General features: G+C 41.7%; 1 protein-coding gene across 3 annotated transcripts; it reads right to left on the reverse strand.

The window, feature by feature from the left end:
- Nucleotides 1–4,102: 4,102 nt before the first annotated feature.
- On the reverse strand, nucleotides 4,103–31,315 carry DYRK2 (dual specificity tyrosine phosphorylation regulated kinase 2). 3 transcript variants are annotated; one of them, XM_019960857.2, is made up of 3 exons: nucleotides 18,373–18,847; nucleotides 17,633–17,781; nucleotides 4,103–9,651 (listed from the first exon to the last, which is right to left on the reverse strand). In XM_019960857.2, exons 1-3 carry the CDS (start codon nucleotides 18,419–18,421, stop codon nucleotides 8,050–8,052), a joined length of 1,800 nt encoding a protein of 599 aa, XP_019816416.1. In that variant the 5' UTR covers nucleotides 18,422–18,847; the 3' UTR covers nucleotides 4,103–8,049. The 3 variants fall into 3 exon arrangements, with proteins under 3 accessions (XP_019816416.1, XP_070645443.1, XP_070645442.1); XM_070789342.1 differs by lacking the exons at nucleotides 17,633–17,781; nucleotides 18,373–18,847 and adding an exon at nucleotides 31,240–31,315; XM_070789341.1 differs by lacking the exon at nucleotides 17,633–17,781 and having other exon boundaries at nucleotides 18,373–18,846.
- Between the last annotated feature and the right edge of the window lie 40,774 nt (nucleotides 31,316–72,089).

Below are 72,089 nucleotides of genomic sequence, written 5' to 3' on the forward strand. Positions count from 1 at the left end.
GGAGCACAAATAACCTTTCCTTGCTCAGAATTTCATCTTTTATTAATATTTTCTATCTAATCTTATCTTCTGAGTTAACATAAAGTTAACTGGAATCTATCTCCTTCACCTTCTCTTTTTTCTTGGGGTGGGGGTGGTCATTTTGTTTTGTTGTATTCAAATGTCTGTACACTAAAAGTATGACTTCTATGGAAAGAAGGAGGGAGGGAGGAAGAGATGATGGAAACCTAAAGAAGAGGATAGCTGTTGGGGGGTGATTTGGCTTAGCCCACCTCCACAAGCCCCCTTTTCCATCTTTTTTCTTTCTTTTTTACAAATTCTTTTAAACATACAATTCCTGAAAAATTTTTTAATTCAATTAATAAATGAGATTTGACTCAAAGTCCTCAAATTTCAGCAAGAGATAAATAGCTTACTAGTACTTTATAATAACTCTGTATCAAAAGGCATTAATCTTCACCCTTCTCTTTTCTCCAGCAAACCAGAAACTGTATCTCCTTTTGATGCAATGTAGCAAATAAGACACTAAAATAGCAACAGCTACTTTTCATGCACAAAGAAACACCACTATTATTTCTACCTTAATAATTCTGCATCTTAAAAAGCCCTCCAATCCATCCTCTTTGAAAATCTCCATTCCTGCCCTAGGCTCTCAACTTACATCTCCTGAGAACACTTTGCATTGGTTTTCTTTCCTCTACTCTGACCCCTCTCAGCACATTCTGCTAAAGACAGCCGGGGACAGTCCATCTGCTCAGGGCATTTTCCTCCTTAAAATCCCATGGTTGCTTGCACATAGGATAAAAACCAAAATCTTTGACAGCACCTACAAGGCTTGGCATGGCCTAGGGCCCAGTTAGCTCCCCAGCTTCATGTCACACCAGGTTCTCTCATTCTTGTGGTTCTTGCAAGTTTCAGCTGCAAGGACCTTCCTTTAATCGCTCACACGTGCCTTGCCCTTAGCTCAGTGCTTCTGTCCATGCCCTCCTTCCTCTGTTCACTAGTGAAGCCATTCTTGATCCATACAACGCAACCTCCCCACTTTATCCTCACTACACAACACCACTGTACTTTTTCTTTACAGCTTTTCTTACACTTACGACTATGTATTTATTCATGTATTTGCTTGTCTAATAGCTTATTTCCCAGTCTAAACACCTAAAGATAGGAACTGTCTGTTTTGTTCACCAACATATATCATTAGTGCCTAATACCTGACATGTAGTAGGCATTCAATAAATATTTGACAGATGAATGCCATCTACAATAGATATTAATAAGATGGATATCTGGGGGTGGTGGTTTTTGTGTTCTTTTTTAAAATGTAAGGCTACTCAAGCCAAAAATTCAAATAAATTGAACTCTAGATAAAAGGTAAATTAGGTTAGGTATCCCTCTTCAGAAAAAAGGATAAAAGTATCAGCCCAAACTTACCCATGCACCTTTTCCTGAAAATCTTTATAAACTGCTTGTATGCTAATCGTATTTCCCCCTAAACAACAGAAAACTATTCAATAAGCTCTTAAATGACGCAAGCCTGTTCATGGGTTTTTGTTTTGTAAATAACACACTTCGTTTCTATAAGGGAAGAAATAGTTTAGATACTTAAAACTCCTCAAACTTAGGAGGGGAAATAATTTGGAGGAAAAAGCAAGGAAAGACACAATATTTCTGTTTGTAAAATTGGTTTATTTACAATTTGGTATTTTTAAATTATATTTGGAATTTTAATTTTTATATATTTCTTTGGCAGGCATTCTGTTTCTTAAATAGGGAGGCAAAGGAGAGGAGGAAACCTGAGTAAGTTTGAATTTTAGAGATTTACCTGCTGCTAGTCAGTCAAATTTAACTTTTAATCCCTGAGATTTAGTGAAGAATCAAAAATATCTTCATACATTCATATGTAAAAGCATATGTTAAGAACAATAAAGAATAAAGCCATTATAATTAATCTCCCCCCATATGGCAATATGAGAAGTCTCTCTTTCTTAAATTAACTAAAGGGTGCGCTGACAGTGCATTTAGCTATTAGATATACCAAGAGACTAAGCTACCCTAGGCCTCAGTTTCATTTTGCTTTTTCTTTGTAGTTTCTCCCCTTTTAAAAAATATTCTTGGAAACTGATATACAATTTATTCAAATAATAGAAATGCCCACTGCTAGCTCAAAATTTCTCCCCTTTCTAAATTTTTGGTTGTGATGTACAATTAGGGATTTTCCTTTATTGTCCAAGAGCAAAGTTCTTTATCTGATTGCAACCTGAGGCCGTTTTTTTGCAGTCACTTTGGAGCAAGTCACTTCTATCAAATTAGGGTAATTACAGTTCAGAGGGATGAACAAGGCTGAAGTGATGTTCACATACCACCATGAGATCTGGGAGGCTTTCTTCATAAAGAGCATACAAGAAGCTCTGGAACACATGGGAGTTGTTATATGTCTTGTTGCTCCCTTCTATAGATGGCTAGTTAATACTCCTAAAATGTCAGCTTTCCTCAGAGGAATGAATATTAATTTAGTTTGCTCATTAAATGTCCTTGAGATGCAAAGGAATGGCAATTATGTTTCTTCTTCCCATATATACAATATGTAGCAGATATTAAGGATGTGACCACAGCAAAACACTAAGTCAAAGACAAACCAAAGAAACCAAATCCCTTTGCAGTAAGATGCAATTTTCTTATGTATGTGTAATGCGCTGGCAAGTCATTTTTCATTTTGGAAGGTGTTAAGCATCACTCATGACAAGTGTTTATTTGCCTAATTGCCCAAAAGAAATGCAGTGTAATTCAAACTTTTTTAAAACAGCAATGAAACAAAGTCACAAATACCCTTTTTTCAAATCTCTCTCAACAGTTCTTTTTCCAAAACAGAAAATAAACTAATTTCTCTTGCTCTAAAACATCAATACCAATGCCAGCTAGGAACACCCTCCAGTGCTAGTTTGAAGACAGCTTTGAGGTTCCAAGAATATTTATGTATTTATTCCAAAAGATTACAGAAATTCAAATAAAAAGTAGCATATATGAATTTAAGAAAGAACTTTGAGAAGATCTGATGATAGAGAATGAACAAGAGCTATCATCTGCTCTGTCAAATCTGGACAATATTTTAAACTGTAGCTTTAGCATCAACTTTCATTTTCATACATAATGCACATCTCTTAAAAATTCATATCAAATATACTGGGTTTCTTGGTTGGTTGGTATTTTGTCACTGGGTAAGAACTCTGAGAAACAAGAGAAGCAATTCCGGAAGTCCACGACCTAGGCTGTGATAAGACCAAGCCTGGGGCTGGGAGCTCCTAGCATGCCCTCGTTTTTCGGCGTAGCCCCCTTCTGCTGCAGGAAGCCGCACTAAGTAGTTCCTCTGCTGTTGCTGGCAGGACGGGTGTAAATAAAAATGTGAGGTAGTTCTTTCCACAAGAGGGAAATATTTGTCTACATAATAACCCTGCAATGTCTGACAAATTACCACAGCATCTGCTCACTGTCATCTGTGAGTAAACTCTCCGCTTGGTATTAACTGAACTTGACAAATCACGAGCTAGCTGCAGTTCACAGGCCTTACTTTCTGATCCAGCCATGACTAGAGGAGCCACTAAAAACTCCCAAAAATGTGAACCAAAGAGACCACGAGTACAAGAACTGCAAAAGCATAAGCATTAAAAAAAATATGGAGGAGCTGGTGAGCACATTAAGAATAATTTACCAGGACTTTAAGTACAGGGGAGAATGAAGACCAGTGGGAAATAATTTCGACTCTGCTCCCAAGGCCCTGAAAATTAAAAAGAAATTAAAACACACACACACACAAAAGATCTGAAGTTCTACAAGATACTAAATATAAGATAGAGAATATAGCAGAAGATCACAAAAATAATATAGGTAAAAGAACAAAATACATTGAGAAAAAGCAAGAGTGATCTAACTAAAACTCTAGCCTTTCTGACTTGGAATCTGTACATTTATATGGAACTAATAAAAAAATAATTGGTGATTGCTGAAAAATATTTGTATTCTAAACTCTCTCCAGGCTACTAGACCAAGACTAACACCAGAAATGGATCAGGAGTAAAATTATAGTTAGAAAAGGGGAGAAAAGTAAGGTAGGACATTAAAATTTTATTCTGAAATTATCTCTGGCCACGACAATAAAATTTAACAAATATTCACTGAACAGTCTTACTCCTGTCATCAGCTGTACAATACATACAGTATCATAGAACTGGCCACTAGGATTAAAATCCACTAGAACATATTTCATGTTAAGTGGCGACAGCAGCATCTCACAGAAATTTTTACATACATATATACACAGTCCACATTCAACCATTTTCACATATTTTCAGTACACACAGTTGCAGCATATTACAGTCACGTGTCTAAGTTGTTGCTCGATAGAAACCCAAGCCACTGCCTAGACATAACTGTAGCAGTTGAGCTGAGTATAATTACAATTAATTTCATCTATGTCCATAGCAGAGATGTACAAGCCCCTAAGAAACAGAGTTCACAAATACTTTTTTTTTTAATGCTACCACAGCATTATGTTGGGCAATATTAAAACCTTTACCAACCAAATCAGTTTGTTTTTAAGTCTTCTGCTTACCAGAATATTCTTGATGAAAAAAATTACAAAAATGAATGCTCTCTTGAAAATAATTCACACTTTGAAGATTCCAATATGGCCCAATGCTACTGGTGCCTAAAGTGTTTCCTAACATTCTGATGGAGTCCTTCCACATGACTCCAAACCACCTAGTAAGTTTAAAAGTGGCTTAAGTGCCTTGCACCCAAATTGTAAAAATCCCTGGCCATCCTTACTAGAGCCAGGCATATATAAAAGGAATGCACTTTGGTTCATACCAAATGCCCTGGGATTAATCACACTATAAAATTAAATGGTTTGAGGTAAATTTTTACAAATACAGTCGATTTTTGTCTAGTGTTAGCATAACAAAAAAAAAAATATCATTTAAAAAATCAGTCTGATGTTAAGATACAACAAAGACCATCTTTAACCCCTTAAACATAGGAATTCCATGTGTAACTAACCAGTGGTGACCTTTTTTGGTGCTTGACAATGATTTACGCCTTATGGTTTCTATTAAGGCCAGTAAGTATCTGGATGTTTAAGACAGATGTCTCTTTGCAGAGGTGGGTTCCATTCTTACTGCCTAGTATTCAAAGAGTTAAAGAGGCCAAAAAATGCATGCCCTACAACATGGCATTCAGAACAAAAGGCACATTGTTATCACTAAGGGCACAATTTCTCCTCTACTGTTAATCTACACTGTCTTGCATCACTGTTGTAGCAACACACGTAATGCACGCTCTGGGGGTGCAAGAAACGGAGCCAGATGAGACCACAACCAAAGACCAGACCACACTGTGCTCTTAAATCTGAAAACAGCTCAGACATCCCTAGACAATGGTAACCTGTGAGACCAAGGACTGTTTCCAAGCCAACTCCTACTAGCCTATCAGAGCCCTTCACTGATTTATGTTTTAAAATCACAACGATGCAACATTTGTCTTTTTCTTTGACATTATAATTAAGCTAGACTTAAAAAGCAGCTCTATCACTAAACACTGAACGTGGTGGCTCTTTGTGAATGAGGGGAGTTTCACTGTATTTAGGAAGTGCAGTGGGGGGAGCCCCACAGTGCCGCACATTTTAGTTTGGCTTAAAAGCTTCCGGTTACATTTGTGAATAAACACAGTCACAAATGCACTGTTGGCATGTGAAGAACCAGTTCTGTGTGGTGGGGGAGGAGACAAGCAGTATTAGACTGTTTACAAACTTTAACATGGATAATCATTCTATAGGGAAATTCATATTAATGGCAGGCTCAGGTTCATTTATTTCAGTGAAAATCTTGAGAGTGGATACGGCGGAAGAGGAGCATTGCAAGGGGAAAATAGCCTTTATGTTTCTGTTTGTTTTAATGACCTAAAGACACTAACCATCGTTAAGAGGCTTATGGTTTTCTAAAGCCACCACGAGTCTTACACTTCTTATGCCTTTAAGCCAAAATTTTAATAATACACAATCTTTAAATTCTATAAGCCACTGACTGATCACATGAGCATCATTTAAAATGCAACTAACATTATTGCACTTCCATAGATTACACAGAAATGTGTACAACAGGCTAAAGAATTTGACTAGGGGAAAGAAGCTATAATTTCTAAATACAGAAGTATAAATTAATTTATCAGTGACACCCTTAAATAGTAAAGCAAATATCAACACCACTACTTTATTAATAAGCTAATCTTATTACTGATTTTTTGGCAAATATCTGTAATATTTCCTGAGCATTTTTCTCCACCATCAACTGACAAAGCCTCAAGATAAGTAAAGTGTTTTATTCAAAACTACTCTTTTTCTTTTTTAAAGCAAGAGAAACTGTAGGATTAATATTAAAAGAACTTAACCGGAAACTTTCTTGGCCTCACTGGGGACCATGCTTTAAGTACTTGTAAATCAATTTACAGGCAATCCATACAATAATATCTGTGCATATAAAAGAGTATTTATCCTATTTTATACTACCCAAACCTATTGTCCAAACAGGCAGAAATCTTTCTATATTAAATTGCACATAACTAAATTTTTTTCCACGTGCCTTGAAATTGATATGTATCACTGCTCATACATTAGTGATAAAATACTGAAGTTTTCACTGTGAAAATAATTATTATTCAGAGGAGAAAATATTCTTTTACCTAACTCTCAAGAGTTACTTTTACAGGTAAAGTGTCATTCCCATGAAAACAATCAAGTGCAATCCAAACAAAAGTAAAATAAAACAGGAATGCAATGTCTATGGTTCTTCTAATGATGCACAGAGTAAGTCAAACCATTTAACTTGAGGCTGAAATTTTCCTCCTTAGATTTTGTTAAAATTGGCCTTGCTGGACAAGGACAATTGACGTCTGTTGAAGAAGAGGATTTTCAATCCTCTTTCTTTTTAAAGAGGTGATGCTTTCCCAGGCTAAAAGAACCTTACTGTGGCACCTGAAGTGTGAACTCACTCGAGTCTGCTAAACTGTCTTTGGACTATGGAAATCCCCACTTTAAGTAGCTAGGCTATTCTTTTTTTAAATTGGAATATGAAAAAGATGGTCATAATCACAGCTAAAAATGTCTCTTTTCTGTATTAACAGTCTGGGATATGTATTTGACGGAAGGAAAAGAAATTAGATGCAAGCAACAGATGTGTGGTGAAAGAGGAACAGCGGGGAGAAAAGCAAAGAGAAGGGAAGAACAGTTAGTTCATGGAATACATTTCTAACTTTAGGTGCAAAACCAAATTCTGTTAAACGAGACTTCTTTGCAAAATGGCTCACTGATCACATTGGAGAATTTGGAGGGACACACGCGTTTCCATTCATCCACCAGGTTTGCTTGGCTGGCCTTTAGAACGTCAAAATGCTAACTGAGCATTTCAACTGTGGGGATTTTGTCTCTGAGCACTATTTCAGGGGAAAAAACCTCTAAGGTGCAATTTTTCTTACAATATCATTTTCGTCCTGACCATCCTCCTCCCACCATCACTACCACCCAGGTAACTTATGGAAAACAAAGCAGGACATGCTGCACCTGTGCATGACCCTGGAGTGTGGAGAGAGAAGGGCTTGTTGGGGGCGGGGGGGCCTTCAGAGGCAATCACCTTGGGGAGAATACACTATGAACCATGAAGACATAGTGAATGTCTCTGACACCAATCTGTAGATGCGCGGCAGTCATGACGTGATCAATGGCCTGCCACTGATGTTTATTACTCTGCCACACTAATTACAGTAAGGCTCATCGTACTTTTAGAACACAAAAACAGTTTCAGAAAGTATAAAAACTTAAAGCATTGTCCCCATGTATTTTATAAAACAAAACAAACTTTCTTACATTAAAACAAGTGCCGAAAAGATACAAATGAGTCGAGTTATTGAGCAAATAAAAACAGGTCTGAGCTACTCTTTTTCAACCCAATAAGGCTCAGCAATGTCGTATCTTTCAGAATTACCAGCATCGGGGGGCTCAGCTCAGCTAACCAGTTTTGGCAATACTGTCCTCTGCTGAATATTCCCATTGGCATCTGTCATCTGTGCCAGATTAGTCCTCAGTTTGGAAGCTGAGCTGGAAGGTGGAGGTAATTTGGAAATGGATGTGATAGCACCAGTGCTCTCAGTGATCCTCTTCACAGACGTCTTCTCCCCCGTTGGAGGCTTTGGCAGCCGCCTCCTCAGCCAGGGGTGCCGCAAAGCCTGGCCAGGGGTCATGCGAACTGCAGGATCCCATTCTAAACACTGTTTTAAGAAGTCAAGGAAGAGGGGATCGTCACACCCCTTCAGTGCATTCCCCCACTCTCTGCTCTCTGGTGGGCCCCTCAGTTTCCCCCTCCGGGAACGGCCACCATTGAGGACCACGGAGCCGTCTGAGAGAGTCGTGACAGTGCAGTAACGAGGATAACCCTTGGAGCTCACAAAATTTTTGGCTCGTTTGGATGCATCCAGCAGTTTCTGGGAGGGCATGCCCAGCAGTTCAATCATACAGGCCAGCTGGTCCCCTTCATCCTCCCCAGGCAAGAGGGGGTAACCAGTCAGGAGCTCTGCGAGGATGCAGCCCAGGCTCCACATGTCGATGGGCATGCCATACCTGGCGCCAAGGATCACTTCCGGGGCCCGGTAGAAACGGGACTGGATGTATGTGTAGACCCGCTGGTGCTCATAACAACTGGAGCCAAAATCAATCACTTTAATCCCGCTTCTACCCTGCTGCTTCAATAAAATGTTCTCGGGCTTCAAGTCACAGTGAATTATCCTGTTTTTGTGCAAAGCGTCCAGGCACTGCAGGATGGAGTGGGCGAACTTGCGAACCAGAGGCAGACTAAAGCCCTGGAACTTGTTCTTCTTGATGAGCTCATAGAGGTTCATGCTGAGCAGCTCGAATGTCATGCAGATGTGGTTGCGGAAGGTGAAGTTCTCCAACATGTGGATGACGTTCATGGTGTTGTCCTTGTCCTGCTTGCGCAGATGCTCCAGGATGCGGATCTCCTCGGCCGCCTGCCGGTGGAAGCGCTTCTCGTTCCGCACCATCTTCAGGGCCACGTGCTGGTGGACTTTGTGGTCGTAGGCCTTGACCACCTGCCCAAAGCTCCCCTTCCCAATGACCTTGAGGACCTCGTACCTGTAAGCCACGTGATCGTGGGGCACCTGCACATAGGACCCCTGGTCGTCGTCGTAGCCACCGTTGTTGGGCCCGCCTGTCATGCCCTGGCGCTTCTTTGCATTTGGACCTAAGAAGTATATTTCAGGGTAGCTGAAAATCTCATGGTGTTCAAAGCTGGTTAGTTTTTGCATGTATTGCTTCATTGCTTGCTCCGGAGTCATGGGGGTGGCTTTCACCTTCCCCATGCCTTCCAGAGACTTCAGAGAGGTGGAACTCCCCTGCCGTCTGTGGATGCTCTCCAGCTGCCGCTCCGGCACCACTGGCAACCCCGTTTTGCCCACCGTGGTAAGCCCATTTGGTTGTGTCGTGAGCACTGTCCGCTTGTTACTGTTATCCTCAAACAGCTGCTGAACCTGGATCTGTCCGTGGCTGCTGACGTGTAGGTGGTCATTCATTGTGTGCTTACTGCCGCCAATCTGGAATTCAGAGAGGGAACATTAATGGAACAGAAGAGGTTTGTTCAAAAGGGCTATTTTATACGTTGGCTCCCACCCCCACCTTTACGAAATCCAACTTGGTTTGAATGTACAGTCGGTATCAGGTTTCTTCAAAGGAAAGAGCTGTGCACGCAGCAGGGACCTCACCAACATTGCCACAGGGAGAGTGGATGTCGTGATGCAGAGAGCCTCAAAGGCAGAAGAGGCTGAGGGGCTGGGGATGGCTATGAAACTAGGGATCTGGAAAAAAAGAAAGGACCCCAGAACTGCTGCACCTAACAAAGAGTTTGCTGTACATGTTTTCAGGGTCCTTAGAATAAGTTCTCAGTGGAGGCAGAGATCAGGTTTCTTGGTCATCATTCTCTACCTAACATTTAGCATAGGCACTGTGGTATCATAGACATTCCATTCAACCCATACTTGATATCACGATGAAAGGATACAGAAAGAGCATGAACACATGGGCACTCTACTGGCTCTCCCGCCCCTGGATTACAACATTTTTCACACTTCACTTAGTAGCTTCTTTATTGCCATGAGGGCAGGGACCAGGTCAGTCTTGTTTACTACTCCGTCTCTGGAATTTAGCTCTATTCTGAGAGCACTGCTGTCTTCATTCTTGGTCTTCTCCACTACTCGCAAATCAAACTAATTATACCTAGGAAAGTACTTGATCCAGAAGCAGAGAATTGTACTTTTAGGCTGGAAAAGATTCCCATGTAGATATACACTGTAGTATCTTATAAACCCCAAACCTATTTTTAAGTCTCTGGGCTGTACTGACTGTGATGACCATTTAAGGCCATCCAGCCCAACAATCCAACCGCCTCACTCGGCGGGCCTTCCTTTGGTCAATGGCTTGGCTCTCTCAAAACATGTATTTCTCCCGGCTGCTGGGATACTCAGCTTTCCAACAAGGAATACAATGTAGCGATTTCTATTTCAGGCACACAAGCCATCCCTGAACATTCCTGTATGAACAAAAGTGAAGGCATAAGCCAGGGGGCCCCAGCCTTCTCACAGAGAATCTACTTGGGATTTCTCTCAAGCATTATTATGGCCAAGAGGTGAGGGGTGGAAGAGAACTAACAGCCAGGATCCCCTCCCAGTTAGGAATTCTTGCCAGCCTCAGACAATAACTCACAAGTCTTAAAAGCATCCCAGCAGGTGATTTTTTTTATATGAAAGCTTAAAGATGAACTTGCTGTTTGCGATCCATCTCATTCATTCAGTGTTCTCTGAGGTCTGGCCACACAGCCCTTCAGGAGTATACAATCAATTAGCTGAAGTCCTAAACTTTCAGTATTTTCCCCATCATCTCCTAAACCCTATCTCTTGGGCTTTACATATCACTAAATGCATAGAAATGCTCTATGTAATATTATAATTCAAGAAATGGTTTGGGACTACCTAGATTACAAAATGAAATTCCAAGTCAATCTCACTAGGAGTCCAAGACCTTCAAATTTTCTTTAACTGATGTACTATCTGAGGCATGTGCTTTCTCTCTGCAATCTTCTAAAACAAAGGAGAATACAGTTCAGTACTTGGGCCTGTCTGAAGTGGGATTTCATTGACTGAGGGATTTTACTTCTTAGATTTCTGCAAGACTTCTAGTTGAACCCTTCTACTAAACTCACAGATGGTATTCTATGCTAAATGAACTTATCTTCTGTCAGTGTAGCCAGACAAGTTATTTTATCCTCATTCTTTGCCAAAAGCAAAGCAGTTCATAAAAATGAATTAGGGAAGTCCTGGATGTATATATAAAAGTAGTACAGTCTTGTCCAATGCTTTTTGTCTAAGCCTCACTCTCTGTACCTCTCCTCCTCCCCACTGTGGTCTTTCAAGTACCAGGAATGAAAGGACCTGAAATTAGAAATATATGTCTCCTAGCGAACCGTTCTCTTCAGGGCAGCCTGGAGAGATTTCAGAAGAAAAACCAACATTACCAGTATACACAGTACAAAAGCATGAGGCTTCATTGGGGACAAAATTGACCTTGGAGCCATAGGAAGTTCTAAAAAGAGGGCAAAGTAAAACATTCTAAGCTTCAGAAACTGACTTCAATTTTTATAATAGCAATTTTAATGTTCTGCATAATTTAAAATACCATCACAAAAGCTGAGTGACTAGAACTAGAGTTTGCCAATTAATTGGATGACCTTCTGTCTCTCCCAACTATCTACTCTTGGTCTCTTCCACAGCAGCAATCAAGGAGGGTTCCAGGGTTCCCCCAGGGTTCAAGCCTCAAGTTGCTCATGGCTTTTACTCCCAGAACACCTCCAGCTTAGACAAGCCCAATCCATGACTCCTGAACTCAAGACTCGCTGTGTCCAACTACAGATCAGCTGCCTTCCTCATGTATTTCTCCATGAAGTACTCAATGCAGGAAACCCAGATTCTAAATAAATCTAAGCTCCACCACTACAAACTATATGACCTTGGGCAATTAATCTCTCTGAACCTCAGGGCCCTTATCGGTATAAAGAGGGTAACAAGGCTGCCTCATTAGGGGCATTAGGAGGGTTAAACAAGGTAACTCAACTCAACTCAAACTCAAACTCAACTCGCACTTTTCCCACTCAAACCACTTCTTCCTCCCATAACCCTGCATTTCCGACCAAGAAAACGCTGTGCTGCTGTGCTCAGTTGTGGCCAACTCTTTGTGACCCCATGGACTGTAGCCCAACAGGCATCAACGTCCACGGGATTTTTCAGGCAAGAATACTGAAGTGGGTGGCCATTCCCTTCTCCAGGGAATCTTCCCCACCCAGGGATCAAATCTGGGTTTCCTGCATCGTAGGCAGATTCTTTACCGTATGAGCCACCCTCCCGAATAGTCACTCAGTCCATCTCCATATCTCCTGTACCTTCCCAAGTCACCATGGAGCCCCACCATCATTTCTAACTGACCCACTCCCCTCCAGCCTCGCTATCCCACCTGGAGTTCTTGTGTCTTTTACTGGGACAACAGAAGCACCCTCTTCACGTGTCCTTTTGCTTCTAAGCCTAGAATTCACCATCTCTTCTCTCCATGATGTTTCTGGAGTTACCACTGAAAATGTCACTCACACTGCCCTTGACTTTGCTTAAGGCTCATGTGGGCACTCCATTTCCACAAAGAACTTACAGGCAAGAACATGAGGTTCTAAAATGCTGAGCCTAAATGACCTGAGTCTTTCCAGTGTCACCTACCACTGTCACACTCTCTCTGAGAATAATAAGCTGGATTCCCTACGACCCATGGAGACACCACTCTCTTTTACATTCCTCTCTTTTCGGTGAAGTCATGTTTCATAATGGTTAGGTGTTCAGGGATTTTCAATTAGACACATGGGAAATGAATCTAAGCTCCACCACTTCAAACTATATGACCTTGAGTAATTAATCTCTCTGAACCTCAGGGCCCTTATCGGTATAAAGAGGGTAACAAGGCTGCCTCATTAGGGGGGTTAGGAGGGTTAAACAAGGTAAAAGGCATAGTGTGCTTAGTATAGTAGTGAGTAAGCAGAGACATTACTTTGTCAATAAAGGTCCGTCCAGTCAGGCTATGGTTTTTCCAGTGGTCATGTATGGATGTGAGAGTTGGACTATGAAGCAAGCTGAGCACCGAAGAATTGATGCTTTTGAACTGTGGTGTTGGGAGAAGACTCTTGAGAGTCCCTTGCACTGCAAGGAGATCCAACCAGTCCATCCTAAAGAAGATCAGTCCTGAATATTCATTGGAAGGACCAATGTTGAAGCTGGAACTCCAATACTTTGGCCACCTGATGTGAAGAACTGACTCATTTGAAAAGACCCTGATGCTGGTATAGATTGAGGACAGGAGCAGAAGGGGACAACAGAGGATGAGATGGTTGGATGGCATCACCGACTCAATGGACATGGGTTTGAGTGGACTCCGGGAGTTGGTGATAGACAGGGAGGCCTGGAGTGCTGTGGTTCATGGGGTTGCAAAGAGTCGGACACGACTGAGCGACTGAACTGAACTGAAAGGAGAGCTAGAACTATCATCCTTTCCAAGTGCTGCTTGAAATCTTGTTAACGTGGGCCATGTGGAAAACTCCTACTCACCCTTCAATGGCCAGTTCAACTCTCAACTCCTCTTTGAAAAGGTCCCCTTCCCTTCCAGGGTGCTTACAGAGCACTGATATATTAAAATACTTATTTCATTTCACACCTGTTTTCAAACCTGATATACCAACCAGGATGTGAGCAGTTCCAGGGTGGGGTCACCTCTTATCTTTTTAAATCCTTATTGACATAAACCCAAGCATACAGTAAGCACTCAGTCAATTTCTGCTGAATGGAAGAACGTATGTCAGTAACTCCTTTTAAACTCTCACCTCTTTAAGTTATTCTTGACAACTACCTTTGTACCTTCATAACAAAACATGAAGTTAACACCCAGGGAATCAAGACTTGTCCCTGGTGACTCAAGTCAAAAATGTTAGGATTGCAATACATAAGCAGAGACATGGAGGCAAGGACAGCCCGTTAAAAGAATAATAGCATCAACTAAATACCTAAAAGTGACATGTGGAATCTTAAAAACTTTCCAGATGTTAAGGAAATTCATTTGAGGGGCTCCAGTAAAGGAGGCAGAGAAGGCAATGGCAACCTACTCCAGTACGCTTGCCTGGAAAATCCCATGGATGGAGGAGCCTGGTAGGCTGCAGTACACGGGGTCACGAAGAGTCAGACACGACTGAGCGACTTCACTTTCACTTTTCACTTTCATTCACTGGAGAAGAAAATGACAACCCACTCCAGTGCTCTTGCCTGGAGAATCCCAGGGACGGGGGAGCCTGGTGGGCTGCCGTCTATGGGGTCACACAGAGTCGGACATGACTGAAGCGACTTAGCAGCAGCAGTAAAGGAGGATATTGTCTTACACACCATAGGAATCTACAATCACAACCTGGGTCAGAAGCTCAATTAACTGTTCTATAAAAGGCGGGGGAGTGGGGGAGAAACCCTAGAAATGCCAAAACATTTCCAGAATACATAGGCCAGAACTATACCATAAACTTAAGGATGTTTAAAACCTCTTACTTGCTTTTTCCTTTTTGGCCAATGCCTATCTAGCACAGTGCCTGTTGAATTTAAAAATAACACAGTGAGTGGATGTAATTGTTAGATACCTAAAATGTATGGATTAAAGCAGAGATACCTAAAAAAGCCCTCGTTGACCATGAAACATTTTTGCACTAAAAATTATATAAGAACAATAGTCTAGCCAATTTGGTAGTTTTAATCTCTTCCAAAAATAAAAGGGAAAATTGCACATACTTCCCTGTGTTAACATTTCTGGGAGTTTTCAAATTTCACTGGAGTCATCTTAGAAATGCTATATGGTGTTATGGGAATAGAACTGAGTCCAAAATGATCGGAATTTTAGCTCCTCCTCAAACACTGATGGTCTGTGTGGCCCTGAGTCAAATGTCTACTTTTCTTCTACCAAACTCTACTATTTTTTAAAATGGAATATTCATTCTTCAACTCCAATTATTTTACAACAGTAAAACTGGTAACTGGAGAGTGCTTTAAACATTAAGCAGTTATAAAAGTGATACAATACTAATATTTCAGAATTTTAAAAATAAGCAAATTAATATCCCCCATAAAACATTAAAAAGAAAAAACTATTAAGAATCAGAATAGTTACTAGGTATGTATGCTTTTAGGACCAAAAGAGATACACAAAATGACTAATGTACAAGATATCCATGGAGACAAGGAACAAGAGGGCAATGCACTAGATAAATTCCAACGTTTATAATTCTCAGTCATATATTTATCTACCTACTACATCACTCACAAGGGAAAACATAGGCAAACACTAGTTTCTTCTTCATAATGCTTCCCCTACTCAATCATTAATAGCTATTCCTAGTTGTAACTCCTGTGAAATTAAAAACTAAAAACTTTTAAAAATCTCAAAGACATATAGAAACATGGATCTTTAAGGTTTGTGCCTTTATAAAGAAACCAGTTCAATTTCCTAAAATTAGCAGTCAAGCAGTATGTAAAGCTGAACTCAGGAGGGCCTGGGCTTTAGCTCCAGCTTTCACAGAAACTAGCTCAGGCATCTCGACCAAACCAGTTAACTTGTCTGCTCTCCTCATCCAAAAAATGAAGAAGCAGAACCAAATAAAACCCCGTGGTCCTTTTACTCACCCATTTGAGGAAGTCTGCGATATTCTGTAAATATTTAAAACCAAAACTAAACAACAACCAGAACCAAAATTCATACTTTCAAAACCAAGCTTCTAATCAATGGCACACTGAAGTTTTAGGTGAATCAAATAGACACCACAGTAAAATACAAGCACTATCATTAGGAGAGCTGAGAAGCACCCACATATCTTTTCATTTCTGGTCTCCCACAGACTACTCCTCTAGTAGTCACCTTTCATTTTCCATCATCTTATACACATTTCATTTGCAAAGAGGTTCTGATCAAGCAAAGCCCACTCTTAGAAAACCAGAATCCAGATGCAAACCCAGTAGTATTTCATTTCCAGGTCACACCAAGTCATGTGATCACATTCAGACATGGAAAAAAACTGGATGTTATACTTTCCAAGTTGTCAGATGATTCCAAACCAAACCAACAAACTGAAACACCTAAAACCCAATGGCAATTTCTCAACTAAAACATCACCGTGACAAGAACACGCAGAATCAGCAGTCTACTGATTCGCTTCCATCAACCACAGCCCCAACAGATTGGTTAACTTCTGTGCAGTGAATTCTTAGCCCCTGGGTCTAGATGTGTCATGAGAGACAGAAAGAGGAGGAGAGAGAGAAGATTTAACAAGAAAACATTTTCCTGTGGAACTGTACACAGATGTTCAGGTCTAACAGAAAACATTCCACTTTGGCCATTCCCTCACAAATTCTCCCCTGATAAACAAGTTTCCGCATAGCACATGACCTTCAGAGCTACCCCTCTGTAGGCTAGAAATGGCCTATTCTACAAGAACTTAACTTTCACTTGGCAAACAAAGCCATATCCCTAGCAAGCGCCCCTCATTTAGAACCATCTTAGGCGTTTCCTCTGAAAGATCCAGAGGAATATGTAAACAAGTCCCTGGAAACCATCACCTCCTCCGGTGCACAGCTCTGCTAGGCTGTCAGCCACCATCCAAGGGCTCTCTCTGGGACTGAGAAAAGAGGTACACGCTGAAGTCAAGTCCAGCTTGCTGATCTCTGCAGCCACCGGTCTGGTCCTGGGCTCTCACCTCCCTCTTGGCCCTGTCAAGTGCCCTGCCCTTCCCACCTCCCTGGGAAGCAAAGCTGGCCCTTTCCTTCTGAATAATACCCAACTGCAGAAACCTACAGGGGTGGCTTGTTTTGACTGCTGCTGCGGCTCTTATTTTTGTTAATGTTAATTACAATTTCTGCTATGTTCAAACCTGTAGCACTCATAAAACATGCTTCCACACGCGGGGGACAATTGGCGGTGCTCCCTGCTGGCTGAGGCCAGGCCTGCGAGGCTCTTTGGGGGATCTATTTTCCGGGCAGGACAGCCGGGCTGACCCTAACACAGATCTATTTCTATAAATATCCACTACCCAACGTGGTGGCGGAGGGGGAGGGATGTTTATCCGGTCGGGGAAAGGAGCTCGAGGAAGCAAAGACGGGGGGAAAAAAAAGAGGGGAAAAGAGCCGGAGGAAGTTCGAAGGAAGGGGAGCGCAGGGGTGGGCGGGCTCCAGAAGGGAAGTGAGGGGCCCGTGCCACGAATCCTCCTTTGTGGCTGCAGCTTTGGGCTCGCCCAAGTTCCAGAGGGCGGCGTCCCGGAGAGGCCACTGGCCAGGGGCGTGGAGACACTCGCACTTCGACCTCTCTCCCCTCTCCCGGCTGCAGACGCCCCCAAGTACGGGTGCTGGTGCCCCGGGCCCCTCTCCCGCTCCTCGTCCCCCTCCCAGCCGCCCACGGGCTGGGTCTCACCGTGTGGGCTGCGGTGGCAGCGTTGCTGGCTCGGAGAGGCGGCAGGGCGATGGGGGAGGGCGGGCCGGTCCCCACTCCGCTCCGGGGAGCCCCCGCACCAAGCCCCGGGGAAGCCTGAAGCTGGCGAACGGCGCTGTCCCCTCCTCGGCCTGGCAGCCACGCGCGGGAGGAGACAAAAGAGGGTCAAGGGGGAGAAAGTCACTGGGACCCCGTGGCCCCGCCCCACCCCACCCCTCCAGGCTGCGGAGCCCGCTCTGCCCCGGGCCGAGCCAGGGACCTTGAGTGCGAGCGCCCGGGGAGCGGCGGGAGGCCTGGGACGCAGAAACCCGGCGCGCCCGCGGGCGGGGCTTCGGCGGCTGCAAAGTTAGGTAGGGTTCCCCCGCTCGAGCGAGTTCGCGACCCCGCCAGGGAGCCGGGCTGGGCCGGGCCGGCGGTCCACTCTGCGGGCGTCCGTAGGCCCGGAGCAGAACTGGACTGCCGACCCGGGCGCCGCCGCATCACCGAGCCCCAGACTGGGAGGTCAGGAACGGGTCCTGTCCGGCCGGAGGGCTCCGCTCCGAGGAGCCTCGGGGCCCGCGTGTTAACAATGAGCCGAGGCGAGGGCGCGCCGTCCACCCGGGGAATCCCGCGCCGCCCAGCCGCGGCGCAGACTTTGTTCGAGGTCCTGCTGGCAGCGGGCACCGGCGCCACGAGGGCTGGCCCGGTGGCCGGCGCGGGCAGCGGGGCCCCGGCCTCCTTACCGGTCGGGTAGGCGGCGGGAGCGGCGGCCGAAGGTTTCCTGGTTAACATGGCCGCTGGAGAAGAAAATGCATCTCAAGGCTGCCGTCTCCGCCGCCGCCGCCGCCCGTCCTGCTGCTACTTCTCGCGGCCGCCACCGCGGCCGGCCCCTGGTTGCCCCTTTGGCGGATCTCCGGCGCCTCCTCGCCGCCTCGCGTCAGCTACAGCCAGACACACACAGTCCGCTGCATCCCCTCGGCCCGGGCCCGCCGCCGCGAGCCCCCCGCTCTCCTCGCCGCCGCCGCCGTCCTCCTCTTCCTCGGGCGGCCTCAGCTCCCTCCGGCCCGTGCACATGCCTCGCCCTCCCCGGTGCGCCGCGGGCCTCCCCGATTCCCTCACATAGGGCGCGGGGGAGCGGCGGGCTGCGCCGCCTGGGCCGACTCGCTTGGGAGCCTCCTCCCGGGCCCGCGCAGGCGCGCCCCCGCGCACACTCGCCGGGAGCCCGCGCGCCGCTCGGCCCAGGAGGGCAGCCCCGCCCCCGCTCCCTCCGCCGCCGGGCAGGCCCCCCCCCCGGGCTCCCCCACCGCCGCCGCGCCACTCACTCCCGCGCCCACCCCTCCCCCACCTAGCCGCCCACCGAAGTCCCTCCCTGCTCGCCCCCGCCTCCAGTCGTCGGCGTAGACACCCCTCCACTCCCCGGAAAACTCTGCAACCTCCTCTCGCCCTTCGCCTCCCCCTCCGGCCATCTGCACTGCTCCCCTCGGCGCCTCAGCTAACGACCTTCTGCCCTCCCGGGCCTCGTCCTCTCCCCGCCCAGCGCAACCCACCACCGCTTCCCTCCCACCGAAATCGCTGCAGAAAACCCCCCTCCTCTTCCGAGCGCTTTCCCCAAACACGTATGCATTTTCAGCTTTCCGAACCTAATGGCTGCTCACAGACAATACTGCCCGCCCCCCTCCCCGCCTTCCGGGTCCCAGTGGCTTAACCACCCCATCGCCCCATCTGATCATGGAAATAACTTAGTTGTGCAAGGGTCACCTGGCTAAGGTAAGTCTAGCCCCGTTGGAGGACCGAGCCTTAGCCTGGTGACCCAGAACGTGGGCCAAGGAGGGGGCTCCCCTCCCGCTTCCACTTCCACCTCCACCACACATACTCCCTCCCCGGTTTACTGACACCAAATGACCGCTCTCCAGTCGCTAGGACGAGGGGAGGCAGCGAGGCGCGTGTGGACGGCTGCCGGGGAAGCAGCTGGCTGTGGGTTGCTAGGCAAAAATAAACATCAAAGACACCTCCCATTTCCTTAACAACTCCGAGCCTTTCCCTGCGCGGCCACTGGGAGAGACACACCTTCCTAAGCGATACCTTCAATTCCTCTCCTCCAGAGACACAAAGTCTCTTTCCCTTTCCCATCCAAGACACGTGGAGAATTTCCCTTTTTATTTTGCTATATACAGCCTCTCTTTCCCTTGCAGACGGAAAAACTGCTTGCCCTTCTCACACCCGCCTCGTGTCGTCTGTGGCACAGGCCTTTGTGCAAAGGTCACAGGTTTTGTTACTTCAGCGGGAGGGGAGATGGGAAGCGGGAAGCTTGCCTTGCGCTTTCTTCCTAAGATTTGCCTGGTTTCTGAACTTCTCCTGGCGGCCTGGGTCCGTTAAGTCTGTCCTGGGACTCTGCGGCCGCTGGCCAGATCAAGTGTGCAGGCCTGAGCTAGTGCAGACTCAAATCAGAATGGGGACCCATCCCCTCTACTGTTTGCAAATTGTCATAGCAACCTGCCAGCAACATCACTCTCAGCTTTGTACAAATGCCCCCAAATGGGTGTTTCAGAGTTACAGTGTGACCCTCTCAGAGTCTCCAGGGATCCCATACGGGACAGCAAGGATTGAGGGCACTGGCAGAGAGAACAGGTGGCAAAGCATAAAATTGTGACTGGTAACATGTACCTCAAACGGGTCCTGTCTGTGCCTTCTCTTAATAAAGTAGAACCACAGTGAAACAGTCAATCCAGTAATAAGCCTTTACAAAAGAATCTGGTCCTGATCTGGTCCCAGAAGAGGATAGTCCCCTTTGCTTGTCATCACAGGCTATCACATTCAGATTCACCTGGGGAAACATATTCAGTATTCTCAATGAAAAGAGATTCCTTAGTAGCAGAGTTGAAGCTAGAACTCATTTTCTGAGTCCCTCTAATCTAACTCTGCTCTCTGTTACACTACCTTGGCTTTTTAACAAACCTCACACCTCTTTTCCTTCCTTCCCTTTCAAAACAATTGTTTTCATACTGTTTTCCTTTTCTTAATGAGCCTTCCATACAACTGATGTTCAAATGAAAAATGTGAAGCCAAAAATTCAATTTTGATATAATGTGACAGTTATTTCACTCAAATAATTATTATATTACTTCAACAGAAGCTAAATATTCTCCTGCTTTTTCATGAATGAGAAAAACAATAACTGCTAGATGTCATAGTTTGTGAAATCCATATTAATAATATTAATTTCCACATTAAACATGAGGAAAAGGAACACTGACTTTTTTTCCAGGGAAGGGACACAATGAATCATTAACTTTGATCAAAGAAAAACTGTATGTTTAGAGAACTTTTCCTAGTATATTGCTTTATGACACGACAAGTGCAATTTCCATTTTTTAATTTTTTGCTTTCTTAAGGAAAATTTGCAATTAGTCTAATATCTTTCACTATTTTAATTATAAATGCTATACCTTTCAAATCAAAGACTTAAAAATCTTATTCTTACTGACCTCTGAATTAGTATTTACAATTGCTTGGACTTCTCTCATTCTATTTTTTATTGATGGCTCCAACCTGTGTTAATGGCAAATATAGAAAGATGAACAAAAGCACTATCCGAGCTTTCAAGGAGAATGAACTAGGTGAATTCTAGGAGTTACCCTCAAACCTTATTATTCTAATGCATCATTACAAAATTACATTGCAAAATTACACTGCATTAATCTCTGTATAGAACCCTTTCACAAATACTATCGTATTTAATCGTCACAACTCATAGCCAGACCAGAGCTGTATTGATGTTAATAGTAACCACATCAGGGGCTCCACTCAGTAAGACTCTGCTCTTTGGTTCTTGCCCATTGTAAAAATGTCTACTGCTCTGAATGTTTACAAAATCCAGATTGAAATAACAGGTAGGCAGGGTGAGCGAGAAAGAAACTTTGGGGAATTCAGCCTGGTGTCTTGTAGAAGGGAGTTGATTCTTCACTAGGAAAAGTGCTGATCATAGAGAAAATTGGAAATGTACAAGAACATTGCTGGTTTCAAAACTTATTCACTCACTTAATATCTTTATCCCAGAAACATTTACAAAGAATTTAGTATGTGCTGGGCCTAGAGGACAGGATGAATCATCAGATGCAGTGGGAAAGGCTTCAGTCAGGCAGTCTGTTAGGACCTCATTCTGTTATTCAATGAAGCAATAAGCAGTAAGCACCTAACATATTTTTGACACTATTGATACTGGAGCTGTACATTTAAATAAAGAATCTTTGGCTCTGGCCATGGATATTAATAATCACAATCCAGTAGGGGAGATGAGATACTTAATGATGTGATGGGACAGAAATCAAGGCAGGCAGGAGGCACAGTGGTGGTCCATGGGAAGGAATCATGACTTCAGCTTAAGTGGTGACTGGCCTCAAAAGTGCTGTGATGTTAAAGATATGTGGGAGGTTGGCACTCAGACAAGCCAGGCTAGGACCTTCTAGGCAGAAGAATAGGATGTGCAGTGGCACCAAATAGAAGAAAACATAGTGTCCTTTGGGAGAAGCATAAGCAATTCAGAACAGAGGAAGCTGGAAGTGGCAGGGAGAGAGAGTACTGCTATGTTCATAAGGTTAGGGATACTGATGATACATTTGGGGTAAGAATGATCTGAAACTTTACTAGCTATGGAAATGTGAAAACAAAGTACAGTCTTTTAAAGCAACTAAGGTAATTCCTAAGAAACTGACTCATTTTGGATAATCTAGACCTGTCAGTTAGGCCTAACGCCCCTTAGAAGGGTAGCATTTACTGATGGTATCATCCCTGTGTCCATCACCAAGGTCCAGAACCATCTAGAGAAGAATATGAAGACCACATGGCCTGAAGTTCAGGTGTAGGGGGCATGGATGTCATAACCAAATGGCCACTGGTGTTTGCATTTGCCTCTGTGGCCACTGCTGGTATGGAAATCTGGAGGAAATGTCTGTACCACTAGAGAGCTGGTGATCTGAAGTGTCTAAGCAGGTTGGTGGTGTTCTGGTCAGGGTACTTACAGAGCCAGTTTCCTTAGTCCTGGGAAAGGGGGATGCATTTGTCCCCTAGGTGAACTAGGTGTCTGGAAAGGCTAGGCATATTGTCCAGCATTTCTTAGGGCTGGTTCATCTGCTTTTTTTCCAACTGCATCCTAAGGCCAGAGTTAATGTTAAAAAGAAGTAAGAAGAGAAAAGAGAAAGCTATATCCTGGATGTGGAGAGTGCTGTGTGGGGCCTCTACCTTTGATGCCACCAGGACAAGTGCCAGCAGAGTGGTGCCCAGTGTGTCCAGGAGCTTCAGAGGGATAGGAGGGCCATCACTAGGTAGGGCCCCCAGCAGCAGGCCCCTAGGCCAGGCATCCCCTGCCACTGGCTCAACTTACAGAGCACTCGCTAGTAGAGTCAGTCACCAGGAGACAGGATCACCAGGCCACACTGGGAGCTACCAGCCAGAAACAAGCTGATTCCAGGACGTCAGCAACCATGCAGGTCCTTGTACCTGGTAAGGAATGAGTAAATAAGAATAGTACAGCAACTCCAAGAGTGACTCTATCCTGGGAAGTCTGCTGTAAAAGAAACAGTGGTACAATTCTGCAAGCCAGAGAAGAGTAGGGGACAGGACCTGTAGTTCCAGCTCTTGGGATCTTTGGTGACACTCTAACCAAAAGTAATGCTATCTAGAAGCTGCTGCTGCTGCTGTCACTTCAGTCGTGTCCAACTCTGTGCGACCCCATAGACGGTAGTCCACCAGGCTCCTCTGTCCCTGGGATTCTCCAGGCAAGAATACTGGAGTGGGTTGCCATTTCCTTCTCCAGGAATCTGAAGCTAGGAAGGGGCTAGTGGGAAGGAGCGGGTGCCCAGGGCTGCAATGGGCACTGCTCCTGGCTTGCCTTAGCACAGACTCAATAAAAACATTTAAATGGTGCACAGTTTAGCTTAGCCTAGGATGGGCTAAGGGTGAGCATCCACATTCAAACTTATAAACAATGAAAAGGGATTCCACTCCACTTTACTTCTACAAAAGACCTATAAGAGTACCTGCTTTCCCTAACAGAAAGAAATCCAAACAGGATTTTCATTTTTACAACAACAAAAAGAAAGCAAAAACAACACCCTTCAACATTTGTTTTGCAATGAGTTTTTAAAGGCATCACACAGCTCAAGGAACCAGAGTGATGCCACAAAATTCCTTTCCCTGAAACTGCATCTCAGCCCAAAGCTGCCATCGCTTTGAACCTGTCTGCTTTATCTGGACTTATTCTGCTCCTTTGTTAGCAGGGTATGTCCTAAGGTCACTATTTCTCCACTTGATGCCATTTTGGCTTATGAAAGGTTTCAAAAGAATGCTGTACTTTGAATAGTGGGGGGGGTGGGGAACTATATATGTATGTATATAATCAATTATCAGCTCCTACTACATGACAGGCATTGATCTTGGTATTTGGAACAAAGCAAAATAAGATCCTTGCTCCATAGGTCTTGTCTTCTGTTGCAAGGAGGATAACAAGTAATGGACAATACATATATCACATGTCAGAGAGTGGTAAATACTGTACAGAACATGATGTGAGGTAAGAGGGGACAGAGAAATGGGAGATGGTACTGTTTTACTGAGGATCATCAGTGAAGGCCTCTCTGATAAGACAACATTATAGCAGACTTGAAAGAAGTACAAAGCATGTGGAAATCTGCAGGCAAAGGGCCCAGCAGATGCACAGGCCCTGAAGTGGAAATATACTTGGGGCATAGCTAGAGGGCATATGGCTAGAGTAGTGGCAGGGGCAAGAGCTAGGAAGTCACAGGGTTGAGGTCAGAGGGACAGCTAAAGCCACATTAAGGAAACTGGATTTTACTTTGAGTTGGGAAAGTAAGGCTTAGATGCTTCAAAAGATAGCAAACCAAAAGTGGGAAATAGGGAGGAGGAGGTTCAAGAGAGAAGGGAGATTGCATATATATGTACGCATGTGTGCTAAGTCACTTAAGTTATGTCCGACTCCTTGCAACTCTATGGACTGTAACCCACAAAGCTCCTATATCCATGGGATTCTCCAGGCAAGAACACTGGAGTGGGTTGCCATGCCCTCCTCTAAGGGACTTTCCCAACCCAGAGATCAAACCTGAACTTCTTAGGTCTCCTGCACTGGAAGGTGGCTTCTTTACTACTAGCACCACCTATAATTATGTTGTGTTGTTGTGTGGCAGATACCAACACAATATTGCAAAGCAATTATCCTCCAATTAAAAAAAAAAAGGTGTGGGAGGTTAGAACCAGCCCTCTCCCCCTTTATTTTTCATACAATCTCAATGTATATGCATTTTGACACTTTTCCTATTTCACACTGAGCTAAGCACTGTGGAAGACAAAGATCAATCACAAGTCATGGTCTCTACCCTTTAAGTCTAGTTTGGGAGAAAACTTACACTCCAGGAAACTTTTCAACCCCACATAAAGACCACATGTTGCGTGTTTTCCTTTTGCCCCTCAGATCCACTCTTTGCACCCTACTCTGTGCCACGGGGGGCTTTACAGACAGCATCAATGGGCTCTCATATCCACTGGCTTCCAGCTGGATTTAGCTGATGGAAAGTTCTGGCAAGAGACCCAAGGCTCAGGACAATGAGGTCAAGCTCTTGATCTTCCTGTCTTCCTGCCATGACAGCTTGTCACAGACAGGCCAGGTTCCTTGGCCTCAGCTCTTGTCCGATAGCCCTTTCCTACAGCTACAGCTTGGAATTCTTTAAACCATTCAGTTCCCTTGCCCTTTCAAGCCTACAGATGGTTAAGAGTTTCCTGAAGTTGCTAGCTCCATGCTGCTTCATTTTCCTTTGCTTATTTCTCTTTACCCAACCCATACTTTTGCACATAGTCTTTTAGCTAAACTCTGTGTCATGTTTTTTTCCACTGGGTCCTAAGTGATAATCGAGCTTCCCCAGCAAGTAAAGAAGGTAAGCAACAGGCTCAGCAGGTAAAGAATCTGCCAACAAATCAAGAGACACAGGAGACGCGGATTTGATCCCTGGGTCAGAAGATCCCCTGGAGGAGGAAATGGCAAACCACTCCAGTATTCTGGAGAATTCCATGGACAGAAGAGCCTGCAGACTACCAGTCTAAAGGATCACAAAGAGTCAGACATGATGAAGCAACTAAGCACACTTAAGTGATACAGAGGATAACATATATATAAGTCCTATATAGTATAGGTTATGGGATCTAGATATCATAGAACCTGCAAGGGCCAGAAGGATCTGGGTTTGTTGGAAAAGTCAGTATAGGAATCTTGGAAAAGATAGAATTTGATCTTCGTATTCTAAATGGGCCTCATAAAATGGGCTGCTGCTGCTAAGTCACTTCAGTTGTGTCCGACTCTGTGCGACCCCATAGACGGCAGCCCACCAGGGTCCTCCGTCCCTGGGATTCTCCAGGCAAGAACACTGGAGTGGGTTGCCATTTCCTTCTCCAATGCAGGAAAGTGAAAAATGAAAGTGAAGTCGCTTAGTCGTGTCCGACTCTCAGCGACCCCACGGACTGCAGCCCACCAGGCTCCTCCATCCATGAGATTTTCCAGGCAAGAGTACTGGTGTGGGGTGCCATAATGGGCAGGCTTCTCTTAAGCAGAAGAAAAAGCACTCTGGGTCAGGGGAACAATGTTGGGGTAGGCAGAGAAGTGGGAATCAGCACTGGAGAAGCAAGAGCCCCTAGAGTAGAGAAGAGGACAGAAAATAAGATGGCGGACGGGAGAGTGTGTGTGCCCAGGTCCCAGACTACAGTGGAAGCTGGACGGGAGAGTTTCTACTCGGTGTAGATGGAAACATGGAGCCACTGGAGATTTCCATGTTAAGCAAGAAATGCAGATCAATTTGGCTGGAGGGGGCTTCCCTGGTGGCTCATAGGGTAAAGAATCTGCCTGCAATGCAGGAAACCCAGGTTTGATCCCTGGGTGGGGAAGATTCCCTGGAAAAGAGAATGGCAACCCACTCCAGTATTCTTGCCTGATGAATTTGATGGACAAGAGGAGTCTGGTGGGTTATGGGATGGCAAAGAGTCAGACACACCTGAGTGACTAATTCTTTTCACTTTCACTAGAGCTCAAGAGAGAGGTCTTTGAAATGGGGAGAGGCCAGAAGTAATGGAGGGGGCAGATGGTTTCCTTGCTATATCTGGGTTTCAGAAGCAGACACAATTCTTAAAACTACTTATCTATGAATTTTACAATAAAGCTCATTGAATGATCTGCTAAAAGTGAGACATAACTTAAAAAATGTTTGGACCCAAGAAGATTCTCCCATCATGCCGTTTCTCAGTTGTCTATAGAGAAGATTTACCAATCACTCAAGGAGAAAATAAGGTATTATAAATAAGAATAAATGGTGCTATCACTTCATGGCAAATAGATGGAGGAAAAGTGGAAACAGTGATAGATTTTATTTTGGGTGGGCTCCAAAATCACTGAGGATGGTGACTGCACTCATGAAATTAAAAGAAGCTTGCTCCTTGGAAGAAAAGCTATGACAAACCTAGAGAACGTATTAAAAAGCAGAGACGTCACTTTACCAGAAAAGATCTGTATAGTCGAAGCTATGGTCTTTCCAGTAGTCATATATGGATGTGGGAGTCAGACCATAAAAAAGGCTGAGCACCGAAAAATTGATGCTTTCGAACTTTGGTGCTAGGGAAGACTCTTGAGAGTCCCTTGGACTGTCAGGAGATCAAACCAGTCCATCCTAAAGTAAATCAACCATGAATACTCATTAGAAGGACTGATGCTAAAGCTGAAGCTCCAACACTTTGGCCACCTGATTGCGAATAGCCAACTCACTGGAAAAGACCCTAATGCTGTGAAAGATTGAAGACAGAAGGAGAAAAGGGTGACAGAGGATGAGATCTTTGGATGGCATCACGAATCCAATGGACATGAACTTGGACAAACTCCTGGAGATGGTGAGGGACAGGGAGGCGTGGCATGCTGCAGTCCATGGAATTGCAAAGAGTTGGACACAACTTGACTGAACAACAACAACAAGAGATTTGACAAGATCACCACCATGATGACCTCAACCTCATTATTACCAACAATAGCATTTTAAGCACACAATGAACTTTTAGGAGAACCCTCTCATGTTTATGCGGTCATTCAGATCTCTGGTTATACTTGGTAACCAATAGCTCAAGGCAAGCATATGTAATAGATGAGTAGAGTGAGAATTCCTTGGACAGAGGATTCTGGCGGGCTGTGGACCATGGGGTTGCAAGGAACTGGACGTGACGGAGTGACTAACACTTTCACACTTTCACTTTCAGAGTGAGATGAAAACAGCAAAGTGACACACCATGCCCAGAACCACCAGTAGGAGTAGAGGAGTAGAGGAGGTCAGAATTCAGTTTGGCTGATTATAATACAGTTTTTTTCTCCCACACCAACTTATTATAAAATTTCCTCCATTTCAGAGATGAAGGGATATATACTCCTTAAAGGGATGTATGCATGCCACATAAAGGACAAGTCTTAAAACATTGGGACTCTGGGGACAAATTTTTTATTGTGGCTTCCCCCAAGAATGATTTCAGTCTGGCCTTAATTAAAAACCAAAATTAAAGACTTAACTTCACCAGAGTCACAAAGTGTCCAAAGACAAGTAACTCATTTCTTCTTTGTATTATTTGTAGCAAACCAGCCCTTTGCCTCAGGCAAATGGAAAAGCGGAGTCTATATTAGTTGAAGTCGGTCCTCTCAACCAACATGGCCTTCCCATGGTGGAATCTAGACCACGTAAAGTTCTTGGGGAATTTGCTCTTCATTTAATCACACATTTACATACATCTACACTTTTATTCAGGTTAAAGTCTGACTTAACAGTGCTCATGCTCATTAAGGTAGTATAAACAATCAGTGAATCAGCTAAGCCAGACCCACTTTCGTCTTCAATTACCTTGGCAAAAGCAAGACAAGTCATTTTTGGTGAGTAATTTGGGTAGTTGTTGTTAAATAGTCCTGGACAATTTTTTAACACTTTTATATTCCAAAATATCTTTGTTTGAAGAAAAGCCACTCTAAATATCACTATGGACAATTACACTGTGCTTGCTAGTTATCTCTAAGAACATGATAATGGACAAGGCCCTTTGTTCACATAGCAATGTTCTCTAACAAAGGTTTTGAAATACAGAAAATCTGAAGGCCAGTAAGCAAACACCTGCATTTAGCACATGTGCAGGTGAATGGGCCTTGATCATCTCCAGGTGGCATAAATAACAAAAATTAGCCAAGAGAAGATGAGCGACCAGTGGGCAGATAATAATGGATAAGAAGGAGAGAGGAGTTTGTGAAGTAAAAAGAGGATTGCTTTCGGAGAAAGAAAAAATAGTTTTCTCATGATCTGGAAGGAAGAAAAATGAAGGTAGCGGGTAGGGTAGAGGGAGTAATGCTTTACAAGAACAGCAAAAGAGAACTAAATCATAATGAAAGTACCAGTAAGAATTAGGAGGGAAAAAATGGGTGCGGGAAGAGAGCAAGAATGAGAGAGGAGAAGGGGGAGGAACCTTACAGAAAACTTTGTAAGGAAGAAGAGGGGCATGGTGAAACGTGTGAGGTGAGGCTGAACACAAGATAAAAGTGAGAAAACAAAACACAGGACTGCAGGAGAGCCAGAATGCTCAAATTGAATGATTTTCTAAAAATACGCACGGTTGTGCCTGTGGCTTACTTTACCTAAGGGTTATTTCTGTTGCTTTGTCTGTCCCTTTCCATGTAGAGTTATCCGTGGTCCCCTCTCGCTGGAGTTTTTCCATTCCAGTGCTCTGATTTCCCTTCTTTCTCCTCTCCCACCAATGCTTTATCATCTTTCCTCTTTGCCTAATCCACAGCAAGTGAGGAACCTGCCAAATGTTTCATGTAATACATACACACTTATAGCAAAAAAAAAAAAAAAAAATTCTCGATGGCTTTCTCCTGGAGCTTTGTGTCAAGTTCTGTGCGTGTGCACTGTTTTGTCTGAACCATCTCCTTCAATTATCCTACAATTCAATGGAGGAGGTCTAGTATTATCCTGATTTTAGAGATGAGACTTGGGTCTCAGTGAGTTGTTAGTAATGGGCAGTGAACAGATTAGGATTCAGGGAAATCCAGAGCTCACTCTTCTCCATCCAGAACCGATTAAGAGGGAGATGGCATATAGTTCTCAGACTGCATACTGCTTGGGGCACGAAGGATGCCCACGGAGCTCCATCTGACCTAACAGTGTCACCTTCACTTCCCCGCTGGTATTTCTGTACTTCCCCTCAATAGCCGAGTAGTGGAAAAACAGAGAATTCCCCTCCATAGACGTCCCGCCATTAGTGTGCTCAACCTAAGCAGAAGCCAGGGCCGCTTCCTCTTTTGCTGTAGGTCTGTTTCCATGGTGCTGTTTCCCAGCTTGGCCTGGATTTTGTCTTCCCTTCCCTCAGCTGAACAGAACTGCTTCCTCTAACTACTGAGCTCTTAAGGCAGCACGTGGGAAATGATGACGCAAGACCGAGGGGATTTAGGCAAAGAAATGAAGTATCAACTATAGGAACTAGTAGACAATTACCCATTTCTGATGTGATTCAGTCAAGTATCATGCTATTTGTAAATGAAAATGTTAAATAATAATCTCACTTAGTAGAGAAAGATCTAACACTAAGAACCTACTATCTTCTATTTCAGATCTTTGAAACAAGTGTTTACTAACATGGTATTTGGTGAGTTTTTCTTCATTGAGAAATAAAAAGTCAATATAATCTTTTACTGTAAGCATCCCTTTATCTAAAACTGTTGTGGACTGAGAACATAGATCTCATGAGATGACTAACATCCATAACCCAAGTATTTAATCAGAATAAAATAATATGCTGACCCTCTAAAAAGAAATAATATGCTCTAACCTGATAAGGCAAGGGAAAAGAGAAAAGACACCTCCCTTTCTTCCCTTTTTCGATAAAAGGAGTTTCGCATGAAGCTAACTGGTAGTAAAGGGTATCTAAAAGGTCCGTTTATGAAGAGTAAGTCAGGAGGAAGCACTAATATCCTGAAACCCTACAGGGTTTTACAAAGTGCCAAAGAAATCACTGAACAAACACATGGCTAGCAGGCATTTGCCCCAGAGCCTACAGCAGAGAACTTCCTTATTTGTGAGCAGGGTCTCATTTTCAACAGCAGCTTCTGACCTCAGGCTTACCCCTCCTTAGCCTTATGTCAGCAAATCTCTCCAAAGTTTGCCTAGGAAGACCTGCTCCATTTACAGGTAACTGACCAAGATAGATTTGTCAACTCGGAGCCAAGCTCTTCCACTTTGCTTTTTTTCTCCACAGTTTTCCATACATCTTTTCCATAGTCAGGAAAGTTTTCCTGAAGGCATCAGAGATTATACACAAAATTGGGGTTGGGTGAAATAAACTAAAATGGTCCTTCCTCTCTCTAAATTCTAAGCTCTTTTCTATTTTCATCTGGAGCAACAGATACGTAAAAAAAAAAATCCCCCTAAAAACCCCAGAGCATTTTGATTTGTCACTGCATGGAGATTTGAAGTCTCTATCTGCACCCTTGCTCTCCTGGGAATTAGAGTTAGTGCTAGGCAGAATTAAGTGACACCTCACACCTCCAGTTCATATCCTTTCCAGACTTCTGGAGCCTCTGTCGTTTCTTCTTGCTCTTGCTGTCTCAGCTGCCTGCCCCTGTTGAGAACAGAAAAGAATTAAGTCATTCTCTCAGATAACGTGTTAGCTAATAACTGTTTTAAGACATCACCCTGCTCTGGGGTATCTGCTTTCTCAATTATTTTAGTAAAAAGAATGAAGACTCCTGCCTGCCACCCCATCTATCTATATGAGTAGAAATGAAGCCACCATAGGGCAAGCGTCCCTAAAGAAAGTTTCCTGGAAGACAGAACTGTGCCCAGATCTTTTTCAAAGCACAGGGCCAGAATCCTGGTCTAGCTGTCTGCTTGGGTTAACCCAGCTTAGAGGACATCTGGATCCAAACCAAAGGAATTCAAGCATTCCTCTAAAGCTATTCACTCATCCAGTATGCTTGCTTTTTAATGGAAATTTCTATATTGAATGATGGAGAAAATGAGTTATAGGAAAGACTATGTAGACTGATCTTAATCATAATGAAAACTGCTCCCTCCATTTGTTCGTTCCAGTTAGAACCAGTCCTTTCCCACCAGCTATATAATTTCTGAAGCTGAGCATCCTCAAAAAATTATTTCACAAGAAGTTTGCAAAATGTCAACCTATTTTGGAAGCAGCAGGGCATGGCTGCCTCGTTCTGCATTATACTTAATTTAATGTAGACTTTAATTTGAGGAGATTTATGCAAGAATAGTAACAAAAGTCAGTAACTTTTATTTTTAAAAACCCCCCAAAGGAATTATTTTTATTATATGATTACCTTATATGTATTCTTTATATTAGGACTTCATAGTGAAACAGAAACTCCAGGTCCTACACAAACAAGAATGGGTTCTCCTGTGCAGGAGAAATGATTGTCATAACTATGTTGGAATTTAATGACTCAATTTAGTCAATAGTTAAAACTATTTGTATGTAAATAGCAGTGTTAGAAGTTGTGAAGTGGGGTCTAAAGACTGAAAGCAGCTTGCAGATACTGTTTTGTTTGGTTTGCATAGTGCCCTTTGGAAATGTGAACTAAAAGACAATATTTACAAATCAGGAGATTTCACATAAATATCTAGATGTCTGGCTTTTCTTAAAATCAGGTAAGATCTGACCGCTCTGTGCCCCCAGTCTTATATGACAACAAAGAGCCTTCCCCCCAACCCCCGCACCCCGGCAAGCTCCCTTTCAGAGGAAACCTGTGCCCAGCTGATGGATCACCTCAGTCCCCACCACTTCCTGTTATTGTGTATGTGTGCGCATGAGCGCAGGAGGCTGGCTTTACCCATTGACACTACCTGCCTTTCTCCAGAAGGCATTTGGTTTTCTAACCTCTACTTTAAGTTTTGTATTTCCTGAAATTTCCTCACTGCCGTTCCCTGTTGCTCCGAATTTCTCTCTTCTATTTCCATTTCTCAAGCTCCATGTCTTGGTGCCATTGCCACCCCTGTCAGTCGCAATTGGAGTGTTCATGCTGAGAGCTTTCAAACTATTTTGTGCAAAAATACATATCTGGCACAGGAAACATTGTTTGCCCGTGTGCTTGAAAATCAAACCAATCTATACTTAGTACCAAAGAGCATGGAAGCACTTAAAACCACGGCCTATTTGAGATTGAACTGCAGTTAAACCTGCTCTCTTTTACCCTTTGGTGCCTGTTGCAGCGCTGTTGGCAGAATTAGCTCTATCTGGGAGTCTTTCTCGGAGAAGGCAATGGCACCCCACTCCAGTACTCTTGCCTGAAGAATCCCATGGACAGAGGAGCCTGGAAGGCTGCAGTCCATGGGGTTACTGAGGGTCAGACACGAGTGAATGACTTCACTTTCACTTTTCACTTTCATGCATTGGAGAAGGAAATGGCAACCCACTCCAGTGTTCTTGCCTGGAGAATCCCAGGGACGGGGGAGCCTGGTGGGCTGCCGTCTATGGGGTCGCACAGAGTCGTACACGACTGAAGTGACTTAGCAGCAGGAACTCTTTCTACTCATAAACATACAAATTATATTCTTCCTGTTAGTATTTTGCTTTCTCTGAAAGCAGTGTTGAGGTTCCAAATTTCTTCTAGAAGTTCACAAACATGTTTTATATCAAGTGGCAATTCATGTATGTCTCAGTAGTATAGAAACACGTAGCTGGAAGGACTATATTCAGGACACAGAAAAATCAGAAAGCCAACTGCATATTCCACACTGCTGCTTAGATCGCTAATAAATAGACATTTCAAACTTATTGTGTCTAATAGCATATGTCTAATTTCATCTCTCCAAACCTTTTTATCCCAGTGGGATTCCTATTCAGCAAATGGCAACTCCAGCCTTTCAGTTGTTCAGGCTAAAAGCCTTGGAGTCATTCTTGATTTCTCTCTTGTTCTTATATATACCTCACATTTCATCCATTTGCAAATCCTGTTGGTTGCACATCCAAAAATGTCCAGAATCCATCCATTCCTCACTGCTGCCATTAATATCAGCATAACCAAAGGCACCATCTCTCACTTGCTTTACAGAAGCAGGCTGTTACCTGGTCTCTCTTGTCCCCTTTAGTTCATTCTCTAAACAATAGCCATACCATTCTTCTTAAACGTAAGATCGTGACACTCCTCATAACTCCCCAAATTTCCCATTTTCCAGACGAAAAGCCAAAATCCTTAGTGTAGTCCAGGTTACTATATGATTTACGCGCTGTCCCCTCATCCTTATGTCTCTAAACTTACATCCTGTTCTTACACCCGGCCTTGCTTAGTTTGCTCCAGTCAGACTGATCCTGTTCCCATTCCTCAAATATACATGCCCCACCTCAGAGCTTTAGCGTCTCTGGGTCCTTTGCCTAGAATATTCTTCCCTTAGAAAAACTCAACTCCTTGAGCTCAGTCATGTCTGACTCTCTGCGACCCCATGGACTGTAGCCCACAAGGCATCTCTGTCCATGGGATTCTCCAGGCAAAATACTGGAGTGGGTTGCCATTTCCTTTTCCAGGGGATCTTCCTGAACCACAGATTGAATTGTCTCCAACATTGCAGGGGAGATTCTTTACCATCTAAGCCACTAGGGAAGCCTCATCTCCTTGAGGTCGTTGCTAAACTTCCTCATGGTGAGGTCTTCCCTGACCACTCTATTTAATGAATTTTCTGTCACATAGCACATTGCCCTCACTTGTTTTTTCTTTGTCTGCCTCTGCAACATATACACTCCATTATGTGTACACTGTGCAGTGTATACACTCCACAATGAGTGCTTTATGAGGGCAAGGACTTTTCCATTGCTCTTTTCAGTATCCAGGACAGTGCCTGAGACATAATAGTTCTCAATAAATATTTAATGAATGGATTAGGTAGGAATGCCATCCACTTTGTAATTATTCTATTTTTATCACTGAAGTATACAAAGAGGAATGCATGCTTCCAATCATGAGCATATTTCTGTGATCTTTAAATGAATGGAAACCAAAATAAAAAAGTTTATTTCTTATATGTTCTAGATATGAGCAGCAATTCTTGATTTATCAAAGTTAATCCCTCCTGCTGAATTCTAAACATGTGGAAACTTAAATATCTGATGAAAGGAAAATTTGCCATTTCAAGTGAAGTCAAGCTAAGGGGTTAAGGATTCCGGTTTTGATATTATTTTGACTCTTGTCAACTGCACTGAGGATCCCAGTGCTTTTTAAGTAAGGCCCTTTGGGGATACATGCTTAGGCTATTATGTGAGGCATGGTTCTGGGTCTAAGGTCCACTCTGTTAATTCAGTGGCATCATTGATTGCTGTATTTGTTTTGCTCAGTTAATTAAACAAGGAGACCATTATACCGAGTTTGTTCTAATGCCTCAGTAGCCCACATGCATAAAGAAACCAAAACCTTAGCCTGTCTATCCCTCAAGGTGAAGGTCTTGAAACCTGAGGACAACTCACACAAACAGGAAACTAGGCTTTCCCAAATAATGCAAATAGGTAAGCTACTGCCAATCAAATAAAGTACTTGCATACTTCCGCCTCAAAAAGCCTGTCCCCCCGCTCCTGTGGGCAGAGGGCTCCTAACAATTTTCAGTTGGGTACTGCTTGATTCAAATTGATTTTCACTCACATCAACTCTTAAAATTTTTCATAGGCTTCCATTTATCTTTTAACAGTTCTAACACCTTAATGTGTGTTAAGACCTTACAGCCATTGACAGTGAAAGTCGCTCAGTCGTGTCTGACTCTTTGCGATCCATGGACTATACAGTCCATGGAATTCTCCAGGCCAGAATACTGGAGTGGGTAGCCTTTCCCTTCTCCAGGGGATCGTCCCACCCCAGGATTGAAACCAGGTCTCCCGCACTGCAGGTGGATTCTTTACCAGCTGAGCCACAGTTCAGTTCAGTTCAGTTCAGTCGCTCAGTCGTGTCTGACTCTTTGCGACCCCATGAATCGCAGCACACCAGGCCTCCCTGTCCATCACCAACTCCCAGAGTTCACTCAAACTCACGTCCATTGAGTCGGTGATGCCATCCAGCCATCTCATCCTCTGTCATCCCCTTCTCCTCCTGCCCCCAATCCCTCCCAGCATCAGAGTCTTTTCCAATGAGTCAACTCTTTGCATGAGCTGAGCCACAAGGGAAGCCCAAATACTGGAGTGGGTAGCCTATCCCTTCTCCAATGGATCTTCCCGACCCACGAATCGAACCAGGGTCTCCTGCATTGCAGGCAGATTCTTTATCAACTGAGCTATCAGGGAAGTCTGTTAGGCTATATTATTTAAATGCATCATGCTTCCTCTGAACTTGAAAAAAATATAACTGCAGGAGAAAGACAAAAACAAAACACAACAGAGAAGCAGGAACAATTACAAAACAAAACAAAACAGACACAGATTGACCGTCTTAAAGTTTCTGACTTTTGTTTGTCAGGGTTAATTTTCCATGGCTGTGATCCTTGTTCATTGCATATGCCACTAAATAAGTTAAAACATGATGTGACCAACTATCCAATGCACCTATTAATTCTGGAATTGCCGTTCACCTATTTCAGGGGATTCTTTAATGCTGATTTTTATTCAAAGCACTGTGGGACAACCTAAGACTTGACAGATAATCATAGCTAATATTTACAAAACTCTCACCTTGTACGGGCACTGTTCCCTGGGCTTAAGCATATTCACTAATCGCAATGCTGTGAAGTAGAGACTGTCATACAAGAGGAAAAGGTTGTTCCCGACCTTCTTCTGGGTCAGAAAATTTAACTGACAAAGATTAATAGGTGAAAAGCATATTAAGTGTGACTGTATTTTTACATTATACATGGAAACTTTCATAAGATGTGAGGAAGTAATCAGAGCAGGAAGCTTTTATACATTTTAGACAAAGAAACAATAAATTTGTGAAGAACTAATAAGATAAAAGGCTTGGACTAGGGATAATAAGCAATGAAGAAGTAACTAGGAAGAATGAATCTAGTTTAACAAAGTTTGCTTGTACCTGTTTCTTAGCCCCCTATTCCCTATCTCTGGTAATAAGAATGTCTTCCTTCCTCTTGGTACATGGAGGACATCTCTCATGTGGGAGTTTTACAATCAGTTTCAGGGAAGAAGGGCAAGAGTGAGGAGGTCAGAGTGACCTTCCTGCTTCTGCTGTGTTTTAAATTCCTTCAGTGTAAGAAATTTAACATGTCAAGGTGGCATATTTTGTGTAGTGTCTCTTAAAACCCCACTGTTATTATCGCCATTTTACAGATGAGGAGACTGAGTCAAAAAGAGGTTAAGTAATTTGATCTAAGGTCACAAATCTAGTTAGTTGCAACACTTGGTCTGGACCCACGTAATCTGGTTCTAGAGCTCATTCTCTTACCCATGGCTATAAAAAAGGGAAATAATACTGTAATATAATAAAAGGCTTCCCAGGTGGCACAGTGGTAAAAAATCCACCTGCCAATGTGGAAGATACAAGAGATGTGGGTTCAATCCCTGGGTCAGGAAGATCCCCTGGAGTGGGAAATGGCAACCTGCTCCAATATTCTTGCCTGGAGAATCCCATGGACAGAGCGGCCTGGCAGGCTACAGTCCATAGCGTCACAGAGTCAGACATGACTGAGTACATACACATAATAAAAAATATATCTGGTCTTTGTCCCCAGTTTCTGGCAGATCTCCTAAAATCTTTGAAATTTCCTGAGAGATAGGAGTGTCTTTTACTATTCACGAGGAACCCCTTTGGAGCACATCTGAGTACATATTAGTGAAGCGGCTTAAACTTAGTCTTCTAGATAGTCTCAGAAAAGGGCTGTCACCGGAAAGAACAAATGATCAGAGGGTTGGAACTTTCAGAACCACCCACCGACGTCTGAGAATTAGGAGAGAGGGGGCTGAAGATTAAACTCTTAATCTGTGGGATTTGAGTTAAATTGGTAGGACACCCAGAGTCTGCTGAGAATTGGAGAACTAACTTGGTATTGGAAAACATGCCAGAAATACGAAACCAGAACTCAAATATTGACAATGAGATAAGAATCCTCACTGAGAGTTATTCAAAGTCTTATTCATAAGTTCTGATGGAGGTACCTGATAAAATCTCTTTCTTGCAGAATCACTAGCACTGTTTTGAGTTTGACAAAATTTGAACACATATATTTAATCAAGGATGTAAAACTCTAACCTCAATCAATATAACCTCTTCTGGAAATGCTTTTTACCTCCCCACAATCCTCAACTCTCTGATATGAAATCATGAAAGTGATTAGAGATCATTTAACATCAGAAAGGTGGAATAAGTTTACAGAAGGATATTCTGCCCCAGAGATTCTTTTTATTGAGGCCCCTACCAGGAGTCTCAGGACACCATTGGCTATTTGGAGAGTGTAGCAGGGAAGGGTAACTCTTGACACTTCAGCTATACTCATGGTAGGGTGTAACACCAATGACAGGATGGTTAGCCTTCCCAGGCAGATAAGGCCAGGAGCTTATAGAGAATGTAACTTTGCCTCTTTGTAAATTCTAGTCACGTGTATCAAACATACTTTCAGAACACATGTCAGCTTGCTTCTGTTGCACATTTCTGAAGCAACAACAAAGTTTTCTGATGTTGAAAGTTGTAAATGTATTCCTTCTCAGTCAGCTTTTTGAACATTTAGTTTTTAATTTTAGGACATAAAGAAAACTGAATTTAACTTATTTAATAATAGTAAAATTAATTAAAAGGAAAATAATTCATTTAAACTAAAATTTTTTATATCTTTTCCATATTGTAATTAACTTTGGAAAAACAAAGTTGTTTCAATACCTCTTATTCTTATGCTTAAGACATGGTTTACCAATACAGTTTAAAATTTCTTTCCTTAGGCATACCTTTTAATTTCCCCCCAAGCACAAAGAAAAAGCATTTCGATTATTGTAAGCGTTTGATAAAATGCTTGTTTAACACACTTTGAGAATCAGAGGACAGTGTGCTCTTTCTAAGAGGTAAATCTGGTCATGTTACACTCTGTTTCAATGTTTCCATGACTCCCTACCACTCTATCATGCCGGACCTTTGAACATCCTGCCTCCTTCATCTAGAATGCCTTCTGCACACTCTGCCCTTCATCCAGCCTCCTCCTGCCTCAGCTCTCAGTCTGATGATCTGTCTTCCTGAACGCCCCTCACCCCCGGTTGGACCAGGTTGGGTGCCCCTGCCATGTGCGGCTAGTCTACACATTCACTGATGATAGAGATTATATTTTCCTCTTCCTTGTATTGCTGGGACCTAGGACAGTGCCAATACATAGTCTGACAGATGACTATTTGTAGAATCAACAAGTCAACAACATTAATCTATATCATCAAAAAGTTGATATGAGACTAAGGTAGATCATGGATACCCAGACAAATGCTGTCCACAGCATACTCTCTGTACTTTCCTTTAAAAATGTTTTTAATTCATTCCACAAATAATATTTGAACGCCAGTTTCCAGGTACTACTCTAGGTCCTTGGGATATACGTTGGTGAACAAAACAAGGATCTCTACCCAGCTGTAACTTAATATTCTAACAAGGAAAGTGACACCAGACATAACAAATAAGTTAGGTGATAATTTTTATGGAGAGAAAATGTAGAGCAGGGCAAGGGGGTTCAGATATGTGAGGACAGGGTACAGCTTGTAACTTTAAATAAGGGAGTTAGATAGGCCTCATCAAGAGGCAGTCATCTGAGCAAGTATTAGAGTAAGCAAGTATTTGCACATGGATGTTGAGGGGAATGGAGTCGCAAAGAGTCGGACACGACTGAGCGACTTCACTTTCACGTTTCACTTTCATGCATTGGAGAAGGAAATGGCAACCCACTCCAGTGTTCTTGCCTGGATAATCCCAGGGACAGCGGAGCCTGGTGGGCTGCCGTCTATGGGGTTGCACAGAGTCGGACATGACTGTAGCGACTTAGCAGCAGCAGTTGAGGGGAAGAAAATTTAGACACAGAACAGCTAATGCAAAGGCCAGATCTGGAGTAGGAGTTTGCTCAGCTTATTCCAGGAACAGCCCGGAGGCCAGAAGGGTTGGAGCAGAGTGAATGAAAGGGATGAAGGGGAAGGGTGAGGCAGAGAGGAGGGATCAGAGGTAGGCACTAGGTGTATAGGACCTGAGATCTGTTCTGAATCAAACGGAGGGCCTGGAGGAGTGGCACGCTTTGCCTTACATTTTGAGGCCATAAGCCCTATGTGGGAAATTAGCTCTATTTTTATAAATAAGAAAATTATCTTTCTTAATTGATAGTTTCCGCTTTCATTTTCTTGTGCAGCCAATTCTGTACCAAAGAAAAGCTTCCTCCTGTATGTCTGAGTCTTATCCAGTATTTCTTAGCCAAGTGATCTTGGTGCACAGGAATGTTATGACCTGTGGCTAGAGTTTTTTCAGAATTCACAGCCAAGTTGATTTTTAGGATGTTTTAAGATGGAATATAAAAAATGTGATTTTAATTCTGATTTTTAAATATTATTTCAAAATAAGGAGTGGTCAGTCAGTTAGTTCAGTCGCTCAGTCGTGTCTGACTCTTTGTGACCCCATGAATTGCAGCACACCAGGCCTCCCTGTCCATCACCAACTCCCAGAGTTCACTCAAACTCATGTCCATCGAGTTGGTGATGCCATCCAGCCATCTCATCCTCTGTCATCCCCTTCTCCTCCTGCCCCCAATCCCTCCCAGCATCAGGGTCTTTTCCAATGAGTCAACTCTTCCCATGAGGTGGCCAAAGTACTGGAATTTCAGCTTTAGCATCATTCTTTCCAATGAATACCCAGGACTGCTCTCCTTTAGAATGGACTGGTTGGATCTCCTCGCAGTCCAAGGGACTCTCTTGGAGCAGGAGATTAATGATGTGGTATGAGAATTGATCATTATAGCTACACAATTGTCCTGCAGAATGTTACAGTATCATTGAATCAAATGCTCTGTGTGAACCTTAGGAACAAAGCCAACATTAGAGAAACCTCACTTCCAGATTCTAGTGTTTTTACCACATCAAAAGAAAATATATTTTCTAGGAACTGGTCCTAGACATGTTTTGTTACCAGTCCAAAGGAAAAGCCACATAAAGAGTATTTCCAAAATGCACTAGAGAAGGTATTTTATAGAAGATAAGTAGATAATAAATCTGACAAAAACTGTTTAGCTACCAAAAAAAAGCAAAATCTTTAGCTGCAAAAAAAAAAAAAAAAAAAGGCAAAAAATGAGGTACTTAAATGACTTTTGAGGGGAAAAAGGAGAATATTAGAATATTCAGATGAGAATATAGAAAGTTAGTGAAACACATTCTCAGACTATTTGAGAGTGAGAACATCTCTGTTCTCGCTGCTGGTGAACAGAAAGCAATGTGATACTGTGGATTATAAATCTGAAAAGGTATCATATTTTTTGGCCTTGTACTCCTGGGAAAGTTTGTTTAGGAAATAATGCAACAAAAAAGTCAAATTGCAGTTTTAGAGAGAAATTATATATATATATATATGAAGTGAAGTGAAGTCGCTCAGTCGTGTCTGACTCTTTGCAACCCTGTGGACTGTAGCCCACTAGGCTCCTCCATCCATGGGATTCTCCAGGCAAGAATACTGGAGTGGGTTGCCATTTCCTTCTCTAGGGGATCTTCCCGACCAGGGATTGAACCCAGGTCTCCCACATTGCAGACAGATGCTTTAACCTCTGAGCCACCAGGGAAGCCCTATATATATATATATATATATATATATATATATATATTCCAAAGAAAAGAGAGTTAAATAACACTTTGTCCATATTAAGAAGTGTTATACAACTTTAAATATTTTATGAAAAATTAATGATATTTATAATGATAAGTTTGCAGGATGAAATAAAGTTCAGACACATGGCCTGAGCATATAATAAAGTATGATAGCAATAAAACCTTAGTGGAAATACATTAAACTATTAATAGTCATTATTTTTAAATGGTGATGTCATGGAGGGGTATTTTTTCTTATATTTCTGTTCACAGCATTGATAATAAATATTTATGTGTAATATTTCTAACACTTTTCTACACTTTTCTGTTTTACTATAAATTATATATTTTAATGTACAAATCTGTTTAATTTTTTACACATAAACCTTTAAGAGTATTTTAGAATAAGATAAAACTATTTTCAAAGTGTGCTTGCTCAGTCGCTTCAGCCATGTCTGACTCTTTGTGACACTATGGACTGTATAGCCCACCAGGCTCCTCTGTCCATGGGGATTCTCCAGGCAAGAATACTGGAGGGGGGTGCCATGCCCTCTTCCAGGAAAACTTTTCAACCTGGGGATTGAACACATGTCTCCTGTAATGCAGGTGTTTTCTTTACCACTGAGCCACTTTTTTTAATTAAAAAAAATTAAAATCTTTTGATCTAGTCAGTGGTATAATATGAATACAAGCATATAGGATATATCAGAAGATCTTCATTGAAGACTCTTATAAATTTTCTAGTGTCAAACCATTAACTTGCTATCAATCTGAGTAAAATGAATTAATGACAGTCTATTTGATGCTAACTAGGATATGTTGGGCTTCCCTGGTGACACAGACAGTAGGGTATGTTAACATTTACCAAATTATTAATGAAAGTGGCTTTATGGAGATTTTGATAGGTCAAACCTTAAAGTACTACCATAGATGCACAGGGTAAATATTTCATATAAATGTATGTAAATATTTCATGTAAAAATCAACAAGACAAGGAATGTTTGTGTAAGAATGTAAACTCTATATACCTACAGTGTCCTTGTAGGAAGTGTGGAAGAAAAGCTGATGCAAATTTGCAACTCTTGATGAACGCGTTAAAACCTCTATACAGACATTACAGACAGAAGAGCATCATTGTTTGCTAGTTTGATATTTCACTCTGCTAGTTCTGTTCAGTGACAGCTCACATTAATGTCAGGCTTGATAAAGAAATCATTGCCTTTCTTTTTGGCGAACAAGGCTTGTTAGTTTTTCAAAGGCAAGCCATTTAACTTTCTTACTAGTAAGAATGGGTATCAATTATTTTAAAAACATAGTTTTTTTTTTTTAATGAAGTCTTTGCTCTTGAAATGCTGGGAAAATCAGCATTTTTAGAGTGACGTTCCATTGTAAGGCAGTTGGGCTTAATGAATTCAAATTTTGAGATGTTTTCTTTCTTCTGGAAGTCCTCATGGCATAGTTGGCTCACTTTTCTACACCTTTGTGGTCTCAATTTTCCCAAACCTCCCTCCAAAACAAGTTAAGCATGTGGGCATTCAAACTAGTTTTCCAACAAAGTGTATTTTCCCTCCAGATTCAAGGCCTGGTGATTACAATGGTGGGAATTCTGAATATTGTCCTGACACAAAGCCACCCTAACACTTCTGGGACTTAACTCTTAGTTCCCCAGAAAGGCAGTTTCCTAGAAGAGCTCACCGAGTTCATCCAGGTGAGCCGCTCTTTCCTCCAAAGCTTGCTTCTCACTGTGCTTCACCCTTTTGGTGCTTTTAAATATTTTGTTGGAAATCCTTCTCCCAAGAGTTGGAACCCTTGATACAAACTTGTTATGGTAGTCCCCAGTTTTCAGTTTAGTGGGAGTGCACATTAGGTTTTTTACCGATGGTCACATAGATATTTCTGCTCCTTCATTTGAGCAATGAAAGCCATGGTACGAACCTGACACCAGCTCTAGCAAAACACTGCATTTTATGACCCCTCAGTCATAAAAAGACACAGTACCATCACAATTTAATACCCAAAATTAGGGGGAGGATGGGAGGTCTTCATCCTCCCATGCTTACTTAAATTCCTTACTTAGCTTGGCAATCACTTACTTTCCTAGATTTCTTTCGAGTCAGTCCATAACAGACTTAGTAGAACATGAGCCAGCTGCCCTGTGGGTGAGTTTGGAAGCTGATCCTTTAGCCCCAGTTAAGCCTCAGATCTGCAGCCCCCGCTGACAGGGGGATTGCTTAGTGACATGCTAACATTCTAAACTGCCTTTTAGAATTGCCAGGTCTGCATTCAAGGGGGCAACTTGGTGTCACCGTGGCCACCTTGATCTCCCATAGAGAACAGCTCGTCATGAGAAACCATTATGGAAATATTCCAGAAAAGCTTACTTCTCCATTTACCCACAGGGAAGAGTGGGAAGAAGATCTGAGCTTTAACCTTGAACATTTAGGATGGGAGGAGCTAGTCTCAATATTACTTCTAAATTTCCTCAAACAGTGGGTGTTCTATGCCAGGAAAGTGTCTGCCATTCACTGAATCATCATCTTGGAACACCTCTCTTTTTCAAACTCTGTTTTAGTCCATTTTTTATTTGGTAAGGAATCAAGATACTCGGTGGAATCATTACTCAGTCTCCTGAAATGTATGGTTTTGATTCCTAGGTGTTCTGCTTGTGTTTACCTGATGTTACCCTCCAGCTAATCCAGAGATACAGTCATTTTTATATTATTTATACATGTGACACACGTACTTTAGAGATTTTCATACTGAGCATATAAACCTTTTAAATTTTTAAATCATGTAATTTATGGCAGTTTTATAGAAATCTGACAGTTAAAGCTGGATAAAGAACCACAATGGCGTGGGTGAGTAAAGAAGTTATTTAGGGGGAAGAGATGACCTTGAGCAATATTGTGAGATACACCCAGGGTTCCTTCTGAGGACTGACAATTTACCATCCGTCCCCCATTCTTGCCTCTTCCTCTGTGTATCTGTGATGAATCATTACACAAATAAACCGGACTAGCTACTTCATCGCAAAGCTCTGGGTGTTCGGTTATTAATAAACTCCTTTATGCAGTAGATAAGAACTGAGGCTTAAAATAAGATGCCTAGCTTAAAGTTATACAACTCATAATGGCAAACACAGAGCTTAAAAACAGGTTTTCTGGTTTAAGATTCCATACTCTTCCATATGCCAGTGATGCCTAAACTAACATTGGTTTTTATCTTTGTAAAATGATCTGTAATTAAGGAATAATTTGCTTTGTATCTTTTTAAAATTGAGAATGTTTCTAGCTATTATTAGCAACATCTGCATAGAGGGTCTGCTAACCTCTCTTCGAGAGTCACTGTGAAGGTAGAATGTGATGAGGTCTATAAGTCCCCAGCATGGTATCTGGGCAGTACGAGCTCCTTGCCCATGCAGTTCTTACCCTTCTGAGCTTACCTGCATGAGTAGGCACCCGATGACCACCCCTGGGATCTCAGGACAAAATTTCATTACACTGTTATTTCAATGTAAAGCTAAGCAAAACTAAGTTTTTCCCCCCTAAAACCTTTCCCATTGAATGTAGAATTTCTGTTTTAATATCAGAACTAGTTTTATTAACCTCTTCTCAGTTACTATTTTCCTAGTTGCCTTACAATCCCAGTTATGAACCCACAGAGCATGTCTTTCCTTTTGTAGTAATCTGGAATCCTCTGGTTCAAAGGGTATGTAAATTAACTGACTGTTAAGACTTTGGTCTTAATCATTAATATGCCATCCTTTCCTTGGGTATATTTTCCTTTCAAAAAGAAGAACCAAGAGAAAGAAATATTTAACACAAAGGACTCCCTTGTGGCTCAGCTGCTAAAGAACCCACCTGCCAATGCAGGAGATGCAAGAGTCTGGGGTTCAATCCCTGGATCGAGAAGATTCTCTGGAGAAGGAAAGCCACCCACTCCAGTGTTCTTGTCTGGAAAATTCCATGGATAGAGGAGCCTGGAGGACTACAGTCCACAGGGTCGCAGAGAGTTAAACACAACTGAGCACGCATACAATTGGATAAGTACTGGTGGGATTTCCAATAATGTATGAAATAGCAGTTGTAGAGATTGGAGGAAAGGAAAATGTTTTAAGCCCTCAAAAGATCCTAAGACAAGTCAACTTTCTTCTTTTTTATATATAGATGATCTTTTTAATAATAATTGGAACAGGTTCAGAGAATGAGATAAAATGTTACCTTTTCTCCTCAGCTTGAAATGTTGCCCCAGAGTCAACAATATAAAAGCATCATGATGGGAAGCCAAGGCTGTGGGCTCAGACAAATCTAGATTCAAATTCTTAGCCACATACAAGCCATGTGTCCTTTGACACGTTGCAAATCGATCCTCAATTTCTCCCTCTGAAAATACAGGTAGCTCTTTGGCAGAGTGATTGCAGGATTTAATGAACCAATACAGGTAATACATAAGCCCTACCTAGCACTTTGCCTTCTGTATATCATTTCTACTCCATCCCTGTAGTATTAAAGTGTCCTTACAAATCCCTTTCTTTCTCCTCTCCAGATAAATGCTGTGGTTTCTTGGATTTATTTCTTAAAACCAGAGAAATTTCTAGGAATTGGCAGCAGTTAGGAACATGGGGAATGATTTAGAAGCTCCCCTAAGAAGTCAGAGAAAGCAATTCCACGGTAGAGATATTCTTCTGCATCCACAAAAGTTTATTTACTATTCAAAAGACTACACGGGTTAAAAAAAAAAGATTCATTAGATCCGAATCCCCGCTCTCTTTTCCAGGATCTAAATTAGATGTCCTCACAGTTACCTGCGTGCTGCCCAAGCTGCCAAAACTTGAAATTTACAACCCCCTTGACTTTGTGTTTCAGGAAATTTGATTTTGCGATTTAATTTTAGAATAACAAATAGTCCTCCACAGAGAGTCTCAAATGTTCCTGTTTCTCAAGGAATTACAATTTCTGAGTTTCTCTATGAAAATCTAAATATATAATCTTCTATTTCTGTTTTTTTTTTTTTTTTTTTGCAGGAAAGGGGATAAATCACTCAATATATAAATTCTATGAGAATCAACACTACAATCTTGTGCAGAATCATTTATTGAATAATTCTCCAATAAGGCAAAATATACTAAAGTACTCTGTAAAGTCTCGGTGATATTTACAAAGGCCAAAATAAATCTGTAAAACATATGTACATAGACATATTTTTATTTTTAACTGGTCTAAAATAAAACTGTCTTCCTTATCTGAACTTTTCACAGAAGCCATACTGATCGTCTGAGGCTAACAACCACCTGAATGATTATTTCATCAACAACTCAGTGCTTGGCCCTGCCCTCTGCTCAGAAAACAGCATCGAGCTCAGCTTTGGACACGGTTAAGCCTGTATACGTGCTTTTGTATAGTTTCATCTTTTCCTTGCTCTCAATTCAAGAGTGAGATCTTATTCCCTGGTTTCAACATCATCTGTCCTTTATTTTGGAATTAAAAAAAAATACAAGTTAAGCAATATGTGATTTCCTATGCCACAAAGTCAAAGACCCACATATTTTTCCTGGTAGAACTCCTGACATTCAAGATGTTTAGAAACCTTTAGATTTACTGATAAATTTTTTTAATTGGAGGATAGTTGCTTCACATTGTGGTGGTGGTCTCTGCCATATATCAGCATGCATCAGTCATAATTATATATATCTATATCTCCTGCATCTTGTGCTTTCTTTCCCACACCCTCGATTGTCACACAGGCCAGGCTGGGTACTGATAGAATTTAAATTCCGTTTTCTCCAGGTTTCTCCTAGAACTTACATTCTGTGCTGGGGATTTAAGCTCTCTACTGTGTTGTTTTTCTGGTGTGACTCATTCATTTCACAAGTAACCCTCTTGTCTCTGCAACAACCTTCAACTTCCCAACTGAGGAATCTATGATGTTTTAAAGGGTTCTTAAATCCCCCACTATGTCTACCACTGAGTTTGATGATTAAAATACCATCAGTAAAGTTTAGATGGGTTAAAGTGAATACCTGATAGTTGAAGATGTTGGTTGAAAGACTCAATTTGAACAAATACATTGTTTAAAACTTTCTTTTAATGGAAAATTTGGAGAGAAGATATATAATGAACCTCATGCTCCCATCACCAGCTTCAATAATTCTCAACTCATGAACTAATCTGCTTCATATGTGTAGTTTTTTTATACTAATAGACTACATTTCGAGCAGTTTCAGGTTTACAGACAAATTAAGTGAAACAGAATTCTCATATATTCCTTTCTCTCTTTTCCCAGTTTCCCCTATTATTAACATCTTGAGTCAGTGTGGTACATTTGTTACAATTGATGAGACAATACTGAGACATTATTATGAACTAAAATCCACAGTTCACTTTAGGGTTCACTCTTTGTACTGTACATTCTATGGTTTTAACAAATATATAATGACATGTACCTACCACTACTGTATCATACAGACTGTGCATGCATGCATGCTCAGTCTCGTCTGACTCTTTGGACCTCATGGACTGTAGCCTGCCAGGCTCCTCTGTCCATAGGATTTTCCAGGCAAGAATTGGAGTGGGTTGCTATTTACTTCTCCAGAGGATCTTCCCGATCCAGGGGTCAAATCCACATCTGCACTGGCAGACAGATTCTTTACCACAGAGCTGCCTGGGAAGCCCCATCATACAGAATAGTTTTACCAAATAGTTTTTAATATTGAGAAAATAATAACTAACTCTTAATTATCACAGGGATAATTATGTTCACGCTATTGAAGATATTTCTATCCAGATTCAATTCACATTTTATGCTTATTATGATTTCTATTGTATATTTCAATTCATAGCAGTTTCCTTTGGTAGGCATTTTTATCCCCATTTCCTAGATAAAGATATTGGAGATCTGGAAGATTAAATAACTTTCCAAAGGTCAAACAGCTAGTAAGGAGCAGAGCAAGAATTCCAACCTAAATTAAGTGGGATTAATTCATGCTGCAAAATTTATGACTTGGTAAATGATGGAAATGCTAAAATTAGTCCTTTCTACCATTTGCAGAGCAATTAAGCATGTAGTTGAAAGCAGATCCAGATGGCAGAAGGCTTCCCAGGAGCAAGGTTTCCTCTGTTACGGCAGAGGAGTAACAATCTGGAAGTGATGCTGGGGGAGTGCTTGGTGGCCCAACTCACCTCCCCTGAGCTTGTGCATCACGTGTAAGAATGAACAATTGTAAGAGATGTGTTGGGTCCAGGGAGATGGCCAGGCTTCAACCAGGCGATGGAGCTGGTGGTAGAAAATGTTATTTGCCATGGCATAGAGCTTCCATATGGTACACGGGACAACTGATGAGGGAAAAGGGAGCTGTGGGAGGATGTGCAGAGGAACAGAAGCCCTCAGCACAGTGGGAATGAGCACAGAAGCCAAAAAGTCTTCCATCTCAGTTAGTAATTGAGGGAAGAAGAATCCTAGGCATGATGAGTTTAACTGACCACAAGGTTTTCAAAAGCATCCGCTTTGAAGCCTGGGTAGGATTTGGCAATCCCCACTCTGAGTCCAGAACATCTGCAGTCAAAAATCTGCTTTCCAGTTGCTCAGAACCACGCTATTTGAGAGGGAGTCTCTCACTCAGCAGCCTGGTCACTGCACCACAGGATGGTCCCACCAGGTCCTAGGAGGTAGTGGTCTAATGTTCAGGTTGATGCACAGGTAGCATATCCCCTAGGATTAAGCTGTGAGCTTGGTTTTGATGGAGAGGTCTCTGGAGATGCTAAGGCACATGAGCAGGGCTGTGACAGTGAATATGGCTCTTGAGAAGTATTCTGCCCTTTCCAATCATAGTGTAGGACCAGTTCCCTGAAAACCTGTGTCACAGGGGAAATATACTCTTGAGTTTGAAAGCACCATTTTTTTTCCATTCTGGTGCCTTCCTCTCTACTCTTTCCCATGACTCATCATCTCTGCTGCCGTAGCCCATCACTAGATAGAGTTTCTCCCCTGGGCATGTTTTCATGCAAACTTTTTGTCTCTCTGGATTCCATTAAGAATGTAACTTTTATATCTGGTCTTATATTAATTGGCTCCACCATTCTGATAATCATGCGATATGCATGTTATAAATCTATTCGAACTACTTATCCTATGAATAAATGCCTCAATAACACCTGAACTGAGGAATAATGATAACTAGGAATTCAGCAGGAAATAAAAGAGATAGTCTTTCTGTTTCAAAGAACTTGTACTGTGATAAGCTATGAAAAAAAAGTACAAGTCACCCTGGGGAGATTTTTAAATGTAGTCCTAACTTACTGTAGGTGGTCAGAGAAAGCTTCTTAGAGAATGAGACATTTGGGAAGAAATAAGAGTGAGCTACTGGTCTCCACCGAAGGGTCTTATCATCTTGAATGCATGTAGGGACAGAAAACTCACTACCTTACAAAGCAGCCTAGCTTTAGGTAGGCCTGAGTGATAGGAAATTCTTGTTGAGTTAAAATCCTTTTAGCCTCCCCGAGTGTAATTCTTCTTCAGGCCATCCATTCAAATATCTGCCCAGGTTTATTTTACTATGACAGCTGCTGAATCCTATGTCCCTCAGACATTGAATGCCAATGTTGAGGGGTGAGAGCACAGTTTCCAGTTAAGAAACCTGCCTCTTACCTTTTTTAAAAAGCCACATTATACCTTTACTCCATGCCAGACTTTGTGCTAATCGTGAAGATTAATTTAATTTGATTAATCCTTCCAATAATCCCAGAAGGGAAGTATTGTTTTCTTTCAGCAGATGAATAAACAATGGCTTAGAGAAAGATGTGATTTACCTAAAGGCAAGCTGTTCTTCAGGGGCTGAGCCAGCATTGAAGCTTAGGTCCTCCAAAGCTCTTTCTCCTGCCACTGCATGACCAAGAGTGACCCTCTTCAGACAATGACCAGTCCAGTGTTGGGAAGTCCACGCAAAATTACAGGTCTGAAGGCTGAGGGACAATTTGAAGCTTTAAAAAAAAATTTCCAAAAAGCATAATATATAGGTAGTGTGTGTGTGTATCAGTTGCTCAGTCATGCCCAACTCTCTGCAGCTCCATAGACTGTAGCCCACAAGGCTCCTCTGTCCATGGAATTCTCCAGGCAAGAAAACTGGTGTGGGTTTCCATTTCCTTCTCCAGGGGATCTCTCCGACCCAGGAATCTAACCCAAGTCTCCTGCATTGCAGGCAGATTCTTTACCAACTGAGATACCAAGGAAGTCCTAGTATATAGACAATAGGTACTTTTCTTTGTTACTCTCGAGGCCAAGATTAGTGTGATGGGATGGTGTCATAGTTATGGAAGGAGGCAGTAGTTACTATGACAGCAACACAAAAGTGTCTCACACTGTATCTAATGAAGATGGCCCTCTGGCAGATGACCTTCCATGTGGCCAGCTATGGGCTGAAAAAAACTGATCATGTTGAAGTCCTAAGCACCAGTACCTCAGAACATGATCTCATTTGAAAATGGAACTGCTGTTGCAAATGTGATTAGTAGATGAGTGGGGTGGGCCTCTAATCCAATAGATCTGGTGTCTTCATAAAATTAGACACAGGTGCCCATACATGAGGATGAACAGGCCTCTATGAGCTGAGAGAGTCAGAGGACTGAGTCTTCCTTGCAGTCCTCAGAAGGTATCCACTCTTCCAGAATTTTGATCAGAAGCCTCTAGCCTCTTAAACTGGGAGACAAGTTTCTGTCGTGTAAGTCACCCAGTTTTGTGGTACTTTGTGATGGCAGCTCTAGCGAATTAACACAAGATCCTCTAGAGCCAGCTAGACATCTTGTGGCTCTGCCATCCTCTAGAGCCTCACATTCTTTACTGGAGCCTCTGTGTTTGGCCAGTGGAAGGAGAAGAGCATGTGGAGGATCACACAGGAATTTATAGGGCAGTTATGAAAGGAACATAGATGTCTTCTGCCCATGTTTCATTGGTAAAAAACCAGCCACATGGCCAAACCTAACTGCAAAAGAGGCTCAAAAAATGTAGGTTGGCTGTTTACAGCCTCTATGAGCTGGAGGAAATAGATACCAATAAATAAATAGCAGTCCTGGCCACAGATAATTTTGAGTAGGGAGACACTGGAAGAAAGAGGCCACTTCTAGGAGGCTGAACAGGAGTCATCTATCACCCACTGAGTCCTTCATCCATTCACCAAGTATTTTTTTGTTGCCTGGTATTTGCCAGCATTGAACTTGATAACTAGGGATTCAGAATGAAGCAAAAGAGATAGTCTTTCTGCTTCAAAGAACTTGTGCTGTGATAATCTATGAAAGAAAAGTACAAGTTACCCTGGGGAGATTTTTAAATGTAGTCCTAACCTACTATAGGTGGTCAGAGAAAGCTTCTTAGAGAAAGAGACTTTTGCGAAAAAATGAGTGAGCTGCTGGTCTGCAGTCCCTTCACTATAGTTCTCAGGTACTTTGAAGCTCCTCTTGATGCCACATAATTTAAACCAGAGATCAAGGCCAGGTCAGGGGTTCCCAGGTGTTGTTAGTGGTAAAGAACTTGCCTGCCAATGCCTGAGACTTAAGAAAAGTAGGTTCGATTCCTGGGTTGGGAAGATCCCCTGGAGGAGGGCATGGCAACCCACCCCAGTATTCTTGCCTGGAAAATTCCAGGGAGAGAGGAGCCTGGTGGGCTACAGTCCATAGGGTTGCAAAGAGTCAGACATGACTGAAACACCTTAGCACACAGCACACACAAGGCCAAGTTTATGGAGACATAGCCTAATTTTTATACTGAATGGAGTAAAGTGAAGCTTATAAATAGAGATGTAATGTGGTTTCTCCACAGCTGTGAGAGGGTGATATGAGATCTCCCACTTTATAGATATTTACAGACAGTGTCAATGACAATCTCTCTCAAGTATTTTACACTTGAACTTGGAAAGAAGGGAGAGGCAAAGAAGTTAGTCTTTTCCAGCCCCAAGTTCTTAGGAGTGAAAGTTGAGTAAATTTAGCCTTATAAATCCCCTAAAAAATGTCCCTATCAAAAGGAAAGACCAAATTCTGAAGAATTTCTCAAAGTTCAGTAATTAGAATTCTGTGGATTTTTTTTGTGTGTATGTGTGTGTGAATTATTGCACTGAAAACCTATAGTATTTTTTAAAGGAAAACTGAAATGCTTATCCCTGGAATAAGTACCTAAATCAAAAACAGTCCTATAACTATGAATTTGTTTTTGTTCTTTGTTTACTAAGTTGTGTCCAATTCTCTGTGACCCATGGATTGTAGCCCACCAGGCTCCTCTCTCCATGGGATTTCCCAGGCAAGAATACTGGAGTGTGTTGCCATTTCCTTTTCCAGGAGATCGTCCCAACCCAGGGATCAAACCTGCATCTCCTGCACTGGCGGGTGGATTCTTTACTGCTGAGCCAGCAGAGAAGCCCATAACTATAAATAGCCTACAGAGATGTTCATGCCAAACAGTAGATATAATAGTAATGGCAGAAAAACAGAATTATGATTTCATCTTCTTTATTATGTGAATGTCATATGTGGTAGATTTCTTTTTCCTCTGTTGGCATAGATTTAATGGTAATCCTTCATTGAGATGTCTTTAGAAGTACTATTGTGATGCTTCTGCTAATATCCTCTGGATTACCCCTGTAGACCACATGGACTTATTCAACTGGGGACAAAAAAAGTGTAGCTGTATTTATCCCCTGTTATTCTCTACTATCAAATTTGTGTATTCAGAAAGGAGGGGGAAACCAGGGGAGGCTGCCATCACCCTGGAAAATCTGTTATACAGTAGTTGAATTAGCTTGGCTTGTTGTAGTCATTTAACAGGACATTAGGACCTTGTAACTTTTTATGTAGGCCCTTTTGCAAGTCTGATCTCCTCTGCTCACACTTGCTGGTTACATGCTTACCTATCTCTCTATACATGGACCAGATCTTTACATAGACTATGCAAAGAAAGTATCAGCAAGTGATAAATAGCATCATTTAATAGATAATTTTTGGAATAATTAATTATTATTAGTCAAAAGTAGTCACACGTGATGCAGATAACACTAAGATTTATGAGCTCATAAGGTAGAGGGAGAAAGGAACATTTTGTGATATATCCTAAACTACTTTGGCCATTCACAATCGATAATGGTTGATAGCCTCATTCAGAAGAGGGTGGGGAAGCAATCCATGTGCCAATCAACAGCTGGTTTAAGAAGACATGATTTATATAAACAATGGAATATTACTCAGCTATAAAAAGAATGAAATGTTACCTTCTGCAGTGACATATATGGAAAAAGGTAAAAAGGAAAGTGAAAGTCACTCAGTCCTGTCCAACTCTTTGCAACCCCATGGACTTATATAGTCCATGGAATTCTCCAGGTCAGAATAATGGAGTGGGTAGCCTTTCCCTTCTCCAGGGCATCTTCCTAACCCAGGGATCGAACCCAGGTCTCCCACATTTCAGGCGGATTCTTTACCAGCTAACCCATCAGCAAAGCCCAAGATGAACCTTGAGAATATTATGCTTAGTGGAATAATTCAGAAAGAGAAAGCAAATACTGTATGATATCACTTTTATGTGAAATCTAAAAAATAATATGAGTGTATATGCAAAATAGAAACAGACTCACAGATATAGAAAACAAACTTATGGTTACCAAAGGGCATAGTGGGGGTTGGAAAGAGATAAATTAGGAGTTTGGGATTCACATATATATACTACTATATATAAAATAGGAAAAAAAATAAATAAATAAAATAGGTAAACAACAATGACCTACTGTATAGCACAGGGAACTATACTCAGTATCTTGTAATAACCTATAAAGGAAAAGAATCTGAATATATATATATATATATATGAATCACTTTGCTGTACACTTGAAACTGGCACAATTTTGTAAATCAACCATACTTTAAAAAAAGAATTTTCTCTTAAAAAAAAGATCCTTCCAGTTTTAACTAACCACACTTGGATTATGGATTTCTGAATGGCACACTTTGGTTCTTATTTAACTGCCTCTGGAAAGTATAACTGTGTCCATAAAATGGATACAGAACTATTTCTAGGAAATTAAAGGCAATATAAGAGAGTAGTTGAGGGAATGAAGACTTGAGCTGCACAATTAAAGACTTTCAAAGCTCTGGCCTACAGATTTGGAAAATGATATTCTATTATCCACCTGACTGCATCTTTTTAGGGCCAGGTTCACCACTCTTCTTTCTCATCTGCCTTCCCCCTAGATCATTTCTATAAAGTAATATTGGTGAGAATAAGAGTAGAGCCTCTGAGTCCAGGCTCCCTGGTTTGAAGCCTGGTTCTGCCATGACTCGGTCATGGTCTATCTTCTCCATAACTCCATTTCCTTATCCAGAAAATGAGGATGGTGATACACTTATGCCTTTAGGTTAGTCTGTAGATGTAAAGTGAGTGACTAAACTAAAAGCCTTGGCACCGTGCCTTAGACTTAGCAAGTATACAATGAATAATTAAAGAAAAGCAAATGTGTGCCTACAATAATGGAATTGTCTTAGGCAGCAGTATATGGGATAAAAACCTCAGTTCCCGGTCTCAAGGAGCTCATGACCCAGTGGAACAGACAGACAAGTAAATGGTAATAATGTGGTTAATCAGTGATCAGGACTGTGAAAAGTGTATGTAAGCCATAGTACCTGGAGTAAACTGCCAGCCTAATTATTAAACATATGTATTGATATACCAAAGTCCACCAGAAATTTCCAGTATCTAAGAGGAGGATTAAGATAACTTATCATTCATGGTGCTATACTGGGTACATTTCAGCAAAGAAAATATTTTAAAACAACTGATGTATTGGAAAACAGTGTTTCATTTGAAATGTTCCACATTAAAATTTGTCTCTGTTGGACGCTGAAAACGTTTTCCAGGGCCCATTTCCAGTTAGAAATGAGACTAATGTAAACAGTCCAACAATTAACTACATGCAGTTGGCCTTTCTGAACTAAAACACAGTTATTGAGCCCAAATCTATAACTACAAAACGCTCTGCCAGCCACATAAACAAGGCTAGGATCAGGAGAAGGCAATGGCACCCCACTCCAGTACTCTTGCCTGGAAAATCCCATGGGCGGAGGAGCCTGGTGGGCTGCAGTCCATGGGGTCGACAAGAGTCGGACATGACTGGGCGACTTCCCTTTCACTTTCATGCATTGTGAAAGTGACCCCACTCCACTGTTCTTGCCTGGAGAATCCCAGGGACGGGGGAGCCTGGTGGGCTGCCGTCTATGGGGTCACACAGAGTTGGACACGACTGAAGCGACTTAGCAGCAGCAGCAGCAGGATCATATCGGAAAACATATGGATTTCAGAAAGGGCAGAAAGTTTCATCTTTTTTTGGATTCCTTTGCTTACTCGTTATTTTAATAGGTCATCTACCTCTTCACAGCTGAGCTCGATGTTGCCATTTTCTTTGCCAACCACAGATACAAACTGGGATTTCAATGTGTGGATATGAACCATCTCACAAGAAAAGACAAAATGGCCAATTTAATAAATCCTCAACAAAAGCTAGAGTTTGTTTTTGAATAGGAATGGCAGATTGAGAACGATTAACCTGCTGATCTGCAGATGCTATAAGTGTCTGTGACTAGTCAAGCCCACGATAGTTTTGATACAATTTTTCTATTTTTATCATGATAAAACAAATTCTACATATCCTTCACATTTCTGGAGCAAGGTGGATAGCACCAAATATTCAGGGTACAAGTATAAGAAGATTTTTCTTACACATATTTCTTTTATTTCTTTTTTAAATTAGCTGAAAGTCAGGATGCTTCCCAGGTGGCTCAGTGGTAAAGAATCCGCCCGCAGTGTGCCAGATGTGGGTTTGATCCTGGGTCTGGAAGATCCCCTGGAAAAGGAAATGGCAACCCACTCCAGTATTCTTGCCTGGGAAATCCCATGGACAGAAGCTACACGTCCATCAGTTCCCCAAAAGTCAGACATAACTCAGCAACTGAACAGCGAGGGCAGCAGCAACAGAAAGTCAATCAAGAACTCACCATTTGTTTTCCTAAATATTAATTAGGGTTCATTTTGTTTTATATAATACATGGATAGACTTAAAACTTAGAAAAATAAGATTAATTTTGAAGGTATAAGAAATGTGTATTTTTGGTCTTACAAGAGTCTTCATAATGTAATAATTCAAATCTATATACTCTTCTTGAATAAAAGCATTATTAGAATGCTAATGAGCTCAATTTTTAAAAATTCTTTTATAAATGATTGGGAGTGGAGCTGGGATTTATACGTGAAATGAAGGAAAGTGAAGAGATGCCAAGATAAAAAGCTTAATGGAAATTATGATTAAAACCCAATCTCCTTTCATTGGAAAGTGTTGTAGAATCTGAAAGTATTACTGTGTTCATGAAGGTGAGAAAAAAGTTAGCTCTAGTTCAGTTCATTTAATACCAGAAAACATAATTGATTTTCATTTTTAAAAACTTAATTAGGTAGTTAATATGGTCCACTGATATCCAGATTTTATACCTGCCTGTGCACCAGAGCTTCAACCCAACTTGATTTGCTCTCATCAGCTATTTCATTTTCATAGAGATTCACAAATGGAGAATAAAATTATAACTTTATTCTTTTGCAGTGTTAGATCTTACACATTTCTCCCATTTATTTTACCTGGGAAAGTAGTTTGAGAGAGGAATTAAGAGAACATTGCCAAAAAGATCAAATATAGAAATGAGTTTGTAATTTTCGGTCTCATTTAGTTTTATAGTCAACAGCATGTTAACAATTCGGGAAGGAAATTCTTCTTCAGTTCCTTTGAAAAGTAACACACAAACTACAATTCCTTTCTGAATCACCAACCATTTGGCTTCAAGTCTTCCCAAGAGCACCTCCTTTCAAGTAATATGCACCCACTACTTGAGGCATGCCTGGTTGTCAATCAAACTTGTCCACTGCAAGTATGCACACATTTATTTTATGTTCTAAATTAAAGTTTTAAATAAGCCTGAGCTTATTTTGCCATGTCAGATAAGCAAGAAGTTTCGTCTCTTCCTCTTGAGGCTATGTCTTTCCTTTCAACATCTAAGAACCTCAAGGGCATATACAGTCTAATAGAGGGATTCCAATACTGCAACTCCAATACTTTGGCCACCTGATGTGAAGAACTGACTCATTAGAAAAGACCTTGATGCTGAGAAAAATTTAAGGCAAGAGAAGGGGATGTCAGAGGATGAGATGGTTGGATGGTATCACTAACTCAATGGACATGGAGTTGAGCAAGCTCCAGGAGTTGGTGATGGACAGGGAAACCTGGTGTGCTACAGTCCATGGGGTTGCAAAGAGCCGGACACGACTGAGCAACTGAACTGAACTGAGAGGGATTCCATCTGATTTCCATATCCAAGCTCAGCCATTTACTGTCATAATTTTCACCAAAACAGAGTGTAACTAAAGTAAAATTCCATAAAATCTAAATGCCAAGGAGGAATATTCCTGGCCCACATCCCTGTGAGTGGATGAGAGTGAAGAGTCATACCTTGGAGGAAGAGTCATACCTGATTCTACCATGTTGTATCTTTGAATGAGGCTAAGTTCCTTCCTCAGGCCAAGCTTAGGCAAGGAGTCTCTTCACTTGAATTCCAGGTTCACAGTTTAATTTTAAACTATCCTCTAAGACACCTGCTGCCCTATGTCACAAGAGGCCCAATAACTCACCATTTGAGGACCCCCAATCAGCATCCCTTTATTTTTGCAGGGATTTGAATGTCAAGAGTGAACCTGGGAAGCTTCTCATCTACAGACCTTCATCCACAATGTGCTGTGCTTAGTCGCTCAGTCATGTCCAACTCTTTGCGACTCCTTGGACTGTAGTCTGCCAGTCTTCTCTATCCACGGAGATTCTCCAGGCAAGAATACTGGAGTGGGTTGCCATACCCTCCTCCAGGGGATCTTCTCAATCCAGGGATTGATCCCAGGTCTCCCACATCGCAGGCAGGTTCTCTACTGTCTGAGCCACCAGGGAAGCATCCATAATAGGCTATTTTAAAAGACTGTTTAAAATTTTTACCTTATTACAGGCTTTTCTACTTGTAAACATTACATAGGTTTTCAATATTTCATTATTTTGCTCCATTGGATTCCATTTATTGCCTTGTAGGTCCCAGGCACTCCTAGCAGTAAAGGTCTTCTTGCCTTTACCTAACATTGGGCCTTGACTGCTCCCAGAGGGTCTAGATGCTCTACCCTCTTTCTGGGGATGAAACTACGTTGTTGCTGATATTGACTTACTTTTTCAAGGGTGATCCAGGAGCAAACAAACAAGCAAACAAAAACAACCAGCAAACAAAAATTACAAGCACAAGTTAAATTTTCAGAGGAGACATTTTACCCACTACATTAAGGTAAAATGATATATGATCATTCCTTCCTGGCAATAGTGTATAAGTCTGTCTTCACTGTGCTAGATATATTAATCTGCCCACGCTGCAAAATACCATAGACTGGGTGGCTTAAATGACAGAATTTTATTTTCTCATAGTCTGGAGCCTGGAAGTCCAACATCAAGATGCCAACATAGCTTGGATTCTGGTGAGAACTCTCTTCCCAGCTTATAGATGGCCACCTTCTGCTGTGTCCTCAGGTGGCAAAGAGGTATAAAGCTCTCTGGTGTCTCTTCTTGCAGGGGCACTAATCCCATCAACCAGTCTGCATCCTTCTGGCCTCATCTAACTCTAGTTACCTCCCAAAGGACCCATCTTCAAATATCATCACATGGAGAGTTAGAGCTTCAGCATAAGATTTTGGGAATGAACTAAACATCCAGTCTTTAACAGTAGATAAGCCTTATTGTCATTTTCTTTCTTGGCTAACATTTAGAAAATGTTCCTTGTTTAAGATTTATCTTATTCCTGTGATGTATCATTTCAACCATGGTGAAACTGATCAAAAACAAAGGTTTTATATGAGATCATTAATATTTTGAAAACTTAAATAGAAAGGAATGCACATTTTTATGCAAATCAACTCAATCTCAGCTTTCATTTTTCCAATTTATTGCTTGCTGTCCTACATGATTTTTAGAGAAAGAAAGAATATCCCAACATGGAAAAAGGTAAAAATACACATACATATTACCTGAATGTGGTTAGATATAGAATATACAGAAAAATATTTTAAAATTCTGAAATTTTCAACCATTTCTCTAACCAAATACATCTGAACATTTTTATCTAAGAATTCTGAGGTTTCTTTCATCATGAATAAAGGCACCTGCAGCTTCACTTACATGTATTTTTATTTTACACACTTCCTCAGGGACAGCAACATGACCCATTCTAGTACAAAAAATTGACAACTCATTACAACATAAAATATTAACATTAAACTAACATTGATATTAAATCACTACTATACAAAGGCTGATAGAAGAGAACTAGAAGCAGTATAATTCAACTTTTATCTTATCTGTATTTATGCAATTTCCAAACAACTGAAATAATAGTAATAATATTAATAGTATAACTTTATGCAATGAGACTTTTAGATAATTTAGAAGAAACTTACTTCCCTAGGCCCCCTTTCTAAAAACATATACAGCCATCAGAATTCATTCTTAAGTATACATTGGAAAGAAAAATTAGCTTGATATCAAGTGTAAAATATCTCAGTAACTTTAGAATCCAGAAACAAAGTTTGAAACAAGAAGACTGTGTTTATTTTTTGAGGTAAGTACCCTTCTAGGAGCTTTCATAAGCCATTATACTATTTAGTCTTATAGCCTCTCTGTAAGTGACAAAATGTCTCAATTGTGCCATTAAAATGGGTATGACCCAGTGTGAAAGGCCAGGAGATCTGAACTGCCAATGTATGTCATGTACCCCTCAGAGTGCCCAGGTGTGCCACTATTTTATATTAAGGGAAGAAAAGATCCATGAAATTTTTTCTAAGGTGGGCTGGAGATAGTTTTCTATACAGGAGCATTTCATTTGCTTCAAATGAGTTTAAGGCACCATTTATAATACAAATATTATGGCTTAATTCTAGTGTAGGAGAGGTGGTGCTGAGCAGTGGGAGGACTTAAGTGGGAGACTTTAAATCCTTGGGAACTTTCTTATGTTCCATGTTCTGTATGCTTTGTCAGAGACAGCAAGGCAGAAGGAGCTGAGGAGACTGTGTTTCTACCTCCAGGCTTGGGGGAAGAGGGACACCTAGGGTAGCTCATGGGGCGGCAGTTAACTGCAAGAGAGAAAGGAGAGAAGGACTGACACAGAATGATTGCCTGCTGCACACCAGGTTCTATACTGGGCACTCTGTGTACATTATCCCATGTAGAGAGTACAACAAATCTATGAGGGATTAGTCTCATCACAGGTGGAAAAAATCAAGACTTGATACTCAAGTTCATATACTCATCACAGTTGGGGTTTGAACTTGAATCTGATTGTGAAGCCCACATTCTTTTTTCTCTACCATATGTACAAACATACCATATCATTTCTACTACATCTCAGAGTCCTTTCTTTTGCTAGCATAAAGCAATTAAATTTACATTGCAGGCTGTGCTTATAGCATTCTTACATATCCATCAGGTTCTCCTGCTTTAAAAGACAGTGTATCAATCTGAATTTAAACTTGAAACCCGAAGCCATTTTCATAAATTATACGCTGCTTGAAGTTTTGAAAATGTCTCTAGCAACTGGCTAGAGAAACCATAGATTCATGATGCCTGCCCCCTGGATATTTATACTTTTGTGACTGTCATTGAAAATTATATAAGGATTGATCAGTTGGAGTTTGGTTGTACCTTCTCTAGTTCAAAGGGTTTCCCTTCTACCTGATGTCAAGTTTTATATATCATGACCACAAATGAGACATTGTCACTGGTCTTAGAGTCAAATTTCAAAGGTAACCTTAACATATTGCTATGTTTTATGGGAAAAGATAAATGCTGAGTCATGTTTCTTATCTTGGAACCTCAGGAGCTTCATACTTCTAAGCCCTGGGGCTGTTCACTACTGGTTGCTTGCTTAAGGTGCATGGCTTGGTCAGACTCCTTCTGAGATTCTCCATTTAGCATTCTATGCTAGCCTGGCCCTGCCTTCAGCTCTTCCTTCCACCAGGAAACCATCACAAGTTATTTGAATTATCTCCCTCTCTTTTTTTTTTATCTTTTATTTTTTTAAATTTTATTTAACTTTACAATATTGTATTGGTTTTGCCATATATCAAAATGAATCTGCCACAGGTACACATGTGTCCCCCATCCTGAACCCTCCTCCCTCCTCCCTCCCCATACCATCCCTCTGGATCGTCCCAGTGCACCAGCCCCAAGCATCCAGTATCGTGCATCGAACCTGGACTCTGGCGACAGCCTTTTTCTTGCCTTTGAATGGAAGTCATAGCTCTCGTCTGTGCTACCTGTTGGGGAGAAAATGGTCATGAATTCTTACTTAATTCTTCTTCACTGCAAGATTGTCACTCTACAACAAAGCATCATGGCAAAAAAGCTAAGTAACTAGAGAAAAAGTCATTCCCTTTTGCCTATGACTAGAGAGGCAACATGGTACCACGGACAGAACACTGGTTGTCCGTCATAGCCCACTGTACTCCGCAGGGAGGTGGAGGCCACACCTGAGGTTTTGTTACCAGCCAGCTGTGTTTCACTGGGCAAGTCACTGAATCCTGGTGGCCCAAATTTTTAGACATGAAACAATAATAATACCTTCTCTGCCTTCCTTAATTTGTTATAAGATTAAAATGAGATGGCATATGAAAATGCTCTGTAAAATACAAAGCACTTAAGAAAACTCCAAGCTCCGGTGATGTTACTGATTCCAACCTTCAAAGGCCTTTATTGTCTCTCTTACTCATTTAGTACCTCATGAGATACTGATATAATTAGGATGAGCAACTCATTCCAATTTGCCAGGAACTGTCTTGATTTTCACAATCACAATGCAGAAAGCCCTGCTTTCTGGAGACCCTGCAACCCCCAGCAAATCAGAGTTTTTTGTTGCCCTAGCAATAATGAAGTTACTTGATAATAAGGATGCTGGCTGGTGCTAACATCTTCTTCCACCATCCTCTCCATGGGAAAGACACCAACAAGTTGTTCCCATATGTCTGGCCTGTAAGCAAAGAGGTTTTCAGAGAAAGGGGTAAACTGGGTGGTCATTGATGAGAAGGGGATAGAAAAATCATTATAACTGATACTTAGTAATATAATAATAAAAAATCTGAAATTAATCAAGATAATATCCTTAAAATCAGACCTGACTCACTTTTCTGTGCCCATTGGCAGATCCCAGTGTTCTATTTTGGTTGCGAGAGTGGGAATCTCTGAGCCCAGAACCTACTCCCAGGCAGCTCTGCTCTCCCCACTTCCTCCTATCCCTTCCCACGCACATCCAGGGAGCTGTCTGGTGTTTCATGCACTTTCACAATCATGGGAAATTATTCATCCTGTTGAGATGTTGTAGGATGGTCATTTTTTAAAAAACCACGCCAATAAAGCAATTATCTCAACTTGAACTTTAAGTTCCCAGCCAGCCTTGAGCTGTTCAACTCAGCTCAATTCTTTTTTTCTTTTTAATGAATTTTTATTGAAGTATTGTTGCTTTACAGTGCTGTGTTAGCTTCTCTGTACAGCAAAATAAATCAGCTATTCCTATACATACAATCCCGCTATTTTTGGATTTCCTTCCCATTTAGGTCACCACAGACCACCAAGTAGACTTCCCTGTGTGGTACAATAGGTTTTCATTACTTATCTATATTATCCATAGTATCAACAGTGTGTGTATGTCAATCCCAATCCCCCAATTCATCTCACCTCATCCCTTTTCAACACCTCAGTTCTGTCCTCTACACCCCCATCCTCCTCAGGAGCATGGAAAGAGGTTGGCATGGCCAGAATCCTGCTGCGGTGACCTGCAGGGGTGTACATACTGCCTGATGAAAAGCCTGTTGTTTTCTTTTGGCTCTGGAGCTCCCAGGCTGTGGGCATCTCTGTAGCACAATCATGGACCAATGCAAAAGGACAGATCCAGCCCTATTGCTCTGGCTGTAGCATATTGGCTTATGGACAGAGAAGACATAAAATGATACCAACATGGTAGCAGTAGGATAAATACTTCTCTTTGAATTTCATAGAAGAAATAAAACTTTGGGTGATCAGAGGAGACTTCAGTGGTTCCAAAGCGGTCAGGAAAACAAACCAAGAACTGGCCAAACGAGCTGGATTGCTTTCCTGTGAATCATCAGAGTAACCTCAGGCCTCAGATGGGCTGGCACCCATGAGCCCAGGTCCATCTCACCTGTGGGAAACAGGCTTTGAAAAGGAAGAGTTGCCATATCTCCACTTGCTAACTTCTTGGTCTTCCCAGGGCTGGGCATAAGAATCACAGGACCTGTCTTTATATTTTGTAAAGTTTTTATCCCTCTATGCTTTTAATGACATCTTTCAGAGTTTATTTTTTGAAATGCTGATAATCTGAATAATGAAATGGGTTTTAGAACTTGAGGGAGTTGGAAAGGGGAATAGGAACTAAACTGTGGATGTTTTTAATGATTCCCAGCTCTTTCACTGGGAAGGGATCAGTGATGTGCTGAAAAATGTCTAACAGGCATTCTGAAGAGAAAAAAATTTAAATCTGATTTGTAGTGCTTGCTAGTTTCCCTAGTATAAATACTCCCAACATGACCAATTTTGCTGGATCCAACATACCACTGGAAGGACTCTGTTTTCCTTTGCCAAGGTCTGTCTTACCTGATGCAGGTCCTGAAGATATATTTATTCAGAATTAAACTTTATCCAAGTGATTGAAGTAAAAATATTCTATCATATGTTCCTTAACTTTCTTTATTTTCCTTTAGAAACTTGGCATCTTGTTCATATTCTCAATACCCTACCATGCTCATTTTTTTTTTTGTCAATTCTCTATGTCTGTTTCTCCATTGCTGCCCTGTAAGTAAATTCTTCAGTACAATTTTTCTAGATTCCATATATATGTGTTAGAATATGATATTTATCTTTCCCTTTCTGACTTACTTCATTCTGTATAATAGGTTCTAGTTTCATCCACCTCATTAGAACTGACTCAAAGGTGTTTCTTTTTATGGCTGAGTAATATTCCATTGTGTATATGTGCCGCAACTTCTTTATCCATTCATCTGTTGATGGACATCCAGGTTGTTTCCATGTTCTACCTGTTGTAAATAGTGCTGCTATGACCAATGGGATACATGTGTCTCTTTCAATTTTGATTTCCTCAGGGTATATGCCTAAGAGTGGGATTGCTGGGTCATACAGTCATTTTATTCCTAGTTTTTAAAGGAATCTCCATACCATCTTCCATAGTAGCTATATCAATTTACATTCCCACCAACAGTGCAAGACCGTTTCCTTTTCTCCATACCCTCTCCAGCATTTATTGTTTGTAGACTTTTTGATGATGACCATTCTGATTGGTGTGAAGTGATATCTCATTGTAGTTTTGATTTGCATTCTTCTAATAATGAGTGATGTTGAGCATCTTTTCATGTGTTTGTTAGCCATCTGTATATCTTCTTTGGAGAAATGTCTGTTTAGGTCTTTTCCCCACTCTTTGATTGGGGTTTTTGTTTTTTTGGCATTGAGTTGAATGAGCCACTTGTATATTTTGGAAATTAATCTTTTGTCAGTTATTTCATTTGCTACTACTTTCTCCCATTCTGAGAGTTGTCTTTTCACCTTGCTTAGTGTTTCCTTTGCTGTGCAAAAGCTTTTAAGTTTAATCAGTTCCCACTTGTTTACTTTTGTTTTTATTTCCATTACTCTAGAAGGTATGCTCATTTTTTATTTGAAGTCTGTCTTTTCTTCCTATCTAGCTCTTATTCCCTTTCTCTGTGCTGAGAACTAATTTGTAGCCAGATTTTTTTCCTTATTTTTATGTTTTATCTCTGCTTTTTTTTTTTTTTAATTGGAGAGAGTGTGTGTGTGTATGCCCAGTTGGGTCTGACTCTTTGAGACCCCATGGACTGTAGCCTGCCAGGCTCCTCTGATTATCTAAAAATCTTCATGTCATCCAGCAATTCCCTTCTCCCATCAATACTTAGAACCTCAATTGGCTTTTAGAATAAAGTTCAGATTCCAGAAGTCTTTGGGATACAGCTTTGACTTCAGCCTCTAACATTAGCTTAAGGTCCTTCCAGGGCCCCCTCAAGAAACTTGCACTCTGACAGCTCCAAAATCCTTGCAGCAACTTGAATACACTTAGCCGGTTCATGTCTCCAAGCCTTCCCACCTGTGGCTTCCTCTGAGAATTCCTCCTCCCTAATCCCTTCATTTTAAGTTTACTCTGGATGTCAAGGTGGCTCAGGGATTACCAGGTGACTCAGTGGTGAAGAATTTGCCTGTCAGTGCAGGAGATACAGGAGATGTGGGTTAGATCCCTGGGTCGGGAAGATCTCCTGGAGGAAATGACAACCCACTCCAGTATTCTTGCCTGGGAAATCCCGTGGACAGAGGAACCTGGTGGGCTACAGTCCATAGGGTTGCAAAGAGACTCAACTGAGCATGCACACACAGGCATCTAATCTCTGTAGATGCAGCATCCTTTGCTAACCTGTATCTCAGCAGTGATAGTAATTACTGACACTGAGCTCTCTTCCTCCATTTGGGCTATAACCCATTTGGCACAGGGACCACTGCCTTTCTTTGATATTTCCAGCATCTAATAAAGTGTCTGGTTCTATACTGCTGCTGCTGCTAAGTCACTTCAGTCGTGTCTGACTCTGTGGGACCCCATAGACGGCAGCCCACCAGGGTCCCCAGCCCTGGGATTCTCCATGCAAGAACACTGGAGTGGGTTGCCATTTCCTTCTCTAATGCATGAAAGTGAAAAGAGAAAATGAAGTCGGTCAGTGGTGTCGGACCCTCAGCAACCCCATGGACTGCAGCCTATCAGGCTCCTCTGTCCATGGGATTTTCCAGGCAGAAGTACTGGAGTGGGGTGCCATTGCCTTCTCTGGTTCTATACTAGATAGTTCTTGTTGTCAATAGTCAATAAGTGCTTGTTGAATAGGTGCATACATTAATGAATGATAATTGAGGTAATCATTTTTGATCCCTATTTTATTCTATTTGTGGGAGGAGGTAAACTTCACAACCTTCTATTCCACCATCTTGATTCCTCCCCCCTATTTTGATTCTAAAGTGTCAAAATCCCTTAAACATTCATTGAAAACAATGTCTACCAGTACATCTGCAAAGGAGATTGTTTCAGTAAAATATGATACAGCATTGAATTAAAATATCAGAGTTCCCAAAAATCCAGATGCAAGAAAAAAATGTAAACAGCATTACCTATGTTATGTAAATAAATAAAAGAGCAGACACACAGAAATAAGGTAGTTTCTGGAATCACACATAAATAGATTTTTACTTTCTGTTTTGTACTTTTCTGTTTGATCTGTTTCACCATGAACTTTTATCATTTTTATATGAGAAAACATTTATATGAGAAAAATGTTAACAGGGATTATATGATGATAGAATACTAAGCCATTCTTTTCCTTCTTTATACTTGTATGTAATTAGCAAACGCAAGTGTTATTTTTTTAACTGAAACTAAAGACAGCAATGTTTTCCACACAGGCGGATTTTTCAGTGTTGCCTATGAACTCACCTCCAGGAAGTGGGTTATCTAATTTATAGCTTCTGTGAAACCTGTTTTCTGGCAATGGTTGCCAGGCCACACCTCCTTCTCTCTTGTTCTCCATCACTCTCACTCCGAAGGCCTAAGGGCAGGAAAGATACTGACAGGGAAGCAAGCAGTAGCATTAGCATCGTTTTGTGTGTGCTGGATAAAAAGGAGCTCTCAATGTGTTCCCCTGAGCACTGCGCATGCTTCTGATTCTGCCAGCATCCTTCACGGAGGAATGTCTCCTATTAAGCCTCTGGGAAAAGTCTCAGAGCACAACCAACGAAAAATAAGCACTTCTTCTTGCTTTGGTGCCAGCCTGCACAACAAAGAGTTCCTTTAACTACCTTAGAAGGAATATACTCCTCTCCACACCTATTACGTTTTATTCTCTTAACATAATGCCACAAACTGAAAAAGGAAACTGGTTGTGAAATAATACAGAAAGTTATTTTTAATTAGAAGAGTCCATTTATCAACACTAAAAATAAAAAAGGAGATTTAAACAATAAGGAGCAGCAGAGAGATTCTGAAAAAGAAATGCCTACCAAAGGCAGGTGCCAAATAGCATCCCATGTTGCCAACATAGACCCTGAGACATCAGATTAATCCATGAGGGTTGAGAGCTTACTGACCGCAAGTTTCCATTTTTCTCAGACAGAGCCCCGATGTCATTGAGAACCACTGTGGAGAATCTGGAGTCAGGAACCACAGGAGATGTGTAAAAACTAGGAGATAGAATAGTTTCCCACCCTGGGGCTGAGACCTGGGGTGGGAGTGATACATCACTGAATCCCTCTTCCCAAGCCATATCGGCAACTCCTACAAGGCTGGAGATGGGGGTTGGCGGGAGTTGTGTGGGATGTGTGGAGAAAGAGAGAAGAAAGCATAAACCCAAAAGGATTCTGAGCTGTTCTAACCCTGGAGGTGGGGTGTGGCTTCAGAGCTACAATATATCTTTAGAACTTTCTGGGACTTTATGTTCTGAAGACAGGTATCACTGAGGAAAGCTTTGAGCCAATGAGGATTTGAGGATCTTCAGGATCCAAACTCTCTCTCTTTCCAATTTGGGCTTGTGGTTCCTGCTTTGTGGACAACTTGATTCTAATAGTCTTGAAGCCAAGGCAGAATCTTGAAGAGAGGAAAGAGGAAAAGAATCGGGCCTCTTAAGCCTGGTCCTTGGCTTATAAGAAAAGTGTTAAATAGAACGTCTTATTGTCTGGGACATCCCAGGTACATGAGCTGAAGACACAATGAGTGAGGATAAGGAACTTGCAGATTGAAACCTCAGGTTACCAACTGGCCACTTGAAGTTATCTGAGGCTCCCTATAGAGTAAACTTTAGCTTAAAACTTTCTACTGTTCTAAGCATCAGCCAGACTGTGTTGTAAATCAGCTATCTAATCCATGTTGAAAGCCATTTCTTCAGTTTCCTTTACGACTCATCTCAGGTTTATAAATTGGCATTTAATCTTGGTTGTGTAAACTTGGGACATTAGGGAGCCTCTCTTGGCCTTGTTTCTTCATTTCTAAGAGGAAGACAGACTAGAAAAGGAATAGGTCTCTGCATCAGTTAGGATGCTTTTGGCTGCCAGGAACAGCAAACTCAATTCCAACTGGCTTGAATAATAAAGATAAATACTAAAGAAAAGAAAGCCCATACGAAAGAAAGTCCAGAGGTGGGACAGGCTTCAGTACTGGCTGGCTGCTCTACTGATTCACTGATTTTATCAAGGACACAGGTACTTCTGTCACTCTATTCAACCATCACAGTTTGGCTCCTTTCATGTTGTAGCATGACTGCCCACAGGGTTTGGGGGAGCCTCTTCCCATTATTCTTATCAGGTGGAGGAGAGAAATTGACTCCCTGGGCCTTCCTTAACTATGTAAAAGAACTTTACCAGAAGCTTCCAGCAAATATTTCCTTAGGCCTTTTTAACCAGAATTGGATCACATGCTAATTCTTGAGAAGAGGCATGATACTGATTTAGGCCTATTAGATCCACTCCTGAAATTCAGTTTGTCCCCCTGAGGTTCATGGAGAAGGGTAGATACCTGAACGCATTTAGAATTTTGTTAGGAATGAAAAAGTGAAAATGGATGCCACATTGGCATCTAACTACCATACATAATTCTTTCCAAACCATTCTTTGTCTCAGATATAGGTTACTGTCTTGGGGTGGCATTCCCGATTGTGTGTTGAACATATTTGTGGCTAATTGTTTCTAAGATTTTCTTGTCCTCTGACAAGAGTAGAAATGCAGTATGCTTTTATTTTTGTACTTGCATCCCCTTTATAATGCCAACTATTTATATTTGGAGATATCAATTCTTGAAGAATCTTTTTTAAAGAAGAAAACTTCTGAATTTAGGACACCAAGTTTTAGCAATTTGGATGGCCACATTTGACTTTTAAGACTTTAAAAAACTATTTGCTTGGAGTTGCCAAAAAATTAACCTGAAGAGTGCTGGTGTTGATGTCATTTCAATTCCTCCAAGTCTTTATTTCTCCATCTAGATGTAAGGGTACTAATACCTGCCCTGTTATGAGATAATGTATGTGAAGTGAAGTGAAGTCGCTCAGTCGTGTCCAACTCTTTGCGACCCCATGGACTGTAGCCTACCAGGCTTCTCCATCCATGGGATTCTCCAGGCAAGAATACTGGAGTGGGTTGCCATTTCAAGAGTACTATAATTTCCTGGTGGCTCAGAGGGTAAAGAATCTGCCTGCAATGTGGGAGACCCACGTTTAATTCCTGGGTTGGGAAGATCCTCTGCAGAAGGGAATGGCAACCCACTGCAGCATTCTTCCTGGAGAATTCCACGAATAGAGGAGCCTGACGGGCTATAGTCCATGAGGTCTCAATGAGTCAGACATGACTGAGCAACTAACCCACACACTGTAAAGTATAAAAAAACAACCAAAGAGGATAAGATGTTAGCACAGCCAGTGCGTCACTGTCCAAACAAAATACTGATGAGAACAGAGACATTTCCTCTAAAGACTTTCAGGTCTGCCCAACTGATAAAGAAGGAAGATTCTCTAAAATGCAGCCATGTGCAGCAGGGCAGTTTCTTCATGTATTTTAATGTTCATTGGAAGAAGGCTTCTGGGGTTTCTATGCCTCAGGTATTTTCACTAGGAAGAAGGCAGAGGACACTTGAATTGAGTGTTCTTTCTGCCATTTGTAAAACAAAAACTCAAAAAGATACAGGAAGCATCTTGGTTAAGGCAGGGAGAAGATGGACGTTTTTCAAGACAAGAAAATGGGGAGAGAACAGGAAGGGGGAATCTGTGGATTTCATGAGCACCTGAGATTTGAAACCATTCCTTCGCTGTGTCCCAAGGAAGTAACAGACCTATAAGCTGCCTCCAGAGGGCAAAGCTCATGTTGCTTGGGACGGTCCCCGAGACATGGGATCTTCTGTGCTAAAACCAGGAAAACCCTGGATAAATAGGATGGATTGGTTACCTCAGGGTAACTAAGTGGCAGCCAAAATGGAATAAAGATAAGAAGACCTTCTCTGGGACTTCCCTAGTGGTCCAGTGGCGAAGTCTCCATACTGCCAATGCAGGTTCCCAGAGAACTAGATCCCACATGCCACAACTAAGACCCAGCATAGCCAGATAATAACGACATATTATTTTTTTTTTTTTTTTTAAACAGACCTTCTGATTTGTGGCTCCATGTATAGCTTTTCCACCCGGGAGTTACCCATGAGGGGAGAGGGTCTGTCAGTTGTGGCCAAGTGCATTAGGGGACTCAGATTCAACTTTAAGTTGTTTTAAAGGAAACAAAGAAAGTCAAGTTGTTGTTGTTTTGTTTTGCACGCCATAGCTTGAGAACTGATATTCATACCTAATAGACAGATAAAAGACATCCTCAATTCCTTAGGGAAACTTTGTAGACAGATATATTATAGGATACAGGACTTTTTAAATTTTAGAAGGGATCTAGAAACACATTTTACAGTGTTGCTTATAATATGTGGCAGCTCCAATATAGTACCCTGTAATCAGACACACTGATATTTCTATAGAAATGTTAATATTCAGATCTAATGAGTTAAAGAATAAATGGGGCTTCCCAGGTGGCTCAGTGGTAAAGAATTCGCCTGCAATGCAGGCGACGTGATTCGATCCCTGGGTCAGGAAGATCCCCTGGAGAAAGAAATGGCAGCACACTTCAGTATATGCCTGGGGAATCCCATGGACAGAGGAGACTGATGGGCTACAGTCCTCAGGGTCACAAAAAGTTGAACATGACCGAAGCCACTGAAAACCCACACTCGCATGCACACATACACACACAGAGGCTTATGTCAGCCAGGCTGATTTGTGCTGGCAAATGAGGTCAGGTTAGGTTAGGTTTTGCCACCAAGTTATTTGCAGTTTTATGATATTTTAATATCTTGGAATTATGGATAATTAATGGATTGGTGTATTCAAAAATATGCATAAATTTATAATAAAATCAATTTAATATAATATTAGCTGAAATATAAAATCTATCTATATTTCCTGATATTGACTTAAGATTCTAGAGAATTTATGAAGAGATAGTACTTCTTAATACATTCATAGAGTTTATCAGATTCTAATATTGAAATTGATAATTCATTTAAATTACAATATAAGGTGATATATGCAACATTCTATTTACATGTTACAGGTTTTTATCCAGACAACCAAGGTACAATTGTCACAAGTTAAAATAACTTTCCATAAAGATCAATTGAGATCTGGATTTGCTTGACCTGATAATGAGCAAGTAAGACTTTTTTCTTTGGATGATACCAAACTACCATAATAACCTCTAAGTTTTCTCCAGGGCAATGACCACAAGGTTTGGAGTCAAGAGAGTTTTGTTTGTTGACTCTGTGGAAGCAAAGTCAAGGACACTGGTTTACAACTGCTTTAAGAGAAATAATGGTGATCACGTAGCATTTGTTTGGGAGCCTAGAAGGTGTGGTTATTATAACAATTACATAGT

Source organism: Bos indicus, chromosome 5 (assembly GCF_029378745.1).
Source record: "Bos indicus isolate NIAB-ARS_2022 breed Sahiwal x Tharparkar chromosome 5, NIAB-ARS_B.indTharparkar_mat_pri_1.0, whole genome shotgun sequence".
In the NCBI taxonomy this organism is placed as follows: Eukaryota; Metazoa; Chordata; class Mammalia; order Artiodactyla; family Bovidae; genus Bos; species Bos indicus.

What these genes read in the sequence shown, in the direction of transcription:
- DYRK2 (XM_019960857.2), bottom strand. Translation starts at nt 18,421, where the DNA reads ATGTTAACCAGGAAACCTTCGGCCGCCGCTCCCGCCGCCTACCCGACC. An exon ending in TCCCGCCGCCTACCCGACCG is followed by an intron (nt 17,782 to 18,372) that starts GTAAGGAGGCCG and finishes CGTGGCTGCCAG; the next exon opens with GCCGAGGAGGGGACAGCGCC. An exon ending in CTGCCACCGCAGCCCACACG is followed by an intron (nt 9,652 to 17,632) that starts GTGAGACCCAGC and finishes TCTGAATTCCAG; the next exon opens with ATTGGCGGCAGTAAGCACAC.